The sequence below is a fragment of the Benincasa hispida genome, chromosome 7 (genome assembly GCF_027475165.1).
Source record: "Benincasa hispida cultivar pf3 chromosome 7, pf3_genome.v1.1, whole genome shotgun sequence".
NCBI lineage: Eukaryota > Viridiplantae > Streptophyta > Magnoliopsida > Cucurbitales > Cucurbitaceae > Benincasa > Benincasa hispida.
The window spans coordinates 43,682,969-43,755,057 of record NC_143484.1 but is presented as its reverse complement, the minus strand read 5'-3'; the positions used below and the strand labels follow the sequence as shown (position 1 = coordinate 43,755,057).

At 35.7% G+C, this 72,089-nt stretch overlaps 2 long non-coding RNA genes across 2 annotated transcripts; one reads left to right on the top strand and one right to left on the bottom strand.

Moving 5' to 3' along the window:
• Window positions 1-41,299: 41,299 nt before the first annotated feature.
• LOC150035184 (uncharacterized) lies at window positions 41,300-48,481 on the top strand. Its single transcript, XR_016530526.1, has 2 exons — window positions 41,300-43,359; window positions 47,837-48,481. It is a non-coding gene; the product is annotated as an uncharacterized LOC150035184 (long non-coding RNA).
• A 13,070-nt stretch (window positions 48,482-61,551) lies between these two features.
• On the bottom strand, window positions 61,552-62,452 carry LOC120080873 (uncharacterized). Its single transcript, XR_005482673.2, has 2 exons — window positions 61,937-62,452; window positions 61,552-61,674 (listed from the first exon to the last, which is right to left on the bottom strand). It is a non-coding gene; the product is annotated as an uncharacterized LOC120080873 (long non-coding RNA).
• Window positions 62,453-72,089: the final 9,637 nt, after the last annotated feature.

The following is a 72,089-nucleotide window of genomic DNA, read 5'->3' as shown; positions in this document are numbered from 1 at the left end:
CAATGGTACATCTCCTAGTAGACTTCTAAGCTGTTCAACCTTTTGTTTTTCTAACTCTAGCGCAATAAATTCATATTCCACGGTGGATCTGGAAATGCACGTCTGTTTTGCAGACTTCCACGATATGGCTCCTTTGCCAAGTAAGAATACATATCCATTAGTAGAATTGACCTCGTCATTATCAGTTACCCAATTTGCATCACAATAACTTTCTAACAAAGCAGGGAATTTATTGAAATGTAAACAATAGTCTATTGTACCCTTAAAATATCTCAACAGACGACAAAGAGCACCCCAATGATCTTTATCATGATTATGTGTATATCTACTCAATCTACTCACAGCGTATGCAATATCATGTCTAGTATAGTTCATAGTTCATTAGGAACATAAAACTATCTATGATCTTTGCATATTTAGATCGAGACACACTAACCCCTTTATTTTTCTTAAAACTTATACTAGCATCATAAGGTGTTTTTACAGGAGGATCATCAAAGCAATCAAATTTCTTTAATAATTTTTCAAGGTAGTGTGATTGACACAGAGAAAAACCATTTTCAGTTTTTCTTAATTTGATATAAAATATTACGTTGGCTTCCCTTAGGTCTTTCATTTCAAAACGTTAAGATAATAACTACATGGTATTGTTTATTACCTCTATGTTTGTTCCAAAGATGATCATATCATCAACATACAAGCATATCACATACTTTGCGTCAAATAATTTTGAATAAACATATGTATCTTAGGAATCCACCTTAAACCCATTGTTTATTAAAGAATTGTTGAATTTTTCATACAATTGTTTTGGAGTTTGCTTAAGACCATAAAGAGATTTTGAAAGTTCACACACTTTATTTTCATGACCGGCAACTGTAAAGCCTTCAGGCTGTATCATATAAATTTCTTCTTCTAGATCACCATTAGGAAAGCCTACTTTTTCATCCATTTGGTGAATTAGAAGTCTATGGATGACAGTTAATTCAATCAAGGCTCTAATTGTAGCTATTTTTGTTACAGGGGACTACGTGTCAAATAGTCAGTACATTGTTTTTGTGTACACCCTATTACTACTAACCTAGCTTTTTATCTTTCAATTGAATCACCTGGTCTTATTTTCTTCTTGAAAATCCTTGTGCATTTAATAGGCTTACTTCCTTTAGGAATATCAACTAAGTCCCAAGTTTGGTTCATGGTTAGAGAATCTAGTTCACTTTGCTTTCTTCCATAAGCTAGAGTCTATAGAACTTAAGGCTTCTTGGTAAGTTTTAGGATCCTCATCTATTAGATACATACATGCAAACTACCAGTCAATATCATCTGGCCTTTCAACTAAAAAATTAGTCAAGAAATTAGGACAAAATTTTTTCTCAATTCTTTGCCTCTTCTTCTAGGTTCAATTTCATGCGATCTATTAGATTTTCTAACACCTTCAGTTTCAAGCATACTACTAGAAACTTTATCATTTTCAGTTTTATGCATACTATGAAAAAGGCATAGAAGTACATACATTCTCATAATTAGATGTTCTGTTTGATTTAAATTTTGCCTTTTCATTGGATATATATACTCAAAGAATTCGACATCCATATATTCACAAATGGATCTATTCATTGAAAACATAAATCTATATGTAGCTCTATTTTGAGCATAGCCAATAAACACACAATCAAAAGTTTTAAATTCTATCGTAGGTTTTTTGAATGCAGGATATGCTATCTTAGCCAAACATCCCCACATCCTCAGGTAATTGAGATTAGGTGCATAACCTCTCCAAAGTTCATAAGGTGTCTTATCCAGTTTTTTCTTTTGTGAGGTACCCTGTTAAAAATAAAACAGGCAGAAATCACAACTTCTCCCCACATGTTATCAGATAGTCTAGAACTTAATAACATAGTATTCATCATTTTTTTAAGAGTTCTATTTTTACATTATGCTATACCATTTTGTTGTGGTGACTAAGGTGCATTAAATCCATGAATAATGGAATTTGAATCACAGAATTCTTTAAGAGAACTATCACTGTATTCACCTCTTCTATTTGACCTTAACTTTTTAATCTTCTTATCTAATTGATTTTCTACTTCTGCTTTATATTTCAAAAACATACTATCATCTTCACCTTTCGTTTTTAAAAGATAGATTTTAATATATCTAGAGAAATCATCAATAAAAGATATGTAGTAATTTTATCTGCCTCTACTTGTGGTGTTTTTGAAATCAACTAAATCAAAATGAATCAATTCAAGCAATTTTGTACTTCTATAGGTGATACTTGACAGGTTAAAAAGGTTTCTTGATAAACTTTGCTTTCACACAAATAAAAAAAATTACTAATTTCACATGTTTCAGATGCATTGATTATTTTAATTCTTTAAGTTTCTTAACTAATACAATATTCACATGACCTAATCTACCATGTCACATATCAAGAGATTCAACTATGTAAGCAGAATTAGAAGCACCTGCATTCATCATATTCGCTATAGGAACAGTGTTCAAGACAAAAAGACCGATAAAGTTTTTTCAGAGGTTAATTTTAAAAGAATATTCCCTTTCCCAAGTACTCTTGTCGCAGCAAACTTACCCGTGCATACACACTCTCCGTTAGTAGAGTCCTGGCAATCTTGGAAGAGTTTTCGGTTTGAACAAAAGTGTCTTGAAGTTCCAATATCAAGAATCTAGTCTAATTTTTTCCCACCAGATTGGCTTCCACAACAACAACTATTATATCATATTGTTCGACAAGATTGGCTTATGGGGCGAATCGTTGATCCGATCTTCCTTTCCTTTGAATACATTGGTAGGATTTGTGCCCAAGCTTCTTACAGACATAACAAATTAATTTCTTCTTTTCAATCTTTTCACTAGTAGGTTTGTGACGTCCTTTCCTTTGAGAGGAACTATTCTTGCCAGGCTGTTGTGATTTTTGGACCCGTCTTTATTAATAGCAGAAGAATCAACCAAGTGAGCACTAACTGAATTCATATTTTCATAATTAACTTATCTTTTAGCCTATTGGCTTATTCCATGCGCATGTGATTGATCAGCTCCTAGAGTGCCAGATTCTTTGTTTTGTGTTTCAGATGGTTTCGATATTCACTCTAAGACGGGGGAAACTTCTCAAGTAGAAAATTTGCTTGGAGAATTTTGCACATCTTCGTGCCTTCAAACAGAACGTTTACTACCAAGTTTTCATCCTCACAGATTTGATCAACAACAAGTTTCTTATCGGTCGTATGGAATTATAGCCACTTTTGGATGACGTATTTTTTTCGTCCAACATTATCTCCTCCATACCGAGACTCCAGCGTATTCTAGATTTCCTTAGCTAATTTTTTGGACCATAAATAGATCGAACATGGGGTCTGTCATATGGTTAAGCAAATGGCCACTGACTGTTCTGTTGTCTTTCTCGTATTTATCAAGATCGATCTTAGAGGGCTGCCTCGGTTGGTCAGAAACAGTAACAGATTCTTTGGAAGATTCTAGATTAGTGACAGTAGATGCTTTCTTGGTAACAACAGGTGCTTCTGTGGTGAGGATATAATCAACCTCCAACTGCTCGAAGAAGATCAACAATTTTTAGGATCAACGACGGCAATTCGTTCCATCAAGTGGTTCAAACTTCGACAAATCGAGGAGATCCTTACCGTTCTTGATCGACATCTAGAGAAAATTTAATTGCTTTCAAAATGTAAAAATAGACGTCGAAGAGTTGCTGTGCTACAGAGGAACCACTTTTGAAAGCAATGATGGTACTACCTCGGTGTCAATTGATGTGCCGGTTGCTTCCTAAGGTTAGCACAACATCCAAATTCAGGCATGCACTTGCTGGAAGATGGATTAGAATCAAGGAAAAATAATGCTCAGAAATATAGACGAAGAAAGATTAGCAGAGTACAGAAAATGGGATATTGGAAAACCTATTTTTTCAGATCGGTGTTTCTGAGTTTAAGAAGAAGAAGATTATGAAAATGGCTAGGGTTCAAGAACCAATAGGAAGAAAATAATCACAAATAATAAATCATAAAAGGAAGAAACAACCACAATAATAAAACTTTTTAATTTTAAAACATTAATTTTAGGTAAAAAATTAAAAGGATAAGTAATAAAAAGTTATTTCTCTTTTGCGCAAGCCCGGTTATCCGAACCCATTCATTCGGACGAACGATGGTAGTGACGTGTGCATGTGGTGAAAGGGTTATACTTCCACCACCACCACCATACTGGAGTTACCTCTAGCATGATTTGGTACCTTTAAGGCATTGCTTAATTCTCTAATGTGGGTTTCTGTTAACTCTTGCTATGGACCTAAGCCCAAGAGTCATTTCCAACATTCCTTATCGGAGAATAGTAAGGAAGTTTTCTTGGTGGTGTCCATTGTTCATGGTCAGTTCTTTCATGGAAGTTTTGTTTGAGGGAAATTAAGTTTAAAGTTGTTCCGGATTTGGAGAGGAAACACCGTGAAGAGAGACTTTAAAGATAAGTTTCTCACGATCTCTTCTCAAATCTTAGCAACATGCTTATTAAGTTGTTTTGTCTGTTTACTCTTCTTTGTATTTTACAATCTTCAAATTGATTTTTAAATTGTACGGTGTTCACATGCTTTCGCAAGGAATTTGTTTCCTTTACCATTATCGAGTTAATAAACATAAAATAAAAAAGAAATTAAAAATTGTTATTTTAAAAACATAATGAAGTTACTTTTTCAATTAAATTATCTAAAATATTGTGGACAGTAAATTCTAGACAATATATGCCAAAAAGAGAAAATAAAGATGAAAGAAAATAAAAATTGAAGAATAAAACTTGAGGTAGTTTTGGATGGAAGACATATGAATGAAATTACCTAGTTCGTGCACTCCCAGGCCATCAAAGCAGTCTATGTAGTTTGACATCCTATTTTTTAGAGTCCGTTGGATTGATTTGAGAAAAAAATATTTAAAAAAAAATTCATATTTATTTAATTTTTTAATAGAAATAAATTAAAATACATTTAAAAAACTATTTTAAATGGTTGTCAAATATACTTTTAATCTAAATCGAATAAAAAACATATAAGGATTGACTCAATCCTTGGTCCCCATGCACTAATACCAACAATCCACACTTAAAATTTGAAAAATTAGATTAATTATATATTTTGTTAACTATTATTAATAATTTATATTAAAAATACAAAATCCGATAATTTGATGTAGATACGTGTCCGCTGGCCCTACGTGGATGGGTCACTGTGTATATGTATATAATGACATTGTTGTAAAATGAACTAAGTGGAGCAAAATTGTATTTAAAAAAGTTAAAACACTAGTGGTTGACAACAGAAGGAAAGTTTGAATTGGAAAGAGAAGCAGATCAAGTATTACAGCATGATTTAAGGATGAAGCTACATTTCCTTTATGCATATGTCAATAATATTGAGTGTAAATTTGATTAATCTTATCAGTTATTTGGATGTGGACTCATGGAGTTGGTTGAAAAATAGACCCTCCTTAAAATATCTTATGTTCTCGCTCGCTATTGTATTACTTTCACTATTCTTACCGTTGTATGCTTTTTATTGATGTTATATTTTTAATTGTCACCACTCCAATCAACAAATAATTTAGGGTTGGTTTGATTGAAGAGTTTTTTTTTATGGGAATTGATACAGATATCCAAATCTCAGGTTTGTTTCACAGTTTTTAACCATTTACTTGGGAATAAGCTATTCTTACGCATCATCATTTCCCACATACAAGAGTTTTCTATTCCCTTACGCAACTATGAGTTAATTAATTAATTAATAAATATTAATCTAATAAAAATAATATAAATATTTATTTTAATAAATTAATAATATTCTATTAAAATATTTACTCAACCGATTTTTACAATAAAATTACTTTTTTTTTTTTTACATAAATTAATAATTTATCAGCCAACAATATCTTAAATATATCTAATTAGTAAACTAAGATTAGTTAAATTTATTTAGTATAAAAATTTGTACTTCAATAATAATAATTTATTTCTTTATTGTTTTTTTAATAATCAAGTAATTATTTATTGAGACTAATTTTAGTATTATCATTATGAACATGTGATCATTATTGATCAGTTAATTATTTATTATGATTAATTCTTATTACTTTATTCATTATTAACATATCATATTTTCAAATTTTTTTTTTAGTATTCTTTATTACATATTTTTATCTCATTTTTTTACTTTATATATAATAGATTTTTTATTAAAATATATTTACTTATTTTATTTAATTAAAATTAAAATTACTAATGCGAATTTAATTAATTATAAAAATGATCAAATATTGGATTATAATTAATACGACGTTCATTAAATATATTAAGTGCTTAGGTCTATTTCTAATTTACTCAATTTTTAAATATCTATAGTTAAAATTAGGGGTCTTTTTAAATATAAAAAATATTTACATTTTATAGCAAAAAAAATCCAAAAGTGTAAATAAGATTTTTTCTTAACATTATTAATTAATTTTATCGGTATATTGAATGTTATTTATTGGTTAATTTATTAATTTGTTACAATTATAAAAGATTTTCATGCTTAATTTCATAAATTAAATACAAACTTAATTTTTGTTCATAAAATTTTGATAGCATTGCCATGCATAACCAAACACAGTCATCTTTGATTCCCAAACATTCTATTGCCAGACATCCTTTATTCCAAGGCATCTATAAAACCTTAAATCAAACGGTCCCTTAAGGTTAAGTATCAAGATTAGTCCTTAAACATTCACGTTTGTATATCTATTTAATCACTAAAATTCTAAAAGTGTCAAATAAATCGCGGCTCATCTTTAAGAAGTTCTTAGATTCTTAAACTTTCACTATTTTGTCCATTAAATTTCTAAACTTAAAAAAAAATGTCAAGATTTTCAATTCTATGTTCAACAGATATCCTTATTTATTTATTTATTTTTGAAATTTTGAATCTAATTGGTGATTTGACCTATTTGACATTTTTTATGTTCACATATCCACTAAACAAAAAATTGAAATTTTACAGTTCAATTAGACATAAAATTCTAACTTTATATCTAATAGATCACTATCAATTTTTTTTAATATAAAAAAGAGAATATATTCGGGACTTAATAGAAACAAAATTAAAAGTTAAAAATTTATTAAACACTTTTGAAAATTCAATGATCAAGTACACCCCAACCTAAAACTTTGGAGACTATGTTAGCATAATTACTTTAAATTTATATTGTATAGATTAACCTTAGGATCATTCATGCCAAATTGCAAAGAATAAATAACATACCAAATTTCATTGAAAGATTGATGATAGCTTCAAGATGATGAAAACTTCAAGATGACTATTGTCTTCCTCAACCAAAACTTCGAATGCCCTTAATGTAATCTCTCTCTAGATAGGATTTAAGAAAAACCGAGTACTTATTGTTTTGGTATATTCGGGACCATAACCCTAAGTTCTCTTTATATACTAGTTTAATTAAGGTTCTAATCAAATCCTAATTAACTAGGAATGTGCTTTTACTCATTAAGTCCATACTCAATTAGGAATCTGAGGCCTTAATTAATTAGATTACATAATAGGGCCCAATCTAATAAAATAATCCAATGTAATAAAATATTAATCCACATACATAGCCCATACTTTAATTATACGTATTATTATTTAAATACGTCTAAAAACCTCCCACTTGGGTTATACCTGTGTACCTAATGTAATTAAATCCATAAACCTTAAGTGCGCATAAATATGTTATTTCAATAATAGAATTCTTCTTTAGTTCAATCTGGTCCATCTCCTGTATTATCATCGAATGAAGGCGGCTTTTGTCACTATTTTTGTATCTAAACCTTCCTTGATCACCAATTCCAATACATTCAATGATATAGATCAAGTATGGATGGATAAATAGAAATTACATGCAAAGTGATCTAGATCATCTCTATTTCCAACTAGTCTAAATTCCCTAGTGAGATCATTCTTAAAAACTTTATGCTAAACCATATGTATGATAAACAAGTTCAGATCATAAACCATCAACTTTCTTTATAGAAAATAAACTAAGGTAAAAAAACATCCTCAATAACAAACTCCCACTAAACCATGGAATCAGAAAAGTGACTAACATCCATGTGACCAACATGCTCATGAAAAATTTTAGGTGGTAAACCTTTAGTCAATGGATCTGCCACCATAGAAATTTGACCATTCGAAACTCTTTCTTTAACGACCAGAAACTTCATGTCTATATGCTTTGACTTCGTATTGCTTCTGTTGTTGTTGGAATATATCATTGTCGACTTATTGTCATAAAATAACTTTAGTGGTTTTTCTATGCAAACCACTATCCACAGCGTAGTGACAAAATTTCGCAACCATATTCCATTGGATGCCTCATAACATACTACAAACTTTGCAGCCATGGGAAAAAAAGTCATTAGTATTTGTTTAACACTTTTCCAGGATATAGCTCCTCCAACCAACATGAAGATATTGCTTGAAGTGGATCGTAAAGTGTCTTGGCATCTAGCATAATTGGAATCAAAATACCCAATGATCTCTGAAACTTCTGATCTTCGATAAGTGAGTATATAACTTTTTGTTCTCTATAAATACCCCATAATCCGTTTGGCTACTTTCCAATGATCCCTCCCCGGGTTGCTCAAACATCCGTCTAACATTCCAACTATGAACGCAATATTTGGACGCATACATACTTGAGCGTACATTTGTTGGATCGATACCATCACGTAGCAGAAGAGTTTGGGATCCATAAGCATTCTAATTGATTAATTTTGGCAGAAAAGAAACATGCTAAAATAGAGTATAATGGATTTCAAGAACATACCTTGGCCGAACCATCAAAATCTCTATTTCCAGCTGCTAAAACCTCCATATCCTTGTCTAGACCATCATAAGATATTCTCTAATATCCTCTTGGTGCTCTAGATTGAGTTGTGGGACTCAAAATATGCTGGAATCAAAGAGAATATGGAGAAAGCTCATTGAATCAACCCAAAAATGAAGAACACCTTCTTCATCTGAATTTTCAGAAAATTCATTCGGTTTCATCAATCTTTTCTTCACTCCAATCTTTTCAATATATTGCAGACTATCATGCAACAAGATGTACTGCATGGGATGCAGCTCATGCTTGGAGTAAATCAAGGAAGAGGTGATGGGTTCCTTATAAGCTAGTTGAAGATGAACTTGAAAAACCCATTTTTCAAGTTTGTGTAATTTTCAATTTCCAAAATCTAAAATTTATTTTAAAATCATATTTTATTTTTAAAATCAAAATTTATTAATTTTACAAATTAATTTCATAAATTAATTTTCTAATAAAATTAATAAAGAATTATTTAAACAATTTAAATAATTCCAATTAATTTAATATCCAATATTAAATTATTTTTAACATAAATTCATCTTCATATATTTAAATCATATTTAAATATATTTTCTCCAATTCGGTTGGATTCTAATTTGAACGTTTCAAATTAACTTATCACGCTACTCGAGAGCTAATCCACTTCCGAGCTAGTAGGGGGACCTCATGGACCTACAGATCATGGGCTCCAATGATCTGAGATTAATTGACTAAACTCATGTAACATCCCACACCTTTTTATTTATTTATTTTTTTTTGTAAAACTTTTCCCTTTTCAGTAATTGTCATTAGTTGAAGGACATGTTTGGAATTCTGAATTTAAAGTATAAATGCGAGGATTTAAGTGTTGTCGTGAAATTTATTCAAAAATTTTTCAATTGGGAAAAGTTATGGCAGAAATTAATTATTTTTGGAAAAAGGAAGGAATTAAATAGTATAAAGTGGGTTAAGGAAAAAAATCTAATTAAAGTTATACTATTTTCCTTTTATTATTATTATTTTATTATTTTTTATAAAAAGGGCCCCCCTTCACCTTCTCTCTCACCCACGCGAGCCCCCCGATTTCTTCTTCCTTGCCGCACGCCCAGCCGTCGCACCCAAGTCGCCGTGCGCCTCTAACCGACCACCGTTCGTCGACCTCGAAGCGCCGCACGTCCGCTTTCAACTGGTCGCACCACTGCCACCAGTCGCCCAGCCGTCGACTTCCCTCCAACTGCGTTGCTTCCCGTTCGTGGGTTTTGGTCGACCAGATCCCGCCGGTCAGACCATGCCGCTCGCCGTCGTGACTCCCTTCGCTGCAAGAGCCGGACTGCCGCCGCTCCTGTTTTGGACCACCGCCCTGTGCTATTTTTGCCCAGGTCGGAGCCCAGCCATCGAATCTGCGCGTCCGCCGCCCCGCTGCCACCCTTCGTTCGCCGTTTGCCACCACTGTCACCTTTGGGTTCGCCGGATCTGGCAGTTTTAGGTAAGCCTTTTGTGAAGTTGGGTGGAAGTTTGGGCTCTATTAAGTTGTCATCCTTTGGGGAGTTAAAATCTGTTGGAAAGAGATTTTGGAGTGGTTGTTAACCAAGTTCCTTGGGTAAGCTATTGGGTATTGTGGTTTTGAATCTGAGTTGTCGCAATTATTTTTGGATTGAAACTTAATGGTTGTATTCATATGGTAGGGTCCTTTCTTCAAGCTGCAGCCACCGTTTAATTGTTTGAGTTTATCTGTGGATTTTCGATTAAGGTAAGTAATCTTATCACTGGAACCGCCCACGGGCCAGGCTCTAGTTGTATGCTGGCATGATAAGTGTATGTTATTGTAACTGTTAGCATGTTGATTGACAGTATGACTTGAATCAAAGTATATTCTGGCACAAATTTTGATTTGTTTACATACATACCTATGTGTTTGATCCTTAGTATGTGATAGTATGTGTTTTCATATGTCGATGTCTGATCTGCTGGCGTTGAGGCATACTTGTATGTTGTGGCTTTATGATATAAGTTATACATGGATGATGTATAGTATGTTGTTAAGAATTTTGGGTATGTGCTGCAGCCATGGTATCAAGGATTTTTATGTATGCTTTAGAACTGTACAATGTTGAATCTTAGCATGTTAAGACTGTGTGAATATCCTCATTGATTAGTTAGATGCTCACCAGTTTGTGTTTCCTTCGGGATTCACCAGTTTGTGTTTCCTTCGGGATTCACCAGTTTGTATTTCCTTCGGGATTCACCAGTTTTGTGTTTCCTTCGGGATTCACCAGTTTTGTGTTTCCTTCGGGATTCACCAGTTTTGTGGGCATACTTAACTACAATAAGATAGGACTCAGTCTCTTATATGTTACATGTATTTATGTTCCATATGTGGGTATCTAGAGGACACAGATGCCTAGCCTGACCCCAGTGGTGCGGTTACTTACTGAGTATTTTATACTCATTCTTTCTTATGTTGATGTTTAAAGTAAGGGTAGAGATGCACCGGCGATGGCGCAGCGGAATTCATGATCCAACCTCTGGGACTAGTTTTTACGCTTCCGCATCATGAGATTTAGAGTTCTTATTTTTCCCTTAATGTTTAGTTTTATCGTTTTAAACTTAATTAAGGATTATTTCTTTTATATACCTTTAATAGTCTTTACGAATTATGGGTACCCTATTATTGTTTTAATAATTACATTTAATTAATCTCTTTTGAACTTCTCTTGTTTAATTAGCATTTATTTCAACATAACTGGACGTTGTTTTAAATTCTATGCATGCACTTATTTTAGTAACGACCTAACCTAAGTCCTAGGGGGTCAGGTCGTTACAGTTGGTATCAGAGCCTATATTTTGGGTTCTGTAGACTGACTTACTATGTAAGTCTAGGTAGTCCCTGTGGCCAGTAACGAATTCCTCGTCATCGCCAGGTACATTCTACTAACGAAAGTTTCCATGTGTATATGAGGACAGTGATGTAGTGTTGTTAACACATGATGTCTGAGAGAGACCTAGAAATAGTTAGCTAACGTACGAATTTATGACAGGACATGGCACCTAAACATAGAACAAGGAAAACAGTTAGAGAAGAAATACCAGCAGAGAGAGAGGGGAGTAATCAAACTGCTCTGGCGGCGCCAATTCCGCCTACGACCCAAGTGGATGAAAAGGCAATGGAAGCCCGAATTAGTGAAGCTGTTGCAACCGCTCTGATGGGGAAGCTGCAGATACTGATCCGTAGCACGATGGCAGAACAGTGTGCCCAGACTCAGGCTCAAGAGAAACCAGTGCCATCCGAGTCGTTACGATAAACCCGTCCACAGGACAAGAACACGTAGAGCCTGTCTCTCGAGGCCAAGCATTTAAGGGATTTCTGGAAGTATGACCCTCGCCCCTTTGATGGATCGTTGGGAGACCCCACAAAGGCAGAACTGTGGTTGTCATCCATTGAGACAATTTTTCGTTTTATGAGGTGCCCGGAAGAGCACAAACTGTAATGCGCAGTTTTCATGCTGACTGGTAATGCGGTAATCTGGTGGCATTCGACAGAAAAAATGATCGATATTGGAGGTGACCTTGCAACTTGGGAACAGTTCATGGAACGTTTTTATGAGAAGTACTTTTCGGCCAACACCCGATACAATAAGCAGGCAGAATTCTTGAACTTGAAGCAAGGCGTTATGTCAGTGGAGAAGTACGAGCAAGAATTTGATAAGCTGTCTCAGTTTGCTCCTGAGCTAGTTGCCACCGAGGCAGCGAGGACTGAGAGATTTATCCAGGGCCTGAGGAGCGGGTTGCGAGAGATGGTGCATGCCTTGGATCTCCAGACTTATGCCGCGGCACTGCGAGCCGCTGTGAGGATTGATGCCGACTCCCAGGGGGGAGAGGAATACAGGAGGTCACTCGGGATTGGGACCTCCGCAGGGCAGAAAAGGAAGGCTGAGTATAGGACTCTTAAACATGAGCAGAGGGGTTAAAACACAGTGCATGCTCCACGTCAGTGGGGACAATAGAGTACTCAGGCTGGGAATGGCAGGGAGGGTAGATCGATATGCACCACTTGCGGTAAGCAACACTGGGGACGTTGTTTAGCCGACTCTGGGAATTGTTTCCGTTGTGGCCAGAAGGAATATATGGTAGATAGATGCTTAAGAAGGAATGCGCCTGAGCACAGAAGCCAGCCTGTAGGATCATTCCAGGGAGGCCCGAATCACCAGCAACAACAGGGAAAGGTATTTTCCACCACTTGGCGTGAGGCCGAGAAGTCAGGCACTGTGGTGACAGGTACACTTCCCATTTTCGGACACCATGCTTTTATTTTATCTGACTCTGGTTCTTCGCACTCGTTTATATCTACTATATTTGTGAGACACGCCATGTTAGGCTCAGAACCGTTTCCATTTTCATTGTCTATTTCCAACCCCTCGGGAGAGATCATGTTAGCCATAGAAAAGATAAAGGCATGTCAGGTAGAGGTAGCTAACCGCGCATTAGATGTAACCCTGATGATTTTAGATATGCGCGATTTTGATATTATATTAGGCATGGATTGATTAGCTGCTAACCATACCAGCATAGATTGCTCTCGTAAGGAGGTTATCTTTAAGCCTCCTACAGGAGCCAGTTTTAAGTTTAAAGGGGTTGGGACCGTAGTTTTACCCAAGGTGATATCCGCATTGAAGGCCAGTAGGCTATGCGACCAAGGAGCCTGGGGCCTTTTGGCCAGTGTGGTAGACACCAGGGAGAACGAAGTTACCTTGACTTCAGAGACAGTAGTGAGGGATTTTCCAGATGTGTTTCCAGAAGACCTTCCCGGATTGCCCCCGCAGCAGGAGATAGATTTTGCCATTGAATTGGAGCCAGGCACAACCCCTATTTCGAGGGCCCCGTACAGGATGGCCCCGACAGAGTTGAAGGAACTGAAGGTCCAAATGCAGGAGTTGTTGGACAAGAGTTTCATTCGCCCTAGTGTGTCACCATGGGGTCCACCCATTTTGTTTGGGAAAAAGAAGGATGGATCGTTACGTCTGTGCATTGACTATAGAGAGTTAAACAAGGTGACCATCAAGAACAAATATCCCCTTCCCAGGATTGATGATTTGTTTGACCAGTTACAGGGAGCTATGTTATTCTCTAAGATTGACCTCCGGTCAGGGTACCACCAGCTGAGGATAAAGGACAATGACATATCCAAGACAACCTTTCGTTCGAGGTATGAACATTATGAATTCATAGTGATATCATTCGGCCTAACGAACGCACTGGCAGTGTTCATGGATCTGATGAATAGGGTGTTCAAAGAATTCCTCGACACCTTCGTGATTGTTTTTATTGATGATATTTTGATTTATTCCAAGACAGAGGCCGAGCATAGGGAGCATTTACAGAGAGTTTTAGAGACATTGAGGGCCAATAAGCTATATGCTAAGTTTTCTAAATGTGAATTTTGGTTGAAGCAGGTGTCCTTTCTAGGGCATGTGGTATCCAAGGAAGGTGTCTCAGTGGATCCTACAAAGGTGGAGGCAGTTACGGGTTGGGCTCGTCCAACCACGGTCAGTAAGGTGCGCAGTTTCCTGGGGTTAGCAGGCTACTACAGACGGTTCGTGAAGGATTTCTCTCGCATAGCCGCCCCATTAACTCAGTTGACCTGGAAGAGGGCAACATTTGTTTGGACTGAGGATTGTGAAAGCAGTTTGCAGGACCTAAAGCAGAGGCTGGTTTCAGCCCCAGTTCTCACAGTATCAGATGGATCAGGTGGTTTCGTCATTTCCAGTGATGCATCCAAGAAGGGGTTGGGATGCGTATTGATGCAGCAGGGTAGAGTAGTTGCTTACACTTAACGTCAGCTGAAGAAGCACGAATAGAATTATCCCACACATGACTTGGAGTTAGTAGTGGTGGTTTTTGCTCTCAAGATCTGGAGACATTACTTGTGTGGGGAAAGGATACAGATCTTCATTGACCACAAGAGTTTGAAGTACTTTTTCACTCAGAAGGCTAAACATGAGGAAAGAAGGTGGTTGGAACTAGTAAAGGATAATGACTGTGAAATTTTGTGCCACCTGGGGAAAGCAAACATAGTGGCAGATGCTTTAAGCAGGAAGGTGGCCCATTCCGCAGCTCTCATTACCGGACAGACTCACCTATGCAGGGAGCTATAGAAGGCAATGATTGCAGTAGTCGTGGGGAAGGTCGCGACACAGTTAGCACAGTTGTCGGTGCAACCAAGCCTAAGGCAGAAGATTATTGATGCATAGTAAGATGATCCTTATTTGGGGGAGAGGGTTCGTAGAGTGGAGTCAGGTCAGGATAGCGAATTCTCTGTGTCACCAGAAGGTGGCCTCCTTTATCAGAGGCGTCTGTGCGTGCCGGCGGTTAGTGACATTAAGGAGGAGCTGTTGTCAGAGGCTCATAGTTCCCTATTCTCGGTTCACCTCGGTAGCACCAAGATGTACCAGGATATGAAACGTTACTACTGGTGGAATGATATGAAAAGAGAGGTTGCGGAGTTCGTCAGTAAGTGTTTGGTGTACCAGCAGGTGAAAGCCCCAAGGCAAAGGCCAATAGGCTTGTTACAACCATTAAATGTACCAGAATGGAAGTGTGAGCATGTGTCTATGCACTTCATTGTGGGGTTACCTCGAACATTTAAAGGTTTCACTGTGATATGGGTCGTTGTAGACAGAATTACGAAGCTAGCACATTTCATACCTGGAAAGTCCACCTTTTCAGTGAATAAGTGGGCACAGATATACATGAAGGAAGTGGTAAGATTGCATGGAGTACCCATGTCCATTGTGTCGGATAGAGACCCTCGATTCACGTCTAGCTTCTGAAAGAGTCTCCAGGCGGCATTGGGGACCCGGTTAAACTTCAATACAGCATTCCACCCTTAGACTGATGGGCAGACAGAGAGATTGAATCAGATACTGGAAGACATGTTGCGTGCCTGTGCCATAGAGTTTTCTGGAAGCTGGGATGCTCACTTGTACTTAATGGAATTTGCGTACAATAACAGCTACTAGTCCACTATTGGGATGTCACCCTTTTAGGCCCTATATGGGAAGAGTTGCAGGTCCCCTGTGTGTTGGGATGAGGTAGGAGAGAGGAGATTGTTAGGACCTGAATTGGTGCAAACCATAAATGAGGCCATACAGAAGATTAGGACTCGTATGAAGACAACCCAGAGCAGACAGAAGAGCTATGCCGATGTAAGACGTAAGGACCTGGAATTTGAAACTGGGGTGAAAGTGTTCTTAAAGGTGGCACCCATGAAGGGTATTCTGAGGTTTGGCAGGAAAGGAAAGTTGAGTCCGAGATTCATTGGACCTTTCGAGGTCCTGGAACGAGTTGGCCCTATAGCTTACCGTTTGGCCTTGCCCCCAACATTGTCTTCGGTTCATAATGTCTTCCGTGTTTCGATGCTAAGGAATTATGTGGCAGACCCATCCCATGTAGTTGACTACGAGCCCTTACAGTTGAATGATAACTTGAGCTACGAGAAGAAGCCCATAGAGATTCTTACTAGAGAAGTAAAGACATTGCGCCATTGGGAACTTGCTTTTGTGAAAGTTCTATGGTAGAACCACCAGTTTAGGGAAGCCACCTGGGAGCGAGAGGTTGAGATGAAGGCCCAGTACCCGGAGCTTTTTCAAGGATGAACTTTCGAGGGCGAAAGTACTTTGAGGCGGGAAGAATGTAACATCCCACAACTTTTTATTTATTAATTTTTTTTTGTAAAACTTTTCCCTTTTCAGTAATTGTCCTAGTTGAAGGACATGTTTGGAATTCTGAATTTAAAGTATAAATGCGAGGTTTTAAGTGTTGTCGTGGAATTTATTCAAAAATTTTTCAATTGGGAAAAGTTATGGCAGGAATTAATTATTTTTGGAAAAAGGAAAGGAATTAAATAGTATAAAGTGGGTTAAGGAAAAAAATCTAATTAAAGTTCTACTATTTTCCTTTTGTTATTATTATTATTATTATTATTATTTTATTTTTTATAAAAAGGCCCCCCCTCCCACCTTCTCCCTCACCCACGCGAGCCCCCCCGATTTCTTCTTCCTTGCTGCATGCCCAGCCGCCGCACCCAAGTCGCCGTGTGCCTCTAACCGACCGCCATTCGTCGACCTCGAAGCGCCGCACGTCCGCTTTCAACCGGTTGCACCACTGTCACCAGTCGCCCAGCCGTCGACCTCCCTCCAATTGCATTGCTCGCCGTTCGTGGGTTTCGGCCGACCAAATCCTGCCGGTCAGACCACGCCGCTCGCCATCGTGCCTCCCTTCGCCGCACGAGTCGGACTGCCGCTGCTCCAGTTTTGGACCACCACCCTGTGCCGTTTTCGCCCAGGTCGGAGCCCAGCCATCGGATCTACGCGTCCGCCGCCCCGCTGCCGCCTTCCGTTCGCCATCTGCCACCGCTGTCACCTTTGGGTTCGTCGAATTTGGCAGTTTTAGGTAAGCCTTTTATGAAGTTGGGTGGAATTTTGGGCCCTATTAAGTTTGGAATGAAGGTTAACTTATGTGAATTATTTTGGCCTTAGTTTTGAATCGAGGAAACTATTGAAGTGGCTGTCCAGTGGGTTCGAGATCATTCGATAAGAGTTTTGGTAAGGATTATAGTCCTTATTGTTGGTTTATGGGCACGCTCTGATTTTTAAACTAGGTTTGACTTAACCCTTGTATCTTTAAGGTTCCAAGTTGTCGTCCTTTGGGGAGTTAAAATCTGTTGGAAGGAGATTTTGGAGTGGTTGTTAACCAAGTTCCTTGGGTAAGCTATTGGGTATTGTGGTTTTGAATATGAGTTGTCGCAATTACTTTTGGACTAAAACTTAATGGTTGTATTCATATGGTAGGGTCGTTTCTTCAAGCCGCAGCCATCGTTTGATTGCTTGAGTTTATTTGTGGATTTTCGATTAAGGTAAGTAATCTTATCACTGGAACCGCCCACGGGCCAGACTCTAGTTGTATGCTAGCATGATAAGTGTATGTTATGGTAACTGTTAGTATGTTGATTGACTGTATGACTTGAATAAAAGTATATTCTGGCACAAATTCTGATTTATTTACATACATACCTAAGTGCTTGATCGTTAGTATGTGATAGTTTGTGTTTTCATATGTAGATGTCTGATCTGCTGGCGTTGAGGCATACTTGTATGTTGTGGCTTTATGATATAAGTTATACATGGATCTTTATATATGCTTTAGAACCGTACAATGTTGAATCTTAGCATGTTAAGACTGTGTGAATATCCATATTGATTAGTTAGATGCTTACCAGTTTGTGTTTCCTTCGGGATTCACCAGTTTGTGTTTCCTTCGAAATTCACCAGTTATTCGTAATAACGGCTAGGTCAAATCTTTGTTTTACCCCCGAAATTACCTTTTGTTCCTTAAGTCCCCACTGATCCCTAATGAAAAATTCTTTTGTGATCCAATCACAAAACCGAGTCATTCTCATGCCAAATGAGAGGGCGTGATCCCTTGTTCAAGCCCCAGAATTAGCACTTAAGGGAACGACTCTCTACTATCCCTAAGGCGGGTAGGAATGAATTCCCTCTTGCACCCTATGTCACCAGCTATCTATTCGATTTTACTCCTGAAATGGCAGTCTTGTTAAGTTGACGTTGTTGAGCCAACCCTCACCTATGCATATCTAAGGGCATTCCCGAATAAAAGGGAGTTCATAGTTAGCTCAGGATTAAGGTCAAGTTACCTAGGTCATCGCTTTGAAATAGTCAATCTTAAATAGTAAACAACGTTATAAAGTAAGAGTGACTCATTTTGTGGTCCGATCTTGTACAAACTCTTTTGCACAAGGACACCCCCACTTCTTATGTCTAACATGAATGAATTAAAATCATTTCGTTTGTAGCACTTTATAACTCCTCGTAACAACTATAGAGCAGGTCGTATCCAATAGTGTTACTAGAACAAGGTACCCAATCTTATCCATGTACTATAGATCATTTTGACTATTTACTCGAACCTGATCCACCTTTATGTCTCCACATAAAGTTCAAGTACCCATCCATTAGTCAAGGGACTTTTAGGTTTATTGGATTTCTATTCAAGCAATAGATTTATTCAACAACACCTTTATTGAATTATCAGAAGAGGTTCCATTGTTTACATACCACGAGTTTTAGGACATAATACCCAACAATATTAGACTTCCAACAGCTGATGCATGGGGAACCTTCTGAATCTTCTTAGTCTCGAGTACAGTTTTGGGGCATCGACATAAATGAAATTTATCACATTTAGCAACAGGGGTATCTTCTGGTATGCAATCTTTCATGCCAAATCTACTCAAAATCTTTTCAATATAGTTATTTTATAAAAATCTCAAAATACCTTGAGAACGATATGACAGTATTTTAACTCCTAATACAAAAGAAGCATTACCAATCTTAGTGTCATGTAATAAATTACTTACTATGAGTAATTCATCGACATATAACACCAGAAAGATTGATTTACTCCCACTGAACTTATGATATACACAATCTTCCACTATATTCACCTCAAAGTCAAAGGAGGTTATTACTTCATGAAATCTTCCACTATATTCACCTCAACACCAAAAAATGGATTTCTTCAATTTGTACACCATAGACTTTGAATTACCAGACACAAAGTTTTTTGGTTGCACCATATAAATTGTCTCATCAATGTTCACATTGAGAAACACAATTTTTACATCCATTCTGGTGTAGCTCTAAATCAAAGTGAGTACTAGTGCCATGATTATTCTAAAAGAGTCTTTCGCTGAAACTAGAGAGAAAGTCTCTTTGTAATCAATGATTTCCTTTTACGTAAAACTCTTTGCAACAAGATGAGCCCTACATCTTTCAAAATTGCCATGTGAATCCCTCTTGGTTTTAAATATCCATTTATAACCTATGTGTTTCTCTCCTGATGGAAATTCGACAAGTTTCCAAACATCATTGTTTTTCTTGGATTTTATTTCCTCTTTCATAGCATTTATCCATTTTTTAGAGTTAGAACTTTGTAAAGCTTGTTGGAAGTTGGTTGGATCATCTTCCATTATGCCCACATCATCCCGATGTTCTTGGAGAAATACAATATAATCATATGAAATTTCACTCCATCTTTCTCTAGTGGATCTCTGTAGTGGCACTTCTTGAAGTTTTCGAGTTTGAACTTCAGGTTCAATGACAGGGACTTCAATGTTGTCTTGTTCTATAATTGTTTCAATTGTGAAGTCAGGAATTGGAGCCTAAACATCATTTATAACCACATTAAGAAAAGAAACTAATTCCTCTTCGAAGACAACTTTTATTATTTTATCTTCCTTTAAACTCAATATCCTCAAGGAATCTTGCATTTTTCGTCTTAAATAATGATCTAAAAATAGGACCATAAAGCTTGGAACCCTGAGAGCGCTCAGAATACCCAACTAAATAGTAGCTAATAGTTATTGAGTCCAATTTTCTTTCGTTAGGCCTGTAAGGCCTAGCCTCAGCTAGACAACCCAAGATATGAAGATGCCTAATACTAGGCTTATTTCCGTTTCGGCTCATAAGGGATTTTAGCTACTGCTTTACCAGGTACCCTATTAAGAATATATGTTGTAGTCTCTAGTGCCTCATCCCAAAGGGATTCTGGTAAAGAATAATGACTAATCATACTTCTTAGCATATCCTTAAATTTTCTATTTTGCCTTTTCGCCGCACCATTCATGCTGGGTTTGCCCGACATAGTGTATTATGGGATGATTCCACATTTCTCTAGGTATTTGGCAAAGGGTCCTGTGAAGGGAATCAAATTCAAATGGAAGCATTAGATCGTCTTGCATTTTTTTTTTCATTTTTTAAGGAAATAAAAACACCAAAGAAAACAAAAATAATAATGGATAAACATTATAGGAAGCATGCTTTAAGAGGACAATCAAAGGGATAAAGCAACAAACCTTTGTTGAATCCCAAATTCTTCATATTTTCCTCTCCGTCTTCTCACGAACGTTTCTTCAATGAACAAGGGACAACACCATAAGTGCAACCTTGTTATTCTATAGGAATTCAAGGGTAGAAGATGGTCTATTTCTTTTGGCACCTTTGACCTTTCTCCCTTTTTGGATGGCAGCAAGTGGATTCGTTTTGTTCTTTCCTTTACCACCCTTCTTCTTCTTCCACTTCTTAGAGGATGAGGAAGAAGACGTTGACATGGTCCCAGAGGTTTAACCGCTGTCGATTTTTTTTTTTTTTTAGGAAGTGACAATGTTTTCCTCCCCAACATTTTCCTTGGCTTTCATCAAGGACTCATAAGTCTGCAGCTCGTTTAGGAGAGTGGTAAAGTTGTAACTGAATATGATTCATAACCAAATTACTGTGGAAGTAGATATACTCTTGGGAAGAGTCTCAAGTATAAAGCTAATTGGATGCCTTCGTCTATGAGAACGCCATTCATTTATGCCATATTGAAGTAGACCATCATGTCAAGGACATGTTCCTAAACAGACGTCCCTTCTAGCATACAGGCATTAAAAATGGGCTTTAAAGTATCATGCCTGATATGAGTGGCCGGTTGGCCAAACATCCCTGGCAACGACTCCATGATCTCCCAAGCAAAGACCATGCTTTCATGCTTCTTGTGAAGGAACCCTTATCAAAGAGTACCTATGAGCAGTAGCAAGATCGTTCCAAAGTCATTGTGACAAAAATACAACATTCACAAACATACACAGTAGTTATGCATTTCAGAAGAAATTACGGCATGCTAAGAACAAGTAAATACAAAGAACCGAGAGAGTCACCTTTGAAGAACCTTTCTTCTATCTTTCTCTCGCTCTCATCAAGGAACAACATCTCTCGTTGTCGCTGTGATCACCAAGTCAATCGTCTACCAAATCTCATTGTTGCTCACCACTGAACGGTCTTCTACACGAACAAGCAGCAAGGAGGACACCACCACTCAGTGACCTTTATATTCTCAGAGTGAGAATCTAGGAGGTGTGGGCTCTGTTGGATTTGGTAGAAGGAAGTAGGAAACACGATCATATTCAAGGACCAAGCAAGTGGGAGAGATTTTGTGTCTATCGTATAGATGAATGCTTGATCGTTGAGAAAAAGGTGCACGATCATTTAGGTAATATGGACTGATCGTTTAGACGATCGTTTAGGTTATCTTGCTCTTGTGCGCGATCGTTTAGTGAGATTTTGTCTATCGTATAGACGAATGCTTAATCGTTTAGAAAAATGTGCACGATCATTTAGATAATTGGGTTGATTGTTTAGATGATCGTTTAGGTTATCTCGCTCTCGCGCGCGATTGTTTTGTAAAAGCTGTACGATCATTTTGGTAGACTACACATGTACATGATCGTTTAAGAAAACTTGAACTATCGTGTAGGCTCTCGTAAGCTATACGATGGGTAGTGTACAATGCCGTGAAGCGATTAATCGATCTCTTTACAAAATAAAAACTATTTTCATTTTATCCTTGAGTTATGAAAATTGAATGCAACTTCCCACATTCACGTACGGTTATGAAGTAAACCACCAACAATTATCTCATAATTGTTTAATTACAAATAAATATAATGATATTATATTTATAACCTATAGTTTTAATATCACATCATATGTAACATATAAACCATAGTTCTTTTCTCCTCCACTAGATATAAATCGTATTTATATCCTTTTCCTCCAATTAATGTATCTCATACATCATGTCAACTATATCATATATAATTGACCAGTTTAATCATATCATATATAATCAAACCCCTCTTGTCAATTTGAACACTTCAAACTGACCCAAAAAACTGATTCTCAACTGACTGGCGAAAACTATGCTAGTTGGTGTTGGGGATGATGCCCTAAACTTTTATGTCCTGTAGTTTATAAACATAGTTATGAACAAACGCTTGTGATGTATAATATATGATATTTCCTTCACTTATTGTCTATGAACATTGGATGTTTTTTTGCTTAACCACAAACCAATAAACTAAAATCCCTAGTTGTCATTTGTAACTTAAGCATGTATGTGGAGACATACAGGTGGATCATGTCTTAAATGATAACCAAAATGGTCTATAGTATATGAATATAGGAGGGAAACCTTATCCTGGTAACGCTATGGATGCGACCCGCTTTGTAGAATAGTTACAAATGTTGTGACTTGCTACAGATGGTCTGATCATGATTATTCATGTGGGGATATGCAAGCAGGGGCATTCTATATAAAGAGTTTGTATAAGATTGGACTACTAAGTATTATAGTCTAGTTATATAATGTCATTCATGACATAGACTTCACTTCACTAGGATGACTATAGGTAAATGACCTCAATCCTGAGTGAGTTGGAAACTCCTGCCTTTGAGGGCGGTCCTTTGATTTGCATGGGTGTGAGTGGTCAAATCACCGACTTAAACCTACCATTTTGAGGATTCGTCTGATTTAAGAGTTAGGAACTCAGCTACACAAGATGGAATTCACTCCTTCCCCAAAACAGTGGTAAGTAGATAGATTGGTCCCTTAAGGGTTGATTTTGGGGCTTGAACGATGTGGCGCCACACATCTTCTCATGGCTCGAGAGATGTTCACACATAGTAAGATTATGTTGTATTGTTCATTAGAGGGATCAGTGGTACTTAGGGAGTTAGATGTAACTACAGGGGCAAAATGTTAAATTGGCTCAGCTGTACTTACGAGCATCTGTGAAAGGTTATCGTACTATTGATTAGTTATATTCGATGGACACAGAAATATATCTGTTGTGAGAAGAGTGTAGTTGTCGGTCTTTAAGGGAATGCATGACAGTTAACAGTTTGAAGTATTCAAATTGAAAAGATGGAGTTTGATTATATATGATATGATTAAATTGGTCAATTATATATGATATAGTTGACATAATGTATGAGATACATTAATTAGAGGAAAAGGATATAAATATTATTTATATCTAGTGGAGGAGAAAAGGACTATGGTTTATATGTTACATATGATGTGATATTAAAACTATAGGTTAGAAATATACTATGTTTATATTTATTTATGATTAAATAATTATGAGATAATTGTTGGTGGTTTTCTCCATAACCGTACGTGAAAGTGGGAGGTTGCATTTAGTTTTCATAACTGAAGGATAAAATGAAAATAGTTTTCATTTCGTAAAGAGATCGTTTAATCGCTTCACGAAGTTGTACTAGCTAATGAGAGCCTACAAGATAGCTCAAGTTTTCCTAAACGATCGTGTACACGCGCAGTTGACATAAACGATCCTATAGCTTTTACTAAACAATCGCGCACGAGAGTGAGATAATCTAAACGATCGTCTAAATGATCAGACCCGATTACCTAAACGATCGTGCACCTTTTTCTAAAAGATCAAGCATTCGTCTATATGATAAACACAAAATCTCGCTGAACGATCACGCATGAGAGCGAGATAACCTAAACAATCGTCTAAACGATCATACCTGATTACCTAAACGATCGTGTACCTTTTTCTGAACGATCAAGCATTTGTCTATACGATGGGCACAAAATCTCTCCCACTTGCTTGATCGTTGAATACGATCGTGTTTCCTCCTTCCGTTTACCAAATCCAACAGAGCCTACACCTTCTAGATTCTCACTCTGAGAATACCAACGTCACTGAGTGGTGGTGTCCTCCTTGCTGCTTGTTCGTGTAGAAGACCATTCGATGGTAAGCGGAAACGAGATTTAATAGACCGTTCTGCTCCTTGATGAGAGCGAGAGAAAGATAGAAGAAAGGTTCTTTATAGGTGAGTCTTATAGTTCTTTGTATTTACTTGTTTTTAGCATGCCATAATTTGTTCTGAAATGCATAATTAATGTGTATGTTTGTGAATGCTGTATTTCTGTCACAATGAATTTGGAATGATCTTTCTTCCGCTCATAGGTACTCTTTGATAAGAGTTCCTTCTATACAAACTCCTTTGTATAGGACGCCCCCACTCACATGTCTCCACATTAATGATCAGGATCAGACCATTTGTAGCAAGTCACAAAACTTGGAACTCTTTTACAAAGCGAGCCACATTCGTAGTGCCACCAGGATAAAGTTTCCCTCCTATATCCATATACTACAGACCATTTTGGTTATCACTTAAGGCATGATCCACCTGTATGTCTCCACATACATGCTTAAGTTACAACAACAACCAAGGATCTTAGTTTATAGGTTTTTTGTAAAGAAATTAAAACATCCCATGTTTCATAGAGAATAGTGAAAAAAATATCATATATTATTACATCACAAACGTTTGTTCAATACAGTGTTTACAAACTATATGACTCAAGTTTAGGGCATCATCCCCAATATGTATAAGACCGGACCACAAAGTATTATAGTCTCGTTATATAACACAGTTCATGATAGAGACTTCACTTCACTAGGACGACCATAGGTAACATGACCTCAATCCTGAGTGAGTTGGGAGTTCCTGCCTTTGACGGCGGTCCTTTGATTTGCATGGGTGCAAGTGGCCAGATTTCCGACTTAAACCTACCACTTCAGGGATTCGTCTTATTTTGGAGTTGGGAACAAGTCCTCACAAGATTGAATTCACTCCTTCCTCAAAGTAGGGGTAAGTAGACAGATTGCTCCCTTAAGAGCTGATTCTAGGGCTTGAACGATGTGGCGCCACACACCTTCTCATGGTTCGAGAGGTGTCCACACTTAGTAGGACTTTGTTATATTGTTCATTAGAGGGATCAGTGGTACTTAAGGAGTTAAATGTAACTACATAGGCAAAACGAGAAATTGGCTCAGCTGTACTTACGGGAATCTGTGAAGGGTTATTGTACTGTTGATTGGCAATATCTGATGGACATAGAAATATATTTATGGTGAGAAGAGTGCAACTGTCGGTCTTTAGTGGAGTGCCTGACAGTTAACAGATGGTGGATCTTGTGGTTAAAGAGTTTAGTTAGCTATTCATGTACTGTTGGAGCTTCAAGCCAAAGGTCCATAAGGTCCCTTTGGTAGCTCAATGGATTCAAATTGCGAATCAGTTTTTTGGCAAATACTTTAAATAAGTTTGCTAGAATGTACGCCTTGACCTTTTCATTAGCGTTGGTCCACCTGTCATAGGCCTCACGAACAGTTCATGAGGTAGTAGGTCCAGGAGTTGGAGGACATTCCTCCAACAGGACGAATTTTAGGTCATCAATCACCAAAACCATATTGATTGTATTTTTCCATTTTTCATAGTTATCATCATTTAATTTAGTGGTTCCAAGCAAGGAGATTACTGCGCTAGTCAATTTGCTGCTACAAAACAAATCACTTATTTTAGACACTTATGCAAAAATTCATTTTTATCCAATCAAATTAGCCAAACACTAATAATGAACCCAATATTATTTTATTTTGCAATGATACTTCAGTGAGGTAGAATAAGTTGCACCTCGGGGTGAACAGTTACTCCTTCACTGAATTGAGATATTTTAAATTAAACATTACACTCGAATAACTCTTATTCCTATAATTTTTTATTATCATTGATTTGGTCTATAAATCATTAACTGCTTTAATGCTTTCTTGTAAGTGTAACCCTTCATTTTTACCCTATAACCCCAACTCAGCCAGTCTGCATCAGGGAAGAACATAATTGGTGCAATTGATTATAGAAATCTTATCCATTTCTAGAGATTGATACGTCCATTTCTCATGCAAACACCTTTTTAAGGGGAACGCTTCTAAGGCACCACGAGGTTGAGCATGGAAATGAAATTTCAAACTAATGAAAGAGACCATAGGATGTGTTGACACACGTTCTTACCACTTACTACAAATATTTTCTCCATTTAACTTGATATTGACCCATGCAAATACCTTCCTAAGGGAGGGTGAGCTCAAGGCACCACGAGGACGAGCATGAGTTTCACCTTGTGAACTTTTAGGGAGTACATGGTGATGCGATTGTTTATCATGCGATGATCATAGAAGTTTTCCTAACAAAGCCAAGTATAAGCCTTCTTAGGTTCCTGGTAAGTCCAGGGTCGAACACAGGGACTACTAAATAGATATGCGACGAACTCTCTAATTCTATTGTGATGGTGATAAAGAAGTAGATGGTGTTTTGGTTTAAACTTTCCTATGCGATGGAGTTGAACGCGGGGTGATGAAAGCGTAGAGTTATAACAAGTATGCGATGAAGGGGTTGAGAAGAGATTTAGCTAACATTTCTCAAGATTGTATACAAGTCATGCGATCATGCTATAAACAAATATTAGTACTACATTTCTCAATGCATAATGCCACATTTCCTATTTCTAGGACGCATGCGATGTGTATGGAAAGCAGTAGATAGAACTTATTTCTAAGTTTCTACTCTTGCTTATACGATCTAATCCAACTCTCTCAAGCCTAGAATCTATCTTTAGACTACTTTCTCAAGTACTTCCAAATGATGAATAATGCATACATAAGACAAGATGATCGCATAAAATGCATAGCTTAAGTCATACTAGTTAAGCACTTCTCAACCCATTCACAAATTTAGTTACTCGTGCATGGTGTAAAGAGACTAAACATAAATCGAAATATAGTTTCCATTTTTTAAAATAAAGTGTTGAGTAACAAATAACAAATGGATTGAGAAATAACAAGCCAAATAAGCAATGTCTTGCTTTCCGTGGCCTTTTACACTGCTCTTTATCACTTCACCTCTATTCCAATTTGCGGACTCTTGCTCCCGCAAGGGTTGGACTTCTCTCATTTGTATTGTTTTTCGGCCATCTCTTGATTTGTCTGGATAGCGATTTCTCTCGGCTTTGCCTCATCTCCTTGCCCTCTTTCCGTCTCTGTATATCTTCTCTCTCTGGTAGCATTGGATATTTATAGATTTCAAGGTGAAGCAGCTATTTTTACTAATGATTGCAAAGATGGGCAACATTAATTTCCCTACTCTGTTGCGCCATCTGAAAGTCATCGAAAGTTCAATATACTTGCAACAGTATGGTTTTTAACGGCTTGTCAACTGAATTTCGAAATTGACCGTTATCAGCTTTATGTCCCATCATGATTTATTATGCTGTCGCCTTGATGCGATCACTTTTTGAGAAACTTCTCACGATCGCAAATTCAAGCGCGTTAACGCATGGTGCCCTTGGATCGCAATTTCATATGCGCCATCGCATTGTACATGCACAGAATAGGCAAATTAACTGCTTTTATGCGATGAGCATTAGCGATTGCAATTCCTTTTAGTTTGGCGTTTTCAAACATAAGATTGTCTATTTTACCATCGCTTTCTCCCATTGTTTTACTAATTTGAGCTGTAATAACTTGTATTTCTACCAGTTATCACATGGTTGAAAAAATGAAGTATCCTATACATCTTTTTCCTTCCAATAAGTGTTTTGCAAAAGATGGTTTATTAGCTTAATAAAATCCGACTAATTAATTTTAACTAAGTCTTATTTAATTTGTTCAATATAATGCTTATATTGAATATTTTAACAATATGTGATTTTATTCATTAAACTCTTTAACAAAACTGATCACTTATTGCATGCTTATAAAATATTTACCTAATTCACCTTTCAGGTCGGTTTTGAGGTAGAGGTGTTCCATTTCCATCAGCTTAAATACCCCTCCTAGACAGAACGTTCCTAAGACAAAAGTTCTTTATGGACAACTATTTTATAAATTGAATGGAGTTCATTTTAATCTTATTAAAACAAATTAAAAGACATATGAGATTTAGAATATCAACTTTAACACTCTGGACGTTGTTCATTCGATCCATTATATCTACCGTGGCATTCACCTCCATGATCAGATTTGACAACCTCAGTTTGCATTCTAATTTGAAGTTCAACTTCAGCTTTGAAAGACTTGAAAACGTCCAAAGATGTGACTTCTTATGAACTAAATATAGGTACCCATATCTTGAATAGTCGTCTATGAATGTAATAAAATATTGTTATTCATTCTATGAGGCCATAGGGAATGGACCAGAAATGTCGGTATATATTAGTTCCAAAACGTCTGAGCATCTGTTGGCATCTAATTTTCTTATGTTTGTCTGTTTTTTCTTAATACATTCCACACAAACGTCAAAGTTACTTAAATCAAGGGAACCAAGAATTCCATCTGACACTCAGTTTCTAAATCTAACCTAAAATTTCCAAGAGCTTCAACTAAAATTGCTTTATCATCATCTACATGGATGAATCTTTCAATATCACTTGGCGGCCAGCTCCACAGACAATCATGCATTGATATACTTATCTGAGTAGTAGCATCAGAATCTACCCATCAAGTATTTGTAGGTCCAGAAGCTAAATTAACTTCAGAATAAACCAAAGTAAGAAGTCTACCCTTCTTTACACGTAACTTGGCGTACTTGGGACAATCTGAAGGGATCGAATCCTACAGCGGAAGCATTGTGAACGCCTTGAATCTCACAATTCGATTTATATATAAACGAACTTAATACAATAAGACATAATATAAACATGTAATATAGGATACTTTAGGGAAAACAAATTAGAACCATTCTTACCTTTGTAGATTCCAAGCTTCAAGAACAATCCTCATTAAGTTAGAACGAACAACTCTTCCAACAATTTTGATCACGAACGATTTTTTGAATGATCTTAAACACGACCGTGAGAGTAACCTCGTTATTCTTTAGGATTCCAATAGAGGGATAGGTGGTATCCAACTATTGGGAGAGGGAGAGAAGAAAAAGATTTTGGAGAGTAGAGAGGATTCTCTTTGTGGCTTAGGGAAAATTTTGCACAATAACATATTGTATTGTTTATTGTCAGTGTCTATGTCAGTATCACCCAAAGGGGCCATAATGAGGTCTTTATATAGAGAAGGGTCAAGCCATTTTCCTAATCGTTTTCCTAATTTCTTTTTCTACAATTAATTACTTAAATAACACATATTTAATTAATTATCACAATTAAATAATACTTATTGGATTAGCCTTAGATTAGCGTGATAAGTTAATTTGAAACATTCAAATTAGAATTAAGGGAATTAGTAATTATATGAGATATAATTACACGTTTAATTTTGGTATTAAACGGAAATGGAGAATTTAATTAATATTTAAATATGATTTAAATATTAAATTCATGAAGGTAGAATTTGTGTAAAATTAATTTAATATTTGAAAATTAAATTAATTAGAATAATTAAATTGTTTAATTAATTATATATTATTAATTTTATTAGAAAATTAATTTGAAATTAATTTTGTAAAATTAATAAATTTTTTAGTTTTGAAAATCAAGTTGATTTTAGAAATCATTTTAAAATTAGAAAAATTGAAAACTAAATTGATTTTAGAAATCAATTTATAAAATACAAATGAAAAATTTGATTTCTCCACTATATTCAACCTAAGTATCTCACACTAATCCTACTTGATTCTTGCTTCAATTATCCAAGCATGAGCTGCACCTCATGCAGGCTTCTGCATTGCATGATAGTCCTACAATAAATAAAGAAGATTGAAGTGGAAATCGATGATGCATCAGTTGAGTTTTTGCTGAAAATTTTGAGTTGAAAAAGGTGTTCTTCAAGTAGGTGCAACAATGTGTTTCTTCTCCAATTTCCCTTCATTCAAGCTTATTTTGAGTCCCACAACTCAATCTAAAGCTCCAAGAGAATATAGGGAAGATCTTGAGGTGATTCATAATGAGATTTGGAGAAGATTTACAGCTGAATTCAAGTGTCAAGAGGTTCTACAAAGGTATTACTTGAAACCCTCTTATTATTATATGAGCATGCTTTATTTACAGCCAAAATTCATGAATTAGAATGCTTATTAATCCTTGTTGCTTCCGTTGCATGCTGATATATTCCTCCAGTTCACTTGATCCATCATATCTACCGTAGCATTCATTACCATGATCAGATTTCACAAACTTAATTTTCTTTCGAAGTTGAAGTTCAACTTCAGCTTTGAAAGACTTGAAAATATCCAAAGATTGAGACTTCTCATGAATTAAATATAGGTATCCATATCTTGAATAGTCGTCTATGAACGTAATAAAATATTGTTAACCATTCCAGGAAGCCGTAGGGAATGGACCACAAATGTCTATATATATTAGTTTTAAAATGTCTAAGCATCTGTTGGCACCTAATTTTCTTATGTTTGTCTATTTTTTCTTAATACATTCCACACGAATGTCAAAGTTACTTAAAGTAAGGGAACAAAGAATTTCATTTAGAATTATGAGGGCTGTTAAGCAGTATATGCGACAATTATGTTAGGAATTTATGAGACAATGAGCTTGCGGCGTCCAACATTAAGAATCTCGGCTAACTCATTATTATGCGTTATTATGCGTTCAAATGTCTATTTTTTTAGCTAATGCAGGAAGTGGATGCAAACGCGGAAGGCGGATTGCCACATAGACGACCGCATGCGAAGAAACTCTCCATCGCAAAGGTGAACGCATACGATCAACACATGGGTGTTGCGGTGATCAGCCGCATGCGTCCATCGTATAGGAGTTGCGATCATCAAGCGATTGCGGTCATCGTGTAGTTGCGATATTAGGAGAATGGGGTCACTGCACGATTGCGGCTACAAGATAATGCATACTGGTGGGATCAATGCAAGAATGGTGGAATGAACGCATCAACACAGCTCTCGGGAAAATCAAAAGATGATGTTGACATTTCACCTACCACGCCGTTAGCATCAGAGATTCAGAAAAGGACTAACGCGCCGCGAATGTCAGAATCAGAGCAGTCCATTAATGCTGTCGGCGATTCGAGCTCTATATATAGAAGTCGATGAGCAGAATTTGAACTTATCCAGGGTTATATCTGCGATCCAGAAAAATGCGTGAGAAGAAAGCTTGAGAGTTCTTCATCTCCTTCCTCCATTCCGAGTGACGCCACAGCCTTGACGCACATCCGCTGGAAGAAAGTCATTGCTTCCAGCCGGTCATTTCATTTTCTCTTCTTTTTTTATATTGTATTGTATTACATTTTGGGATTAAGGAATTAATACATTATGTGTTCAATGGATTTCTATGTTTTCTTCGATTCCATCTCCATCTTTCTTTACTTAGCATCCTTAACTTTCATTGCATCACTTAGTGAGATTGCTAGAGTATCACATACTTAGTCATGTGGATTAGAGATATAAAGCATGTAGCAAACCATCGAGAGGTCTCATTGTGTGAGTGTGTAAGAAAACCTTATTTGCTTAGTGTGAAGCTGTAGCAACGTCTGCCTATAAGCGGACACAATACTTGTCTATGAGTAAGTCAACAACAACTAATTGCCAGGGAGGGTAAGAGGTTGGTCGCATTAAGCAATGTAAGCTATTGTTCACTAGAGATAGGAATAATTCATCGTCAACCAAGTTTATGTGGTTACCTTATCTTATGTATGTGTCCATTACACCTTTAGAGGTACTCGGGAGAGAGTTTGAAGAAAGAACCTAAGTCTCGGGAGGGTTAGGTTAGAATCGATGCTCGAAAGAGCTAGATTAAGTTTGCATAAGCAAGAATGGAGACTTAGGAATAAGCTCCGTTTCCATCACACAGTGCATGCACCCTACGGAGAGGACAACGACTGCGTCCAAGAAGTAGGATATAGTGGCTGTATGCGGTCATTTTGTTTATGTGTGAGAGCACATGAGCAGGAATAGAGACTTAGGAATAAGACCTCCTGACAGTTCGCATACATATCGCACACGTCCTAGATTTAGGCACAAGTGTGTGTAGCATGATCGCATAGCTTGCGGTGGCTGAGATTGCCCTTGTGGTAACTCTTAAGGGTTACGATGAAAACATTCCCGTATTTTATCTATTTTTACATCCACTTACTTCTCGTCACGAGTTGCCATGTCTCTACCTCTCATTCATATTCTCATTGCGTTGTCTGTTAGTTAGGAGTAGAAGTAGTGTTAGTTTAACAACCCCTACATCATTCTTTTATTCAACCGCCGCATGCACATTAGCACATACATCTAGCTACAAGTCCCTAAGTTCGACCTCAGATCACCCGAGAAACTTGCATTCGTGTTATACTTGGCGTGAGCGTAAGAAAACTTGCGATAGGAACACATGGTCATCGCATACATTTGTTAACACATAGTCATTCCAATGCATGACCACCAACGCATGATAATCAATGCATACTTTAAGAACATGCATCCATATTGCGTCCATGGAACTTTAGTTATCAAGTCCTCAATAATTTTGTAATCTAAATTTCCGTCATCAAGTTTTTGGCACCGTTGCCGGGGACTTGGCAGCTAATTGTTTGTTGAGTTTATGCCTCTACAAGCAACCTTTTTATCTTGGGAGTATTGCAGCTTGTACGACCAAGTTACAACCAATATTGAAGTTTAGGCGATGCACCGAAAGCCAGTATTGACCCCAAGGTAGAAGGGCAATCATTCGCATGAGCTGAAGGTAATTCTAAGCACATGGTGGCCAACATATGCCCAACAATTTTTGGAAGTTCCAATGGTCGGGACAAGCTCTTGGCCTAAGCAGTTGAGAATAATCTCCTGCATGGAAGGCTCCTTGCGGTAACAACACTCCAATTTTTCCAGGGACATCTTGTACTCTATCTTTACCTTGCTTTCGTAGTTTAGTTTATTCTTTTAGTTTTATTATTATTTTGGATATGCGGCTGCTTCCTTGTTATGGTGCATTTGTTCCTTGTTGGTACAACAATAAGTTTCCTCGGTGCGCAGTTCAACGGAAGAATTCCCTCCATCCTTCAACGAATGGCTTTGATGGCGTGAATTCCAACGCATGATCGCATGCGTTATTTCGCCTAAGGTTCTTTTCTTGTTATCCTTTATGCATTATCCTTTTGAAATTCTTTCTTTCCCATTTGCGTTGCTTTTCGATGATGTACGTATAATTCACCGCATATTCTAACTAAGCATCACAAGGTGCCCCTTACTTTTAATAGCTTCTTCAAATTTTGAATGTCTTAAGTTTTATTGCGTGTAAACCTTTGCTCAAACATTTATTGCACATTCCTGTTAAGTTTTCTTTTAGCTTTGCGGTGAGAACGCTGCCAACCTCTAAGTTTGGGGGGGTGGCAGCGGTCTCGGAGAAATTGCGTTCATTACATTGCGATCCTTCAAAAAAAAAAAAATGAGAATTTTGATAATAACAACTCCACTGTCAATGCAATGTGGAAACCCATGTTGATAAGAGTTAAGTTGTGAAAGGTACTTACCCGTAGTTGGATGTCCACATGACACACGTTGAGGCAAGTCAAAATGAAAGTAAATCGCCAGGATCAATGCCTAAACACAACTCTTTTGTCTGGCTCAAGCCAAATCAAGCAAGACAAGAGTTGATTTGAATATGGAACGCAACTGAAGTTGGATACCCACATGCCATACGTGGGGGTAAGCCAAAACGAAGAACGTAACCAGGTTCAATGCCACATTCGAATAAGTCATCGCAAAATTTTGAAGTATTTTGAACGAACGCATTCTCAAAAGCTAAACGCAAAGTTGCGGTAAATGAGGTGTCATTCTTCATATATCTCCATTTTCATTATAATATACATAACAATTAGATATTAAAGTAATGAAAAATAAATAACATCCATCCATCCATCCATACTATATATTATTACACTTATGATATAAAATGATGCATGGACATGTTATAAATGCATGTTATCATATAATATAACAATTATATTAAATATGATGCATGAGCATGCTTAATTAAGGGACATTTACAAATATAGACATTAAATCCAAAGTATTAGCAGATATAACATAATGTAAAAAAAATACAAATATGGCCAAATTTCAATAGTCTATCAATGATAGATCATATTATTGGCAGGAATCTATCAGTGATAAACCATAAGAATCTATCACTGGTAAGAGTCTATCAATGATAGAAGTCTATCGCCGATAGACTTGGGAGTCTATCAACGATAGAAGTTTATCACTGATAGACTTGGCTATATTTGCAATTTTTTTTAATGATGTTATACACTTGGTTATTATTCCTAAAAATGCTACCAATTGCAATTATCCCTTAATCAAATCATGCAACTATATAATATAACATTTTATATTAGAATGATGCATGAAATAATGTTTATTCTATGGTGGGATTTTTTTTACTATATGGCATACACTATGCAATATAATAAATATGTTGGGATTGGTGTCCTAATTCTCCCAGAGTCTCGTTGTTTTGTAAAAATACACATTGTTCAATGAATAAAATAAGTGTTATTTAATTCTGGCATTTACTAATATCCAATAAACAAAGCTCATTGGTTATCTTATGTGAACTTAAGCATATATATGTGATATACAAGTGGATCATGCCTTAAGTGATAACCTAAATAGGTCTATAGTATAAGGCTTAAGGTAGGATACCTGATCCTGGTGACACTATGGATACAGCCCACTTTGTAGTATAAGACTTTGTAGAAGTTTGCAAACTACTATAGATGGTTCATCCTGACCATTCATGTGGAGACGTGTGAGCGGTTTTTGAGCAAAGGCTTATTGGATCCAAACTAAGAAAAGATCTTTTTGAAGAAGCAGCCAAAGTGGAAGAGAGCATTGTGGCAATGGTTAAAGATATAAGTAAATTATATTCAGAGAAGCTGGTCATCGCAAAGGAAAGCCGGAAGGTGAGTTAGAATTTCTTGAGTATAACGCATACTTGAGGACAAGCATGATTCTAAGTTTGGGGGTGTGATGACATGCAGAAATGCATGTCATCTTAGGCTTTTTATGTAGAATTATGAGGGCTGTTAAGCAGTATATGCGGCAATTATGTTAGGAATTCATGAGAAAATGAACTTGCGACATCCAACATTAAGAATCTCAGCTAACTCATTATTATGCGTTATTATGCATTCAATTGTCTATTTTTGTAGCTAACATAGGAAGTGGACGCAAACGCGGAAGCCGGACTACCGCATAGATGACCGCATGTGGAGAAACTCTCCATCGCAAAGGCGAACGCATACGATCAACGCATGGGTGTTGCGGTGATCAGCCGCATGCATCCATCGTATAGGAGTTGCGATCGTCAAGCGATTGCAGTCATCGTTTAGAGTTGAGGTATTAAGTGAATGCGGTCACCGCATGATTGCGGCTACACGATAACGCATATTGGTGGGATCAACGCAAGGTTGGTGGAATGAACGCATCAACGCATCTCTCGGGAAAATCAAAAGATGATGTTGACATTTCACCTACCACGCCGTTAGCAGCAGAGATTCAGAAAAGGACTAGCGCGCCTCGAATGTCAGAATCAAAGCAGTCCATTAATGCTATCGGCAATCCAAGCTTTATATATGGAAGCCGATAAGCAGAATTTCAACTTATCCAGGGTTATCTCTACGATTCAGCAAAATGCTTGAGAATGAAGCTTGAGAGTTCTTCATCTTCTTCCTCCATTCCGAGTGATGACCGGAGCCTTCGATCGGAGCTAGATCTCGGGAGAGTCAGCTCTACCGCCCATCCATGGCACGACCGGTAGCCTTGACGCACATCCGCTGGAAGAAAGTCATTGCTTCCAGCCTGTCATTTCATTTTCTCATTTTTTTTTATATTGTATTATATTACATTTTGAGATTAAGAAATTAATACATTATGTGTTCAATGGATTTCTGTATTCTTTCGATTCCATTTCCATCTTTCTTTACCTAGCATCCTTAACTTTCATTTCATCACTTAGTGAGATTGCTAGAGTATCGCATACTTAGTCATGTGGATTAGAGATATGAAACATGCAGCAAACCACCGAGAGGTGTGCATTGCGTGAGTGTGTGAGAAAACCGTATTTGCTTAGTGTGAAGCTGTAGCAACGCCTGTCTATAGGCGGGCACAATACTTGTCTATGAGTAAGTCAGCAACAACTAATTGCTCGGGAGGGTAAGAGGTTGGTCGTATTAAGCAATGTAAGCTACTGCAAGAAAACTTGTGATGGGAACGCATGGTCATCGCATACATTTGTTAACGCATAGGCATTCCAATACATGACCACCAACACATGATAATCAACGCATACTTTAAGAACATGCATCGCATATTACGTCCATGGAACTTTAGTTATCAAGTCCTCGACGATTTGGTAATCTAAATTCTCGTCATCACTAGTCTCGAACACTACCATGAGAATAACCTCATTATTCTTTAGGATTCTAATAGAGGGATATGTGGTATCCAACTATTGAGAGGGGAGAGGAGAAAAGGGTTTTGGAGAGTAAAGAGGTTTCTCTTTGTGGTTTAGGGAAAATTTTGCATAATAACACTTGTGTATTGTGTATTATCAGTGTCTACATCCTAAGGGGCCATAGGGAGATCTTTAGATAGAGAAGGATCAAGCCCTTTTCCTATTCATTTTCCTATTTCTCTTTTTTACAATTAATTAATTAGCACAATTAATTTAGACTTATTTAATTAAATTTAGACTTTGATTAAATAACTATTAAATCTATTAAATCTAATTTAATGTATATATATTTAATTATCATAAACATTGTATGTATATGTGCAACACCTCTCTATTAACTAATTATTTCTGAATCTCATTCATTTGAATTGATTAATTGAATCTTACTCAAATATTACTTTCCAATTTAATTTGAATTATAGATCATATCCATAATCAATTATAAATGAATCACATTAATATACAGTTTACTCAATTAATTTGAACAATTCAGATCATCTTGCTGAAATATCCTTTAGTGAGCTAACTAGGGGATCTGGTGGATCTGTAGATTAGAAGCTCTAACGATACGAGATTAATTGGCTAAACTCATTAACCAAGTTAATCAATATTTGTTAACTGTGAGCTAACTAGGGGATCCACTAAATGTTGGGGTTGATGCCCTAAATCTCGTAGGGTCCTATAGTTTGTAAACATTGTTGAACAAACTTATTATGTATTTAATAAAATATTTGATATTGTATTAATTGTCTATAAAATATATGATATTTTAGTTGCATTAACCACAAACCATAAACTAACATTCGAGGTTATCTTTGTAACTTATGTACGTAGAGACATACGGATCGATCATATTTAAGTGATAACCTAAAAGGACTTTAGTAGATGGATAAGGTTGGGTACCTCATCCTGGTTACACTACGAGTATGACCCACTTTGTAGGTGTTACAAATGTTGTAAAGTGCTATAAATGATTTGATCCTTATCATTCATGTATAGACATGCAAGCGGGGATATTCTATACAAAGGAGCTTGTATAAGACCGGACCACGAAATGTTTAGTCTCATTATATAACGCCGTTCATAATAGAGACTTGTATTTCAACAGGATGACCATAGGTAACATGACCTGAATCCTGAGGGAGTTGTGAACTCTTGCCTACGAGGGTAGTTCTTTGATTTGTATGAGTGAAAATGGTCAGATCGCCGACTTAACAAGTCTACCATTTGTAAGTTTAAGTCGCTCGTACTGTTCTTGGGTTGCTTCAAAGAAAAGTTGCAGAGCATTGTTTCGATGGAGAAGATGAAATAAAGGTTCCAGATCATGTAGCTATAGCTAAATGATTGTGTAGCTCTTGTTATTCGATCAGGTAGATTTTGCTACACGATTGTGTAACATTTTCTAAACGATTGCATAACTAATGCTACACGATTGTGTAGAGTTTGCTACACGATCGTGTGGAATTTGCTACTAGATCGCATAGGTGCTTGCTGAACGATCGCGCGGTCTTTAGATGCTCACCGCATAGTTGCGTGCTACACGATCACGTAGTCTTTCATGCTCATCGTATAGTTGCTTGCTAAGCGATCGTGCAGTCTTTCCTAAAAGTCGCATAGATGCTCATCGCATAGTTCATTTGCTACACGATCAATTGCAAGGTGGTTCTTTGAAGGGCGGTTTGGTTCGAGTGGTTTAAGACCCGGTTCACCTGTTTCAAACCGGTTGACTCAATTTTTTTTTTGTAATAGTTAGCCTTTTAAGATTCTTTTTAAAGGTCCTATCCCGATCCATCGCCTGTTAGTGTAAACATACATGCGATGTATGTTTTATATTATATGTCATAATGTATGTTATATAGTTTTAAAATGCACCATAGGTTATGCATTTATGTTCATGCACCATTTTATATTATAAATGTTATAATATATGAATATGCATGATTTAAATTACATAAAACATGCTCATGCATCATATAGAATGAATGTATAGAATGTATGCTATAGCATGATTCATTACTTAGTTATAAATTATATATTAGTAATGAATAAATATTGCATGAAGCATGACATTGCCTTAGGTTAATTTATAAATGTTATAATTAACTAAAGTATGTCTAACATGCAATGGTTGTTTTTAATTGTTTCATTTATGTATAATTATTATAATTAAATGAAAATAGAATTAAAATCAATAATAAAGAGTTGCATGGAAACTTTAGACTATAATTTTTTTAAATTGTTTTAAAATATGATTGAGATAGACCTAAGATCACATTTCTAATGAGATTAGAAATCTAAGTTTAATCTTTTAATCGGTTTAATAGGATTAAATTGATTCTTAATAAAAGATTAAATATGTAATAAATATATCTAAGGCGGGTTCTGGCTATGTTTGGTTACTTAAATCGATGGAAACGTCGCACCCTTACCGGGGAACCTACCTGGAAAAGTGAATTAGATAGATTTGTTACATGCATGCAACTTTGATCGAGGTCTATTAAAGAGTTTAATGAGACTTCAATCAAAATTGTTTAATCATCAAAGACAAGAGTTATTTTTTAGCAAATTAAACAAACACTTAAATAAAACCAATAGCCAGATTTTTCCTAAGTTAATTAACCCTAGGTAGAACACTCACTGGGAGGAAAATGGGGTATATGATACTTCATTTTATCCTCTACACGTTTCTCCTTAAAAGTTCACACAATGGGATCTACTTTCCATGAGTGCCCGCCTTGGAAAGAATTTCAATGTACAATTTGTGCATATTGCTGTCATGCAGTATGCACAATCTATACATATTATTTAATTATTTAATTATCTTAATCACATCATATTTGCTAAAAATAACAAAAAATAGTATGAACAAAATTTGAACAATTGTACGATTCAATTTGTGGGTTTTTCTTTTAGCAGTGTTCATGCCGCAACAAAAAATAATCCTTAAATTCTTTAATCAAAACTAAAATTGAATCACAATACCAATGAAAAACGAATATAAACCAACAATCCAATATGAAGTTCATGCTTTGATACCACTTGTTAGCATAATTACTTTCATATAGATTAACTCTAGGATCATTTATGCCAAATTGCCAAGAATAAATAACGTATCGGATTTTATTGAGAGATTGATGGTAGCTTCTGATAACTTGAAGATGACTACTTTTTCCTCAACTAAAACTTTGAATGTCCTTTTCAAGTGAGATCTCTCTCTAGATGGGATTCAAGAAAGACTGAATACTTATTAACTAGGAATGAGTTGCTACTCATTAAGTTCATACTCAATTAGGAACCTAGGACAACATAATAGGACCCAATCTAATAAAATAACCTATGTGATAAAATATTAATCTACATATATGACCCAAGCTTTAATTATATATATTATTATTTAAATACGTCTAACAGACTAAACTTATAATTTAACTATAATATTTTAATTAATATTTGTAAATCAAGTTCAAAACATAGTTTAACATTCTAGCATGTTATTTATATACTTCCGGCCTCTTTTGTGTCATTTTATTTTTCTAGTTTATCGTTGTTGCTTTAATATGTCATTGATGGTTATATAGTTAAGTTCGGAATTAAACAACAATCATACAATCATAAACAACACACAAAATTAATATGTGTAACTATACACATATCAAATTGGAAACATCGATTTTCACTCAATAATTAAAATGAAACAAATAAAATATACGTACTTAAATGTCATAAGCCAACTCGATTAAGACCCCGGTTGTGATTGACAAGAAAGTTGCAATAATGTAATAAGTGGAGTTATTAGATAACAAAAATTCAAAGAACTTAGTCACCATCCTAAGACATTTTATAAGTGAAAACATAGAGATATAAAAGGACTTTAATATATTAAAAAGAAAATGAAATAATGACAAAGTAGCTAGAAAAATAAAGTTTAAGCAAAGTTGAAGTAGGAGTTTGAATATTTTAGGTTGCAATCTTGGTGCTTACATTATCACTAAAGTTGAATGATTTGATGGAAAAAATTAAATCACAATTCGATTACTTGGAGAAATTTGTAGTGTCTAAAGTATAATTATTATTGTACTAAGAATCCATGTTTTAATTTGTTGGGCTTTTTCAACAATCCACCGAGGCCCAATGTTGAAAGAAACAAACAAAGGATGACCCACGTTGAGATCTGAGACGAAACCAGCAGCTGATGAAGTGGCCACGTAGCTGGTGTTTCTCTTTTAGATGTTGAAGGATGATTCTTCTTTACAATTACTCACCATTTTTCTCATTTTTTACAAAAGAATTTTATCACTCAACATTCTCTCTCTGAGTGTCTTGCAGTCGTGAGGAGGAGAAGAAGGGGAAACAGATGGAAGTGAAGGTAAGGAGAAGATGTTTCTCAATTGTAAATTAGTGGTTCGGCAACAAAGACCTACATCCACGAGAGGAACTGGTATTTTCGATTTTTTGGAGAGATTACAAAAAATACAGATAAGCTACTTTGTACTTTGATTTTTTTTCCCGCTCATACTTATTTTCTGACTTTGATCCTTTATATATAGGCTGAGTTACATGATAGTGATGAGAGAAATAATAGAAAGTAAAGGTTGATTTCACTTTGTTAGTTACTGTTTTAATAAATCTCCACCTTGAAATTAACATTTGTTTTGGATCAACTCCTCTTCTTTAATTGTTCTTCATCTATTCTTTTTCAAGTAGCTCAAATCCGATGATGTTAAGGCATTTTTTGAGTTTGAGCTGAGTGACAGTCTTAGTAAGCATATCTGATGCCTTGTCTGTTGTATGTACTTTTAAGACTCCTATTTTCTCACTTGCAATTTGCTATCTGATGAAATGATACTTCACATCGATGTGTTTAGTACGATTGTGATATTGTGGGTTCTTCGATAGATGTATAGTACTCTGATTGTCACAATAGATCTTTACTATTATTTGTGTTATTCCGAAGTCTTGAAGTAAACCTTTTAGCCATAGACCTTCTTTCGCAGCTTCAGATAGGGTAATAAACTCTGCTTCAGTAGTAAAGAGAGCTACCACTGATTGCAGTGAGTCTTTCCATCTTAATACATAGCTTCCAAATAGGAAAATATATCCTGACAATGAGCTTTTCTTATTGATATCCCCTACATAGTTTGAGTCAACAAAGCCAAACAACTTAGGTTCTGTGTCAAAGCTTTTTTGGAATATGAACCTAGCTTCCATAACCCTTTAGGTACCTCAAAATCCATTTAGTGGCCTTCCAATATCTCTTACCTGAGTTGGCCATGTACCTACTGATCAAACTAGTTGCATAAGCTATATCTGGTCTGGTAGATATCATTAAATACATTAGACTTCCCACTGTTTGGGAGTAAGGCACTGTAGACATTAGTTTTTTATGCTCAATCTCTGTGTCTTTTGGTGAAATTTGTGCTTATAGTCTGAAATGTTGTGCAATGGGTGTAGAAACGAACCTTGCTTCTTTCATATAAAACTTTTGGATCAATTTCTCATAGTATTTAGCTAGACTATTATGTAATTTGTGGTCTGTTCTGTTTCTTTCAATATCAATGTTAAGTATCCTTTTTGCAGTGCCCATATCTTTCATTTCAAACTATGATTTTATGAAGTTTTTAACTTGTTTCAACTCTTCTTTAGAATTACCTGATAGTAGTATTGTTGGGTTGACGCCCTAAATCTCGTAGGGTCCTATAGTTTGTAATTGTATTATACAAATATTTTATTTATGTAATAAAATATATGATATTTTATTTTATTTTTTTGAGTTGCATTAACCACAAACCAATAAACTAAGATCCAAAATTATCTTGTAGCTTAAACATGTATGTAGAGACATACAGATGGATTACATTTAAGTGATAACCTAAATGGTCTGTAGTAGATGGATAAGACTGGATACCTTATCTTGGTGACACTACAAGTATGACCCGCTTTGTAGATGTTACAATTGTTGTAAAGTGTTACAAATGATCTGATCTTGATCATTCATGTGGAAACATGTGAGCAGGGATATTCTATACAAAGGAGTTTGCATAAGACCGGACCACGAAATGTTTAGTCTCATTATTTAATGCCATTCATAATAGAGACTCACATTTCACCAGGATGACCATGGGTAATATGACTTGAATTCTCAGTGAGTTGTGAACAACCTATGAAGGCAGTCATTTTATTTGTATGGATGAGAGTGGTCAGATCGTCGACTCAACAAGGCTACCATTTTGGGGATTTGTTTGATTGAGGAGCTGGGAACACAGCTACACAAGAGGGAATTCACTCCTTCCCCAATGTCGCAGTAAGTAAATGAATTCCTCTTTTAAGAGCTAGTTCCGGGGCTTGAACAATGTGGCGTCATACCCTCTCCTGGCCCGTGATGGGTTTGGTCATAGGTTGGCTCATATATAGTTTCTTCTAGGTAACCATGTAAAAATGTTGTTTTGACATCAAGCTATTCTAGCTCTAGGTCCACTTGTGCTACTAAGAAGAGAAATATATTCTTATTGAGGTTTATTGTTCATTAGAGGAATCTGTGGTACTTAAGGAGTAAGATTTAACTAAAGGGGCAAAATGGTAGTTTTGGCCCAGCTGTACTTACGAGCAATTTGTGAAGGGTCATTGTACTGTTGATCGGTTATATTCAATGGACACAGAAATATATCTATAGTACGAAGAGTGCAGCTGTTGATCTTTTCTGGAGTGTCCGACAATTAACGTATAGTGAATAATTTAATTAATCATTCACGTACCGTTGAAGCTTCAAGCTACAAGTCCATAAAGTTCCCTCGGTAGCTCAACGAGATTTAATGAGAATCAGTTTTTGGATTAACCTGAATTGTTAAAATTGATTGAGGGATTTAATTAATTATATATGATATAATTAATTTAAATTTAAATTATATATGATATGATTACTATAATGTATTTGATACATTATAATATTAAGTATTTATTTGAGAGACATTAAATATTTGAATATGATTCAAAATATTAATTATATGAATTGGATACATATAATTAAATTTAATATCAATGGATTTATATTAAATATCGTTATTGAGAGAATTAAACTATAGGTTATATATTATATTTGATATAACATATAGTTTAATATATATTATATGATAAAATAGTTATTATATATATATATATATATATATATATATATATATAAGATTTATTGTTTAAATTAATGTTATTTATAAAAAACAGTTTTAGGGAGGGAGTTGTAACTCCCTCCCATTTCTTCTCTCCGTAACGTGTAGGATTGGATAAGTGGAGTTCAGTTTTCTTCTTCTTGAAAAACACAGAGAATTCTATGATCTCTAGAACTCCCTCTTCATCCTCTTTACTCTCTGATTAATCTCTTTTCCCTCACCAAAATAGTCAGAGCCCCACTCCTCCTGGATTCCCATCCAGAGAATACCGAGGTCACTTTTGTGGTAGTACTTAATTAGAGATCGAGGGAATTCAATTGAAGAATTGTTCTTCAAAGATATGGGTTCTTAACCCTATTTATTTTTCTTGATAAATTGTTAAAAACATGTTGTATTATTTGTGAATTGCATAATTTTTATTTTGTTCGCTGTAAAATTTATGTTATGTGAAATTTTAAGAACTGGGACGATCCGTTTCCATTTAATAGTCCCTTTACAAGGTTCCGTCAAGCATATCATCCACATATAGTAGTAAATAGGCTGGATTAGCAAATGATTTAGTATTGATGTAAACACAGCTATCATTGGGGCTTTTTAGGAATCTACTCTTCTACATAAACTCATCAAATCTTTTGTTCCAGCACCTAGGAGATTGTTTTAGTCCATATATGGACTTTTTAAGTAGGCAAATGTAGTATTCTTTCCCCTTGACTTGGTAACCTAGGGTTGGCTCATATATATAGTTTCTTCTAGGTAAGCATGTAGAAATATTGTTTTGACATCAAACTATTCTAGCTCTAGGTCCACTTGTGCTACTAAGAAGAGAAACAATCTTATTGAGGTTTGTTTAACCACTGGTGAGAATATCTCATTGTAGTCTACCTCCTTGTTTCTGTGTGAACCCCTTGGCCACCATCCAAGCTTTATACCTAGGTTTCTGCACATCAGGGATGCCCTCCTTATACTTGTAAACCCACTTAGTTGTTACGAGTTTACAACCCTTAGGAGGACGTACTAAATCCCAAGTTTTATTATTCTTTAAGGATTCAATTTCCTCATTCATAACTTCTATCCAGTGTCTTGTATTAGCACAACTTATTGTCTCCTCGAAGGTGGATGGTCTAGATCAATGACCTCCTCTGAAGCATTTAATGCTCAGTTGATGTAGTCTCATACCTTATAGGTGGTACTATAGTTCTTCTTTGTCTATCTCTAGCCAAGGAGTAGTTTCTTAACTCTAAACCCTCTTGCTCAATCAATGGCTACCTCTTTTTCTTTTTCTTCATGTTGAGGCATCAAACCACTAGTATCTTCAGGATTTGAGCCTGAGGGAGCTGATGTAGGCATATGTAAGTGCTCCACCTCAATTTTATCATTCAACTCTTGAGGTGTTTGTTCAGGGGTATTGATTTTTTGCATAAACATTTCAGTTTCTCTGGAAATAACATCTATGCTAGTTACACACTTTCTGTCAATAGGATGCCAAAGTTCGAAACCTTTTACTCCTTCATGAACCCCACAAACATGCATTTGACTGCTAGAGCATTCAATTTTCCTTTATTCTGGTGAATAAGATCAATGCACCTAAAAACCCTTAGGTTCTTAGGTTTGGTGGTGCTTGGTCCACTTTTCTTCAGAAGTGAGTAGATCCAGTGATGCATGAGGGTATCTATTGAGTGTGTATATTGTATAGGTGGCTACTTCAATCCAAAACTTTTCTTGGTCGGATAGCATCAGATAGAAGACTTCTCACTTTTTCAAGTATAGTTCTGTTTAGTCTCTCTACCACCCCATTTTGTTGAGGTGTATACCTCACTGTTTCGTGTTTGATAATTCCATGCTGTCTACAAAAAATATTTAATTCCTCTTCACAAAACTCAACCCATTATCTGTTTTAAGGCATTTAATTTGACAGCCTATCTAATTTTCAACCATAATCTTCTATTCTTTAAATTTTTCAAAAACAAAGTCTTTAGTTTTAAGAAAATATATTCAGCTCTTCCTAAAGAAATCATCAATTAAAGTTAGGAAGTACCTAGTACCACTCAAGGATGGAAATGGTGAGGAACCTCATAGGTCTGAGTGCACATAGTCAAGAATTGCTTTAGTTGTATGCCGAGCCTTAACAAAACTCTGCCTTGTAGCCTTCACAATTACACAATGTTCCCAAAAGGATAGGTCTTGGTGAACCTCTTTAGGTAGGATTCCTATTTTTGCCAGAGCTTGAAGGCATTTAGCACTAATGTGGGCAAGTATTTTGTGCCAAAGATCTCCATTAGTAGGCTCTTTGAGAGTTACATCTAAAGCTGATTGTATTTTCTGGACTCTTTGGACCACATACACACCATCTATCTTTACAGCTTTGAACACAAGTTTAAAGTCTTTCCAAACTTCACTGTCGCCTTCTTTCCCTTTGTATTCACAGCCTATTGAGTTAAGCATGCCCAATAATTTCTCTTTAACTTGAGGACATACCTAACATATCTGAGTAGCTTCAATGACTCATCTTCTAGTTGTAGAGGAATTGAGCCAATGCCCACTACAAGACATGAGTGATTGTTACCCTTATAGACTGAACCTCCATCTATTTCCTTATAGGTGTTAAACCAGTCCTTGTTAGGTGTCATGTGAAAGAAACACCCTAAGTCAAGGACCTAATCAAGACTCTTTACTGGATCTTCATTTTCTATTCTTTGATTAGAGGTGGTTAAGGCATCTAAGAAGAATGAGTCTTCCCCTAATGAGGTTTCTCCTGACTGTGTTGATTAAACCTTTTGATTCTGATTTTTATTCTTCTGCTCCTTTTTCCACTTCAAGGTTTTGTAGTCCTTGATTAGATGTCCAATCTTCTTGTAATATTTGCATCTAATCTTAGACATCTCCTTGTTTTTATCTGTGGAAACTTGTTTTCCCTTTTTTTTATTGTGATTTTTGTTCTTGCATTTCACAAATAATCCCTCTGCACTAGGTTTTTCTTCTTTGTTAGACATCAGCTCCATTTCTTTGGTTTTAATTGTTGAAATGACATATATGTGATGACTGAATCTCTATCATACGTTAGGGTTGTCTTCCATCTTTATATGTCTCTAGAAGTGAATTAATAAGCACAAAGGAATCATTATCAACCCCAATAGTGTCACCTTGAGTTTTAAGTTATGCTGTAATCTTTTTAAACTCATCAAGGTTCTCAATCAAAGTCTTGGATGAATTAATCTTGAATGTAAAGAATCTCTCCCTCAAGAAATATTTATTAGGGAGTTCTTTAGATTCATAGAGTTCATTTAACTTTGTCTACATTTTAAAAGCAATGTCTTGATCAATCACTTGTCGAAGTACACTGTTTAAGAGATTCAAAACAAGAGTTCCATGTGCAATCAACTTCATATTTTCTCTATCATCTTCTGTCATAGTAGTCGGGTGTTTAGAGGGATCTTCAAGACCCTTATGAGATTTCTGTTGCCCTAATACATATTTGATTTTGGCCTTCCAAAGGCCGAAATCTCCTTTTCTTTTATGTCATACTTTGCAACTGCCATTTTCTTGCTTTCTTTCTTGCTACAAAGCTCCAAACTTATCTTTTTTTAAAGTTCTTGAAGATTTGTTTTTTTGTTCTTGCAGGCTCTGATATCACTTTGTTGGGCTTTTTCAATAATCCACCAAGGCCTAATGTTGAAAAAAACAAAGAAATGTTGACCCAAGTTGAGGTCTAGGACGAAACAAATGACTGATGAAGTGGCCACGGAGCTGGTGTTTCTTCTTCACACATTGAAGGTGTTAGAGTAAGATAACATCCAGCGGAAGTATCAAGGATCCATAAGCATTCAAATTCACTAATTTTTCCAGAATCTAAAGCATGCTCATCTAAATAAGAGGTTTTTAGATCATACCTTTGTAGAACTCTTGAAGAACTTGATCAATCACCAGCAGTCTTCACCAAAGATCACCGTGAACCACCTCAAGGTCTTCTCCACTATCCTCTTGGAGCTTTAGACCGAGTTGTGGGACTTTAGAACAACTTGAAGCAATGAAGAATAGAGAAATACTCACAGCAGCACACTTCGAAGAACCCTTTCATCCCACTGAAATTTTCGCTCAAAATTTCTGTATTATACATCCCTTCAATTCACTCCAATTTTCTTTATTTATTGCAAATGAACATGTAAAGAAGAGATATACAATGCCTGCAGCTCATTCTTGAAGCTTTAATGAAGAGGAGGAAGTGGGCTTTGTGTGAGAATGAAGAAGATGATATTGGAAAATCAAGTTTTTTCATTTTTTGCATGCAAATCGATTTGTTCAATTTTTCTTTTAAAACCAAAATCTTGATTTCAATATTCAATTTTGCTCTTAATAAGTGAAAAATAATTTTCTAAAATTAATTTCATAAATTAATTTATTTAATATAAAATATAAAATTATTTTTTTTACAATAATCATTTTCATATATTTAAATCATATTTAAATATATATTCTCCTATTACGTTTAATTTGAACGTTTCAAATTAATTTCTCAAGTTACTTTAAAGCTTAACCATTTACGAGCTAGTAGGGGAACCTTGCAGACCTACAGATCATGGACTCCATCGATTCGAGATTAATCGGCAAAAGTCATTAGTCCAATCTAACCCCCATTTATTAACTAAGGGACACTCCACTATAGCCCATAGTTGAACTTCTCTCATTATAGATATATTATGTCCATTTTATAACCATAATCAGTTAGTCGATCCTTCACAGGTTTTTCGAAATCACAGCTAGATCAAAATTATTGTTTTACCCCTGTGAATATATCTTGTTCCTTGAGTTCCTACTGACCCTCTAATGAACAATTCTGATTCATAATCTCTATGAATCAAATCATTTCTCTATCATGAGAAGACGGGGCCCCGATTGTTCAAGACCTAAAATCAGTACTTAAGAGAACAACCTATCTGCAAACCCTTAATCGGGTAGGAATAACTTCCATCTTGCAAAGCTATGTCTCCAACTATTCATCCGATCTTATCCCCAAAATGGGAAGCTTATTGAGCAGTGTTGTTAGACTACTCTCACCGTTTGCAGATCAAAGGATAATCCTGAGCAAACAGGAGTTCATAGCTAGCTCAGGATTAAGATCGAGTTAACTTGGGTTATTTGATAAATGAAATAGTCAGTTTTAATAGTAAACAATCGTTATAAAGAAAGGTGACTATTATCGTGGTCCAATCTATATGCAAACTCATTGCATAGGATGCCCCCACTCTCATGTCTCAACGTGAACATTTGTGGATCACATCGTTTGTAGCACTTTACAACTTATTGTAATAACTACAGAGTGTGTTACATCCAATAGTGTTACCAGGATGAGATACCCAATTTCATGCATATACTTATTAGACCATTTAGGTGTATATGGTCAACTTGATCCTGTTTATGTCACTACATAAAGTTACAGTATTCATACTATAGCCAAGGATACGTTTATTTGATTTTCATAATAAGATGCAAAATCAGATAGTCATTATTATTGATAAATAGAATGTTTAACACAAACTACGAGTTCTAGGACATTCCCAACAATCTCCCACTTGGACTAAAACTCTAGTAAGAACAAATATATACAATATAATGTTGAGAAACATAATGGAAAAAATACAATAAACTAGGGCATCTCTAATACTATAGACATTCTCCCACTTGCCCTAGATTACACTACTCAGAGTCCTAGTCCAACTAGGTGGCCCTCGAATACTTTAGCTGAGAGGGCCTTTATGAATGGATCAGCAAGGTTGTCTTTAGGCGCAATCTTTGTGATGATCACATCTTCTCTGTATATTATCTCCCGGATGAGATGGTACTTTCTTTCAATGTGTTTTCCATGTTTGAGAGTCCTGGGTTCCTTTGAGTTGGCAACAACACCACTATTGTCACAATACAGTGTGATAGGTAGGTGCATATCTGGAACGACTTCCAAATCAGCCAAGAATTTATGTAGCCAAACTACTTCTTCAACAGCTTTGTATACAGCCACGTATTCTGCTTCCATTGTGGAGTCAGCGATACAACTTTGCTTGATGCTTCTCCAAACTATAGCTCCTCCGTTAAGAGTGTAAACTGATCCTAAGGTAGATTTTCTAGAATCTACGTCAATTTGAAAATCAGAATCAGTGTATCCTGTAAGGATCAAATCTTTAGGTCCATATACAAGCATATAGTCCCTCGTTCTCCTTAGATACTTGAGGATATTTTTTACAGCGGTCCAATAACCGTATCCTGGATTGGATTGGAACTTGCTGACGATTCCAACTACAAAACATATGTCAAGGTGTGTACACAACATAGCGTACATCGAACTCCCAACTCCAGATGCATATGGAATTTTGTTTATCTCCTCAATTTTTTGAGGTGTCTTAGGACATTGTTCCTTTGACAAATGAATTCCATGCCTAAAAGGTAATAAACCTTTCTTGAAATTTTGCATATTATACCTTGACAACATCTTGTCGATATAAGGTGCCTGAGATAGTGCCAATGTTCTATTATTTCGGTTCCGAAAGATCTCTATTCTTAGAACATACTGATCATCACCCAAATCTTTCATTTGGAACTGTGCTGCTAACCATCTCTTTACGTCAGCAAGAAAACTTGTCTCATTCTCAATGAGCAAGATATCATCAACATAAAGAACTAAGACTGCTACAGTTTTGTTGACTATCTTCTTGTATACACAAGGTTCGTCAACATTCTGTTCAAAGCCATAAGATTTGATCGCAGTGTTAAATCTAATATTCTAGGATCTTGATGCTTGTTTCAATCCATAAATGGATCGATTAAGCTTACAGACTTTCTATTCCTATCCTTTTTCGATGAACCCTTCTAGTTGAGACATAAAAATACTTTCATCAAGATAGCCATTCAGAAAAGTTGTCTTGACATCAATTTGCCATATCTCATAGTCATAATATGTGGCAATGGCAAGAAGTATTTTTATTGATTTGATCATAGAAACAGGAGAAAAAATTTCTTCATAATCAACTCCTTCTCTTTGGGTAAAACCCTTTGCTACGAGTCTGGCTTTATAGGTCTGTACCTTGCCAGTTTGGTCTCGTTTTCTCTTGTAGATCCATTTACAACCTATGGGTGTTACCTCATGTGGTTGATCTATAAGTTCCTAGACAGAGTTGAGGTACATAGACTCTATTTCATCGTCCATGACTTTTATCCATTGTTCCCTGTCGACATCTTCTATTACCTTTTTAAAGGTTAATGGATCCTCTAAACCATCATCTTGTAGATGTTTTGAGTTTCTGTTAAACCCATGTTGCGTTCAGGTTTTTGAATAACCCTCCCACTACGACGAGGCATCCCTAACTCTTGGGATGCATGTGACGAATCAACAACCATTGTTGATGAACCAGTTTAATCAACAACTCTTGTTGATCTTTTTGTAGTATCTTTAGTCAGTTCTTGCAATATTAGTTTATTGCGAGGTAGATGATTTTTCATATGATCCTCTTCCAAGAACGTAACATTTATCGGTACAAATACTTTATCTTCTTGGGGATCATAAAATAATCCTCATTTTGTTTCTTTGGGGTATCCTACAAATAGGCATAATTTCGAACGTGTTTCTAATTTCTTAGGATTCTATACCAACACGTGTGCTGGACAACCTCAAATATGGAAATGACGTAGACTCGTTTTGCGTCCTTTCCATAATTCAAATGGTTTTTCTGAAAAACTTTTGGATGGAACAATGTTCAGAGTAAAGATTACAGTCTGTAATGCATACCCCTAAAAGGATTGAGGTAACTGAGTATAACTCATCATAGATTGAACGATATTCAATAAGGTTCGATTCCTTCTTTCCGCAACACCGTTTTGTTGTGGTGTTTCAGGTGCTGTGAGTTAGGATTGAATTCCATGATCTACTAGATAGTTCTTGATTTGCAAATCCATATACTCACCACCTTAATCAGATCGAAGTGGTTTAACTCTTTTACTTAACAAATTTTCAGTCTCAACCTTAAATTCTTTGAACTTTTCAAGATCTCAGACTTGTGACTGATTAAGTAAATGTAGCCATATCGAGAGTCATTGTCAATAAAACTGACGAAGTACTGATATCCTTCTTGACCTTTAACATTCATCGAATCACATAGATCTGAATGTATAAGTTTGAGAGGTTCTTTGGCACGAAGACCTTTGTTAAAAAAGAGCTTTTAGTCATTTTCCCTCTCAAGACATGATTCTCATGGTGGTAGAGAACTGTCTTCTAACTTATTTAGATGACCATTTTTTACCAATCTCTCAATCCTGTTGAGATTAATGTGACCAAGCTTAAGGTGCCAAAGATAGGCATTAGGAGAAATTTTTCACTTTTTATTATGAGTCTCAATCATTTTAAACATCTCTATATTTAAAATGGCTTTTTCTTTGGTTAGTTTTAATATGTATAAGTTGCTATCAAGTCTTGCAAAACAAATATGTACCCCTCTTGAATAAACAAACATTTCATTACATTCAAAAGATACACTGTACATCTTTTCTAATAGACAGGAAATTGAGATTAGATTTCTTTTCATCTTTGGTACATAAAATACATTTTTTAACAAGATAAAGAATCTCCAAAAAAAAAAAACTTCACATCTCCCACTGCTTCACCTAGAATGACTTCATCTGTTCCCACCTTAAAAAGCATCTCATATTCAGAAAGTCTTCTCTAAGAACTAGTTTCCTGTAGAAAAGTACAAATATGATTAACGGCGCCTGGATCCAATATCCAGGTAAGGTGAGAATTTTCCATTATGCATGTTTCAACAATTAGTAAATCAGATTTACCTTGTTTAGCCTTTTCTTCTTTCTTTTCAGTCAGATATTTTGGGCAGTTTCGTTTCCAATGCCCAACTTTTCTGCAATGGAAACATTTTCCTTTGGGAGTTTTGTTTTTGTTTTTCTTTGCAGTGGCTTTCTTTTTCCCTTTTCTTTTCTTCTTCATTTGTACGGTTTTATCCTTAGAAGAAGAAGGACCAACTTTCTTATCATCAATGAGTTTCGTACCTAACGTGGACCCCTTATAAAAAAATTTTGGTTTCAAAATAACATTTATTTATTTTCTCTTCAGTTTCATCATTGATTGATAAGTATGCAAATTATTCAACAACATCGTTAAGTTATAAGTGATTTTGTTCGTGACAGCATTTGTCCTGAACGGCAGAGAACTCTCAGGAAGAGATTCCAATATCATGCTCACTTGACTTGTCTCATCTATCATCACCTTATGAGCCTCCACAATATTGAAATGAACCATCATGTCGAGAACATGTTCTCTTACGTTAGTTCCATTTTTCATACGTGTAACATAGACATACTTGATGGCTTCATGTCTAACAGAAGATGATGGTTGTCCGAACATCTCCTGTAATGATGCCATAATCTCACGGGCTGTGGGCATGACCTCATGCTTCTTATTGAGTACAACAGATATATTCACCAAGATATAGGCCCGGGCTTTCTCGTTTGTCCTTACCCACCTATCATAGACGTCCCGAACATTTTGGGTGGCCGTTGAACTGGGAACTGGAGGACACTTCTCCGTCAACACAAACCTCAAATCGTTTACTACTAATATTATATTGATGTTTGACTTCCAGTTCGAATAACCCTCTCCATTAAATTTATCAAAACCAAGAAATTATATGATTGAGTTCAACATTGCCGAAACATTTTGAACAAACTCTATTAAATATGCATCTAAATCACTTTTTAGCAAAACTTTAATAAAGTACCCAATAAATATTTATTTATTTACAACGATACTAAAGTGATTTAGAACAATTGCTACCGAGGGGCAGTCAAGAATTCCTTCGCAGAAGCAAGACAGTTCTTGACCAAATACTATTATCAAGAATAACTCATATTCCAATAGTTCTTTTGGTTATTGTTTTCGGTAAAGATCTCTACTAATAATTAGTAATTCTTGTAAGTGTGACCCGCCATTTTTAGATCTTATAGGACGGTATGAATATGCCTTCGAGATAGAAGACAATATCCAAGATGGAACTATAAGACCCTATTTCATTTTACTGAAGCCTGGGTTATTCCGAATCTTATGTTAGAACCCTCCAAGGGGATCGCCACAGTTAACGACTAGCTAGTGCTGCCTAAAAATGATAGCAGGCGCAACATAGGAATCTCACGGTTCAAACATGGAGGAGACTGTAGGACAATGTTGACACATGTTCTTCACCCACTTACTATGAACTACCTCCCTTATTCATCTTATTATTGACCCATGCAAACACTTTCTGAATGGAGCAGTCGAGGAAAAATAGACACGAGGTCGAGCATGGATCTCACTGTGTGAACTCTTAAGGACGTGAGAGCTAATAACTTTATATCAAATATATTGTTAATCTCCCACTGAAGTGTTCTAAATGTTTGGGTAATTTTACTTAGGCATGATGACTAATTTCATACAACCTAAGTCTATGGTGGTTTATCCAAGTATAACTCTTATAATTAGATTTAACCTACAATGTCTAGGTGATAAACCATTTTATTATGCTCACGCAAGCTCATAAAATCAGTTAACAACTCTCAATAGTTCGGTCATAATCCCCAGGTAGGAGGAGTTCCGTAAACCATCAACTTAAGTACCCCCAACCTCAGACAAGTTTATGAACTAATATGAGTTTGTAACCGTATTTTATAAGGTAACAATCTATTTTAACATTTACAACTAGTTGTTAACCTAAGTGAGCATGCAGCTGTTCCTTGTTATGGATTTTAAATGTCTAACCAATTTTATAACAACTTACAAAATTTTAGACATGCTTAACATCCACAACATTCAACAAAGGCATCTAATATAACCATTATATTAAACATAACCCTAACATGCATACTATATATTATAACAATTATAACATACTTTCAATGCATGTAACATGCTTCCTACGGTGGGGTTTTAAATTTACATGGCATATTGTATGCGTATACATGAATTATTTAATTATTACATATATCTCATGCATAAACAATTAAATACTAACTGATATGGTTTTCGTTTTGGCATAAACAAGTAAACAAATGCCTAACTATTACAAACAGCTTCGAAATCGTCTTTGAACCACTCAAACCGCTCCAAACCAAACCCAAGCATCTTAAACCGGAATGGATGAGTCTGAACTGGACCAACAAAGTCTGAACCGGATCAGCCAAAACCCTTTGAGGTTGATCTGGATTGGACCTTGAGAAAACTGGTCGAATTGGCTGCTCTCGGTCCAACCTCAAAGTCTTGCTGAGGTCGATCGTATAGCGCTGAAGGCAATCATCTAACACCATCGCCTTATGTTGAGAAGAGGTACACGATCACTTAGTGTATGCCGCAACTAAATCATCGCATAGCTCTATCATATAGAATTACACGATCGCTTAACACCATCACCTAGTGCTTCATGTCATCGTTTAGTGTCTACCACAGCTAAACGATCGCTTAGCTCTATCGTATGGAACTTCATCGTGTCGTTCAGCATCACATCTACACGATCGCTCAGCGCCGCATCTAAACAATTGTTCAGTGCTATCGTATAGCACTTCATTGCATCGGTTAGTGCACGTCGCAGCTACATGATTATGTAGTGCCTTCATTTAACAAAACCAATGTATCATTTAGTTCCCATGCCAAAAGCTAAACGATTGCATAGTGCTATCATATAGCATTTGAGCACATCGTTTAGCTCCCGCAGGTACACGATCGTTTAGCATTCAACATCACAACGACCAGCGCCCATTACTATACAATCGTCTAGCTTTTCTTCACATTGTGTAACGCCTAGAACTACACAATCGCTTAGTAACTGAATCTCAAAAACGATTTTGAGTAGAAGTTGAAAAAACTAGAACAATAGCTCGGCCTCCTTCACTTGTTTCTTCAATTACATCCTAATTTCAACTCTAATGACTCCAAATAAATTACAGACTCTTGCTAACACATAAAAGCTGATGAAACAAGAACCATTTACAAATTTAATCGAGAAATTACAGAGAATTAAAATGCCAAAACTCAGAAAACCATATCAGTGTATCAGTTTCATATATCTCATGAAAAACACCCACCACACCAAAATTAAACCAAATTGAATGCTTATTTGATGCTCTAATACCAATTGTTAGAGTAAGATAACATGCAGCGGAAGTATCAAGGATCCATAAGCATTCAAATTCACTAATTTTGCCAGAATCTAAAGCATGCTCATCTAAATAAGAGGGTTTTTAGATCATACCTTTGTAAAACTCTTCAAGAACTTGATCAATCAACAATAATCTTCACCAAAGATCACCATGAACCACCTCAAAATTTTCTCCACTATCCTCTTGGAGCTTTAGATCAAGTTGTGGGACTTTAGAACAACTTGAAGCGATGAAGAATAGAGAAATACTCACAGTAGCACACTTCGAAGAACCCTTTCTTCCCACTGAAATTTTCTCTCAAAATTTCTATGTTATGCATCCCTTCAATTCACTCCAATCTTCTTTATTTATTGCAGATGAACATGCAAAGAAGAGATATGCATGGCTTTCAACTCATGCTTGGAGCTTTAATGAAGATGAGGAAATGGGCTTTGTATGAGCATGAAGAAGATGATATTGGAAAATCAAGTTTTTCCATTTTGTGCATGCAAATCGACTTTTCCCATTTTTCTTTAAAAACCAAAATCTTGATTTCAATATTCAATTTTGATTTTAATAACTGAAAAATCATTTTCTAAAATTAATTTCATAAATTAATTCAATATCAAATATTAAATTAATTTTTGCACAATAGTCATCTTCATATATTTAAATCATATCTCTAATTCTAATCTTCCTCCCCAATCAGATATTATGGTGCCGGTATAGACCGAAATTCCGTTATGGTCCAATTCTGACCAGTAATAGATACCGGGGCTTTGCAATATTTGACTGATCACAATTCTATACAGTCCATTTCTCCTATTCCGTTTAATTTGAACGTTTCAAATTAATTTCTCAAGCTACTCTAATGTTTAAGCATTTACGAGCTAGTAGGGGGACCTTGCGAACCTACAGATCATGGGCTCTAACGATTCTAGAGTAATCGGCTAAACTCATTAGTCCGATCTAACCCCCATTCGTTAACTAATGGGACACTCCACTATAGCCCATAGTTGAATTCCCCTCACTGTAGATATATTATGTCCACTTTATAACCATAATCAGTAAGGTAATCCTTCACAGGTTGTTCATAATCACAAATAGGTCAAACTTACTGTTTTACCCCTGTGAATACATCTTGTTCCTTAAGTTCCTACTGACCCTCTAATGAACAATTCTGATTCATAATCTCTATGAATCAAATCTTTTCTCTATCATGAGAAGATGGGGTCTCGATTTTTCAAGACCTGGAATCAGTACTTAAGAGAATAACCTATCTGCTAACCCTTAATCGGGTAGGAGTGAATTCCATCTTGCAAAGCTATGTCTCCAGCTATTCATCCGGTCTTATCCCCAAAATGGGAAGCTTATTGAGCAGTACTATTGGATTACTCTCACTGTTTGCAGATCAAAGTATAATCTCGAATAAATTGGAGTTTATAGCTAGCTTAGGATTAAGATCAAGTTAACCTAGGTTATTTGATAAATGAAATAGTCAGTTTAAACAGTAAACGATCGTTATAAAGAAAAATGACTATTTTCGTGGTCCACTCTATATGCAAACTCACTGCATAGGATGCCTTCACTCTCATGTCTCAACATGAACGATTTGTAGATCACATCGTTTGTAGCATTTTACAGCTTCTTGTAATAACCACAGAGTGGGCCGCATCTAATAGTGTTACCAAGATGAGATACCCAATTTCATCCATATACTTATTAGACCATTTAGGCTATATACTGTCAACTTGATCCTGTTTTTGTCATTATATAAAGTTACAGTATTCAGACTATAGCCAAAAATACATTTATTGGATTTTTATAATAAGATGCAAAATAAAAAAGTCATTATTATTGATAAATATAATGTATAACACGAACTGCGGGTTCTAGGACATTGCCAACAGAAGGATGATTCTTCTTCACAATTACTCACCATGTTTTAGATCTCATTTTTTACAAAAGAATTTTATCACTCAACATTCTCTCTCTCCGTGTGTTACAATCGTGAGGAGAAGAAGAAGTGAAACAGATGGAAGTGAAGGCAATGAGAATAAGAAGTTTCTCAGTTGTAAATCACAACATGTAAGGATGGAAGAAAGAAGAACACAAGAAACTTAACGCGGTTTGGCAACAAAAGCCTATATTCACGAAAGGAACTGGTATTTTCGATTTCTTGGAGAGATTATAAAAAAATACAGATAAGCATCTTTGTACTCTGTTTTTTTTTTTTTTTTTCACTCATACTTATTTTCTGACTTCAATCTTTTATATATAGGTTGAGTTACATGATAGTGATGAGAGAAATAACAAAAACTAAAGGTTAGATTTCACTTTATTAGTTACTATTTTAACATAATTATTATGATAAGTTAGGCTTAAGATTATGAGTGGAAAATAATCTCTTATGCATTAAATTAAATCAAATAATTACACTAGTTCATATCAAGATTGTTTCTTTCTAGGTATCTTGTTTTTTAGTGCGACTTTCATGTTTCAAAATATAATTGAAACAAAATTATTATTTTAAAAAAATTAAATTACTTATTTATTGATAATTTATTTTAACTCATTTGACGATGATTGAAGCTTGTTCTATTTGTTGGTTGACAGGTTTTTTTTCTCTTCTTCTGAATTTCTCAGTTTGCTTGATTGACGTTCTTTTACTTCTTGTTAACTTCATGTATTTCTAAAAAGAAAGGTCAATCGTTATAAAGAAATTATACAAAAAATGTCCTTACCGCACGTGTGGTTAGTGCTAATTTTATACCTGTGGAGTTATTATTATTTTTTTTTTTTACTTACAACAATAAATTTATAATAAATTACAGTTGGGCCATCAAATTTTTTTTGTTTCTACTTAATACGTACTTAAACTTTAAAAAATATCTAATAGATCTTTGTGGTATTCAATATTTTTTTTATGATAAAGGTTGATGTTAATAATACACATACACATACACACTTTGAATTTAATGATTTGTGTCACACCCTGTTACAGATTTCTCCTCTAACTTAGAACAAAGTTTGAAGACGTTAAACATAACTTTTCTCTATGAGATCTAACGTCCCAAATCCTAACATATACTATGCTCATGATCAAACCCATACATCCAAACCAATTATCCAAAATAGTTTACATTCATTAATAGTATAAGAATTCAACTCAGTTTAAATCATAGTACTGTTTTAAAATATTTACAGAACAACAGTAAGGATTATTTTTAACAAAACCTTTCTTGACATGTAACTCACAAGTTTTAAGTATTCTGGAGTACTCTCAAATATATGCACAAACAATATAGTAGGTGTCTAACAGCATAAGTGGCGTTTGACGACTTAGCAGGCACCAGGAACTTTATTGCTACCTAGGGAAAAAAACATAAAACATTAAAAACATGAGCTGAAGCCCAGTGGGTGGTAATTTCATATAAACATAAATTTTCTCTTTCTTAAACATCAGTGAAATTTATCAAAATCATTTTATAAAATATTGGAAAAATATATAAAAGTCAATAACATCTCAAATGCATGTTATTCAAATAATGACATGATCATACTTCATAGAAAGCACATTATAAAGCATTAGGAGTTATCAGACAACTGCACCAACTCTGTACCCAAATACTCGTTTACAGTACCGGGTTACTCTGGACAAGGAATGTCCCTTGTAGTGTAAACCAAATAATAAGGTCATACGTGCACACAAAATTTCCTCATGGCTAGATATGGATATACACCACAGGCCCAGGTTCCTTTGGACTTTCCGGTATACACTAGCCACATCTGACCCCGGTAACCCTCCGATAGCCTGGGTGGCACAATAGGTGAAGGTTTCTTTAGACTATCTGATATATTCTGACCACATTTCACCCTGGTAACCCCCTGATCGCCTGAGAGGTGCTACTGAAACACATTGAAGTAGCTTGGAAAGAACCATCTCTCGGGTACAAGAATTAGAAGTTTGAAACCACTTTCACAAACCGTTCAACATCATTTATTCCACCATCAAAAGATTTTCTTACAAAACCAAACAAATTATAATAAAGTAAAATCAAGTTCCATACTACATTTTTATAACCCCAGTTTATATAAAATCAGTGAAAATTCAAAAATCATGATTCAAAGCATTTCTGAAATAATAGTCAAGTAAAACATATCATGCCAACACATTTCATAAATCATAGCATACTATCACATGTGTATATTTTTATATCGAAATACTTAAAATAAAGTCATTCACTGTTAATCGTCTTCTCCTCGAATTCCTAGTTCCTCTGGTTCTTGTTTATTCGTATATTGATAATCTCCTAGTTATCCTCCATATGACCATAATTAAATTACTTCATAATTAACCTTAAAAAATAAATAATTTCACTTATACTTTCCCCAAAATCCTAATTTGATCCAATTTATAGTTTATTTTGCAATTTTGTCCTTTAATTACGTTAAAATTAACTTAAGATCCCAAAACCAATCCTCAACAAGAACTAATTTCACTTCAATTTTCATTTAATTTTAGGGTTTCCCTTTCAATTTAACTATAATTTTACTCAATTTAGAGTTTACTCACAATTAAGTCCTTTTAATTATTTAAATTACCTTAATTTCCTCAAAATTAATCCAAGTTAAGCTCAATATATCTTAATGATATCAATTAGGACTTCAATCAAACTTGAGTATACTTAATTTCTCCTGATGCCATCCTATTTTAAGGTTTCACCTTACACTTTAATCCTTAATTTATCTTAAAATTGACTTAAGACTCCAAATTAATTCAATCTCAAGGTCAAAACATCTTATTGGTATCCATTAGAACTAAATTAAGATTAGGAACACTTTAACTAATCTTAATTTTGTCCAATTTTACCTAATTTTTTCACTAACCCTAATTAAGGTTTACTTTAAAATAGCCCCTTAATCAACTTCAATATGGCATAGGATCCCAAATTCTTCTAATTTTTGGTTTAAAGTATCATAACAATTCCAATTTGACCTTTAATCATGCTTAAAAGCACTTTAATTAACTTAAAATTAGATTTTCCAGCTTTTAATAATGGACAATAGATGTCAGACAAAAATCAACTATAAAAGTCAACTCTTTCTTCAACCTTCAGTCCAAAATTTTTCAGATTTCGGTAGTTTTCCGACGACCTTTCGGTGACCAATTTCTCTCATTTCGGTCATACCCATTCTAATTAAATTATACAAACCTTTTACTCATCTCTTAAACTATCTTACCTCAAGCTGCCTCGAATCGCCCTAAATTATCCGAAATCGATCAAAATCTCCACAGGTACCTATTTTTCAACGAAAAACTTCAAATTTCAAAATTAGAATTTCCAGCAAATAAAAACCTAATTAAACTATATAAACTTTTTACCCATTACTAAGACTAACTACCTCAAAATTCGGACATCCGATTTACTCTAAAACTTCCGGAATAAGCAAAATACTTCTCGGCACCCTTGTTTTTTGGGCTAAAAGTTGTAGAATTTTCAGAGTTTAAATTCCTCAAATCAAAGACCATAGAATATTAGAGGGACCTTAGAAGGAACTTACCTTTAAACTTGGAGTTTCAAATTAGCCTCTAAATCTTAGAATTGGTAAAAAAAAATCCCAAGTTTCCCATGCTTGCCGTCTACTCCGACCGCCACTATTTTACTTCGCTTTCCTTGCTTTTCCAGCCACGATTATTCAAATCAAACCCCCCACTAGCTTGTTCTTTACTTCTTTAATTTCATACCATTTTGCCCAATTTTTCTTCATAAGAAAGGCTCTAATTCGAAAACTTGTTCTTCCTCTTTTTAAACCCACGAACACCCCAACTTTCCAAATTCTTGTTTCTTGTCTGAATTCCACCTCTAACTTTGAGCTTTCCACGTCTTTGGATGACTCTCCTTTCATCTTTTGGGCATCCAATCAGTAAATTTGAAGAATACAACCCAAATTTTATCAAGAAGCCCACAAATTTCCCTTCTCTCTTTCTCTCGGGTCTCTCATTTTTTTCTTCCAATTCATCCTCAATTCCAGCCTAAAATAGGTCCTACAATTCCATGGCACCTTCAGTTTGCCATTAAACCCTTGAAATTTCCAAAATTTACATATTTAAAAAATATTGACTTTTTAGTTGACTTTGACCTTGGACTTTGACTTTGACCATTGAATTTGACTTTAAATTGTTCCGAGTATGCCTACTTCACCCTCAAATGTCTTTTACAAGCTCGACTAAGTTCGTTACCCTCAAATTATTCTCCAGATCCATACTTCCCCTTCCTCAATGAAACAAACGTCGATTTGATTCTTTCTATGTTCAAATATATCTCTTAACTAACAGTCTCAAATCAAACTTAATCTCGAGTCCCCGAGTTCAACCTCAACTATTAGTTCTCTAGCATTTATGAGAAAAAGTAAAAGAAGAGAGGGCTTACAATTTGAACTTGTGATCTTTTTGGCAAAATTATATGTTATAAGTTGTATGTTCAGAGCATCGAAACAAGAGAAGTTAATGTGACAAAATAGTAAAATTAAGTGGGTGAAAATAATTTTACTCAAAAAAATATAAGGTAAAAATATTGTGGTTAAATTAAAAAGTGATTTTTTAAACAAATAGTAAACAAAAATTGGAGAAGAAAATCCGAATACTTAAAAAATATGGGTAATGATTTTATCTTTTTTTTTTTTTTTTTTTTTTTTTTTGAAAATGAGAATATTATTAAAAATGAGAACAAAGATTACATAGGAGAAAGCTCATTTTGAGCTAAATACAGAAGCCAGTTGGGAGAGGAATTAACCCAACAAATAGAGGGGGAATAGATGGATACAGAAGATGGCAGAGAGTGAGCTAAAATGTTGCAGCAACGGGGGATATGGCTGATGGAAAAGGAAGCAAGGGCCTAAAGGGAATCTTGAATTTTTTCAACCCAAACACAAATTTCATTTCTAAAGGAAGTAATCTCATTGATAGCACGACAAGAAGTGAATTCGACTCGATCTGAAGATGAAGATGGTTAAGGCTGATAGCCAAATCCACGCCATGAAGAATAGAAACCATTTTTACCAAAACAGTGCTGAGAAGAGAACCATATAAGGAAGAAGAAATAGCAACAGTAGATCCGACAAAAACCCTGATAACGGCTCCCACTCGAGATTGAGAGTCTTTAACTGACCAGGCACCATCAACGTTAAGCATTATCCAACCGATTGGAGGAGAGATCCATCTTGGAGATGAAGATAAACAAATGGCAGAAGCTCGAGGAGTCGATCGACAACAAAATTTCTGTTGAGATTTCTCGAAATAGGATAAAATTCAAAATGATTTTATGGCAGTTGGAGGGCAAGGACGACCATGGAGGATTTCATTTCGCAAATTCAAAATAGCCCAACAATGGCAGAAGCAACAGATAATTCTGATAAGTTGGGATTGGAGCACCAGCAAATCCATTGATCTGTCATTGAGCCTTTTAAAGAGGAGAAAGAGATCACTGATGGTAGAGACAGCTTCCAGGGTTCTTTAGCCTGATTGCAATGGAGAAGTGTGTGTTCAATGGTTTCATCTTTGCATTTGCAGCAAGGGAAGATGGAAGAACAAACAACACCCTTACTCAGTAGACGACATCTCAGAGGTATGCAATTCTTTAAAACTTTCCACATGAAGAACTTGATTTTGTTGTGATTCTGAATCTTCCATAAGTATTTCCAACATGAAAATAATAGATTGGGGTTGGAGAAGGACGATGGGTATTTATTAGAGAAGACTATTCTATAACTACTGTTTACATTATAATTTCCACAAGAAGAATAGTGCCACACCCAAACATCATCACCTCTATTTTTTCAGAGGGGGATAGACTTAATAATATCCATATCTTCTTGAATAAGGAATGTAGTTAGTTTAGATTCATTCCAAACTCCATTTGGATCAATGAACTCCTTTACAGACCAATCAAAGGCAGATAAGTTGTGGGAAATAGGTTTGAAGGTAGATTCTCTAGGGAGCCATGGATCATTAAACACAGAAATGTTATAACCATTTCAAACTTGATATCGAATACCTATATTTAGGAGATTCCTACCCCAGATCACACTTTTCCAAAAGAAAGATGCTTCAGGATGAACTTTTGCATGGAGAAAATCACACTTTGGGTAATATTTGGCTTTGATAACTTTAGATAACAAGCTTTAAGTCTTAGTTAATAAGTTCCAAGCTTGCTTGGCTAGAAGGGCTTGATTGAAAAGATTGATATCCTTGAAGTTAAGGCCACCAAATACTTTAAGCAAGCACAACTTATCCCAGCTTAACCAGTGACTTTTCTTCTTAGAATTCGAAGAACCCCACCAGAAATGGCTCATAGCTCGAGTAATATCTATTTGAATTTGTATAGGCAAACAAAAACAACTCATTAAGTAGACTGGAATGGCTTGTACAATGCTTTTGAGAAGGATCTCCTTCCCTGCAATAGAAAAGAGAGGTTTTCTAGGTATGAACTTATGATGCATTAGGTAAATATAACCATATTTGGAATAGTCATCAATAAAAGTAATGAAATATTCAAATCCTCCTCGAGCTCTAACATTCATCGGACCACAGAGATCTTCATACAAGCTCTAAAGGTTCTTTGGCTCTTAGATCTTTTCCTGTAAATGGGAAGCTTATGTCCCCAGCTATTCATCCGGTCTTATCCCCAAAATGGGAAGCTTATTGAACAGTGTTGTTGGATTACTCTCACCGTTTGCAGATCAAAGGATAATCCCAAACAAACAGGAGTTCATAGCTAGCTCAGGATTAAGATCGAGTTAACCTAGGTTATATAATAAATGAAATAGTCAGTTTTAACAATAAACGGTCGTTATAAAGAAAAGTGACTATTTTCGTGGTCCAGTCTATATGGAAACTCATTGCATAGGATGCCCCCATTTTCATGTCTCAACATGAACGATTTGTGGATCACATCGTTTGTAGCACCTTACAACTTCTTGTAACAACTACAGAGTGGGGCGCATCCAATAGTGTTACCAGGATGAGATGCCCAATTTCATCCATATACTTATTAGACCATTTAAGCTATATACTGTCAACTTGATCCTGTTTATGTCATTACATAAAGTAACATCATTCAGATTATAGCCAAGGATGCCTTTATTGGATTTTCATAATAAGATGCAAAATCAACAAGTCATTATTATTGAGAAAATAGAATGTTTAACACGAACTGCGAGCTCTAGGACATTCCCAACATAGCAGAACATATTTGAACACCTATTGTACTAGTGAACACTTCATTGATGTCAAAAGTAACTTTATTCATATGTTCTAATCAATAGGAGATTGAAATAATGTTCCTTTTCATGTCTGGTACATAATATACATTTTCCAACAAAATATAAGCATCTCCAAAAAATAACTTTAGATCTCCCACTGCATGAGCCGAAATGACTTCACCTCACTACAAAAAAAGGACTCTCCCGACGCCTAAAACGACCGTCGGTAGATAAATGATCGGGAGAGAGGATCTCTCTCGACCACATAAAGGCGACGTCGGGAGTGCTTGATAACTCCCAACGCCGTAAGTAAGGTGTCAGGAGTTGGTAAGAACTCCCAACACCCCAAAAGTAGGCGTTGGGAGATATAAAAGAACTCCCGAAGCATAAAACAATTTGTCGGGAGTTCTATTATAGAATCCCCAAATTGAGCAGATTTCAATCTGTCTTTCTTCTTTTTCCTCAAACCCTAGCAGATCAGACGCGTGAGAACCCCTAGCAGATCAGTCGTCCGTCATTTGTTTTGTAGGTTTCTTATTTTTTTTTCTTATTTTTTTTTTAAGTTTTTCATGGTTTTTTTTTTCTTTGTTCATGTTGAGACTATGGCTATTTCGGCGGACCAAAAACCATCAAAGAAGCTATATACCTTTGCGAAGGGAATCCTAAAAAATTTTAAGCGTAATTTGTTTTCTCTGGAATTTTCCATTTATTTTGATCTATTTTTCCAGTTTTTATTTATTCCTACCTATCTCATTTACATGAATATCTGAAATAAAAACTAGAAAATGATTGACTTTGGTTGATAGAATGAGAGAAGTCACTTTATGAGTGTTTTTCCTTCTGAGTGATGATTTTTACTTTCTTTCGCCACTATTCTATTTATGTAGGTTTGTTTTTAAGATAAATATGTCATGGATATCAGAGTTCAATTGATTAATGATCTAGGGTTTCTTTCTTTTCTTTTTTAGTTTTTCATTTTTTATTTTAGAAATGACTACGACAATACTTATACAAGCTCGGAAGTTCCAATGACTCCCGACACAGTATATGAAGCGTCGGGAGTTCCAGTAATACCTGACGCCGTATATGAAGCGTCGGAAGCTCCAATAACTATCGGCGGTATATGATTCCACGTTGGAACATACTCTCCCGAGGGTATATCTCGACCAAACTCTCGATGACAAAATTTTCGTCGGGAGTAGATATCCCGATGCATTTTTTTTTATCATTTTTCGACGATTTCAAGCGTTGGAAAACGGGTGTGTTCTTGTAGTGCTTGTTCCCATTTTGAAAGTCATCTCGTTCTCTATTAGCTGTCTCCAAGAACTAGTTTCCTGAATGAAAGTGGAAATATGGTTAGCGGTACCTGAATCTAATATCCAGGTCAAATGTGAACTTTCCACTAAACATGTTCAATTACAAGTAAATCAAATTTACCTTGGTTTGCCTTTTCAGCTTTTTTTTTTCCAGCAAGATATTTAGGACAATTTCGTTTCCAATGCCCATCCTAATAGTAATGGAAACATTTTCCTTTTGCAACCTTTGTCTTGCTTTTTTTTTTTTTTTGCAGGAGTTTTCTTTTTTTCTCTTTACTCTTATTTTGCATTTGGATACTCTTATCCTTAGAAGGTCCAGACGTCTTATCAGAAGGTTTTGTCCCAGATGTCAATGCCTTCTGAATTTTTCTTTGGGTTACAACATTTGCTTCCCTTTCCTGATTTTTATTTTTCATAAAGGAATGGTAAGTCTGAAACTCATTCAAAAGAGTAGCCAGATTATCTTCTATCTTATTCATCACAGTATTTGTTCGAAATGTCAGGAAACTCTTCGAAAGAGATTCCATGGTGAAACTGACTTAGCTTTTTTCATCTATGACAGAATTGTTTGCTTCCGCGATTTGAAATAGACCATCTTATAAAAGACATATTCTCTAACAGAGGTCTCCTTCTTCATACGAGAACTATAAACATGTTAGATAGCATCATGTTGAACAGATAAGAATGGTAGTCCAAACATCACCTATAACGACTCCATGATCTCCTTAGCGGTGACCATGCTCTCATGCTTTTTAGTTAACACATCAGATTTGGGAGTGTGATAACTTGTAGAAATACAAGTTATTTATACTGTTTTATTTAAATATTGTGGCTAAAAGAAAGAAAAGTTGCGTCGATAGTATAGAAATTGGCTAAAAAATGTGAGAATTATAAAATTTCGTCAATACCCACTAACACCATTGCGATGGTAGAATAGAGTGTTTCAATTCTGTTTTGCAGGAAATCAGTCACCGCATGCGTTAATGGCTCAAAGATAAAAGAAACAACGCATCTGCGTCGCATTGCGCCTATCATTCAGGAATGAAGAAATGATCAATGCAATGACGGCGGAAGCGACAATCGATCAAGAGCTTAGCGATCAACGCAATTTCAACTGCATGTGGTAATAAAAAATAACACCGCATGTGGCGATCGATCGAAGATGTAAAGAGCAACGCATTTGCGGAAGATTCTGACAAATGTACAGCTTTCAGTTGTGCATTTCTGATGCGTTGATTGCGTAACGGAAGGAATATTCACTCCGCTATTTCAGGAACTACCATAACCATAAAGTGGGGACCACGAAGTCAAAGAGCCAAGTTTCACCTATAAATAATTTCTGCAAATTCACTGAGAAATATACTTGAATACATAGAGACGTATATATACTGATCTAAGAGAGAGACTGGTCTGAAGCGATTTCCAGAGTAGATCCGGGATAATCAAGAGACAAGGCCGAGAGGTGAGTCTCCGGGCAAAGAATCCTTCCAATCCCCGTCGTTGAAGCTCTGTGCGAAGGTCATTTCTACCAGAAGAGCAAACCTGAGAGGGAAGCTCTCTTCTCCATTACTTCCACACGCCGGCAAGCACAACCTCCGTTCAGGATCTGTGTGAAGACATTGGCACTCTTTCTGTATTCGTTTCTAACCTCTATTTCATCATCTGTATTCATTTTTTTAATCTTTCATTCACACCATGTATCGAACGTTTAATCTTATTATTAGATGTTATGATCATTACCATTATCATCTCTCTGTCTATTTTCATTCATCCATAATCCATTTTCTCCATGATGTTTTCCTAATTCCCTGGGTAATTAGCAAGAATTAAGCAAATAAATTAATTTGTGTTAAGGAAATAATTAAGTTTAGCTAAAGCATGCTCGACGGCATCTTCACCTGTGAGAGCAGAAGTGAAGATCTTATTTCGCCTATCGAGAGAAGGTTGGAAGAATGCGTTATCTAAAGCGAGAAGTACTTCCAGAGATGGAAGCAACCTTGCGTTCATCACGTTCATCCCTATTTCACCATAGAGATATGGGAACATGACCTAACACCGAGAGGTGTACGCCAAAGGAAAGCGGAACCTTAGTTGCATCTTTAACGCAATTAACAAACTTGCATTATTTTTACTATTTACTCTTTCTCTTTCTAATTCATCCATAAAGACTTACCATCGCATACTATGATCCTTTATATAACTTCACAGTCAGTCTCGAACTTTGTATCATGTATCATGTACCTTGTATCTTGTATCATCTTAGTTTAGGATTTTATTTTCAACGCAACTTTATTTTATTAACGCACTTTAGATTCCTGTATAAACTCAATTCTTTATTAATTGTAAAAGTCAGTTGCATATATCACAAAAGTAACGCATTAACGAAAACAATCCCTATGTTCGACCTCGGATTATTCTGAGAACCTTGCGTTGGAATTATACTTGGTTTCAGCGCAAGGAAACTTGTGACACGCATTACTTTATCGCATACTAAAAGTATATCATTAACAACGCATATTTAGAAGTAGTATCGCATAAAAACTAAAGATATAAAAACAGCCTTATAAGTTTATGGCGTCATTGCCTGGGTCATGAGCTTGTATGATTTATTCTTTCATCAGTAATGTGCATAAACTATAAACCATTTTTATGTCATCAAGTTTATGGCGTCGTTACCGGGGTTTGGTAACGGTTAGTGTTGAATTCTTTTGTGGTAGTTTGCAGGATAGATCTCTTTGTACTGGATGTTTATCGTGAAGAGCAATCTGACGGTTTATGAGTACTGGAATTGATCCAGAAATTCTAAGCTGACTCAGAGATCAGGTGTATTTTTTGGGTAGGAACACATCAGAACCAGACTAAGCGCCAAAATTTCAAGACCTACAGTTGCGGAGAATGCAAGGTTTGAGAACTGTGCAACGAGTTCTCCATACTTGGTGTGACTCCCAAAGGAATTAGATTACATCTCTTCCCATACACATTTTGGGATGAGGTAAGGAGGTGAACAATGTCCTTGATGGCATTGTGCAGGCAAGCTTGACCGCTTGCAGATGTGAGGATTGCGGTAATCATATGAGAAATTTCTTTCAATCTGCGTCTCTAAAATCTATGTTTAAATGCTTTCTTTATTGCTTTCTTAAACTAGTTTTTATTGCTTTATGAATTTACTTCTCATTTAATTCACTTGCGTCAATTTCAATGTTTTATTCGATTCCCTTACTTTTCTGTATTAATTGCGTTATTCTTAATTTCGGTGAATGATTAATAAGAAGAAAGTAAATACCGCAATTTCCTAGCGATTTGCATTGATGAAAAAAAAATTATATACATAATAAAACACATCCAATATGCATTGCGATGAGGGGTGCATCTTGTACTAACAAGAGACACTTTGCGTCCATCCTATTCAAATGCATTGCACTGAGGGGTGTGTTGCGCTCGTATATATTTTTTGCCCGTCCTTAGCGAAAACGCCCTATGTTGAGGTATTGTTGCGTCAGAAGAAATACTGTGCGCCCGTCCTCCAGAAATGTGTTGAGTTGAGGGGTGTGTTGCGCTGATACATGCGTTGTTGCCCGTCCTCCGCAAAGATGCATTGCGTTAATGGAAGCGTGGTGTTCATTTTTAATCATGCACCCGTCTGAATCAAATATAAAAGATAATTTCATTCATTATTTCTATGTATAGAAACTATTACTTGATTCTTTGTACATGCTAAAATTTTGTATTGCGTTATTTGTAATTCCTTGTATACTTGGTTAATTTTTAATACAACTGAGTAACAATTCTTTCTGTATGCGTTAGCCTCTTATTTATCATCCTTTGTCAATTATTACGATGTTCTTTATCTTTTATTTTGCGTTATTCATTGTGCTGCCATGATGAGTCATATGCATAGCCTTAGAAACATTTCCCACACTATGTATTTTCTGACTAACACTTAGATAATTCGTAGCAATAGTATTGCTTTACCTTTTTCCTTCAAAACTCTGCTCAAACCTTTTTTTTCAAAATTTTGACTAAGTGTTTGTTTATTCTGTTCAAAACAACGCAATTAGAACCTTGTGCATCTCTAAATTTGGGGGTGGAGAAGGTCTGAGTAGATGAGATCAAGGAATGCGGTCATTAAGAAAATGCGTTAATAAAAAATTATCAAAAAAAAAAAAAATTCATACAAACTCCAATGTTAGTGCAAAGAAAATTCCAAAACAATCCCAACCTGATAAGAGTTAGTTTTGACAGGAACCTGCTCGTAGTTGGTTGTTCGCATGACACCTGTGGGAGCAAGCCAAAACGAAGGTGGGTTTCCAAGAACGACGCAATATGAAGAGAAAAAAATGAGAAAAAAAGAATATAAGAGTCAACTCTTCTGACCAACAAAAGTTAAACTTAGCTGAAAATCAAGAGTTGAAGTTGAGATTCGCACACAACCGTAGTTGGATGTTCGCATGACACCCGTGGGAACAAGCCAAAACGAAGGGCGTAACCATGATCAACAGTCTCTAATAAAATAATGCAACCCGACCACCGCATTCAAGTCGTATCAAGTTGTTTTTCCCAGAAGAGGTAAACATTCTTTTCAAAACAAGAAAGGAATTTTTTAGTAGAGATTTGTTGTATAGAAGGATAAAGTAGAGCATGTTTATGAATTATCAAGGATAGAAGGAAATTGCGTTGTTAAGTAATGTTGCCTAGGTGGAGCATTTGGAGCAACCAATCGACGCAAAATTAGGATAAGAACTGAACAATATTGCCTTAGTAGAAGATATGCTTGAGGACAAACAAATATCTAAATTTGGGGGTGTGATAACTTGTAGAAATACAAGTTATTTATACTGTTTTATTTAGATATTGCGGCTAAAAGAAAGAAAAGTTGTGTCGATAGTCTAGAAATTTGCTAAGAAATGCGAGAATTATAAAATGTCATCAATACACCCATTAACACCATTGTGATGGTAGAATAGATTGTTTCAATTTCTGTTTTGTAGGAAATCAGTCACTGCATGCGTTAATGGCTCAAAGATAAAATAAACACCGCATCTACGTCGCATTGCACCCATCATTCAGGAATGAAAAGATGATCAACGCAATGACGGCGCAAGCGAAAATCGATCAAGAGCTTAGCGATCAACGAAATT